Source organism: Trichosurus vulpecula, chromosome 8 (genome assembly GCF_011100635.1).
Source record: "Trichosurus vulpecula isolate mTriVul1 chromosome 8, mTriVul1.pri, whole genome shotgun sequence".
NCBI lineage: Eukaryota > Metazoa > Chordata > Mammalia > Diprotodontia > Phalangeridae > Trichosurus > Trichosurus vulpecula.
This window is the reverse complement of record NC_050580.1, coordinates 130,542,047-130,614,135: the sequence shown is the minus strand read 5'-3', so window position 1 is coordinate 130,614,135 and position 72,089 is coordinate 130,542,047. Positions and strand designations below refer to the sequence as shown.

The following is a 72,089-nucleotide window of genomic DNA, read 5'->3' as shown; positions in this document are numbered from 1 at the left end:
GTAGAACACTATACTATCCGCAAGATGTCATTCTACGGGATCAGAATGATTTCTGGGGGATAAATAACATTGATTTCATGTCAAAAAGAGATCTGGAGATTACTGTGTACTACAAGTCAAGTCCAAGTCTTCCAGGTAGTTGAAAAGCTCTGGATAATACTAAGGAAGCATCCCAGAAAAATTATGAGATGATTGCATCTCTCCAAGCCTCAATACCCCAACCTGTAAAATGGGATGATAATATTTGCATTATCTACCCCAAGTCAAGAAATATTTAGTAAGCACCTAGTATGTGCAATATGCCATGCTGGACGCCAAAGATAAGAGGGCAAAAAGAAATAGTCCCCGGCTTCAAAGAGTTTACAACCCACTAGGGTCAAATACAGAGTTATTATGGGGAAAATGTTTTGTGAACCTTAAAGTGCTATGAAAATGTAAGTTGTTAGCTGGAACCCCCTGCAAGCAAATTACAGTATGAAGAATTTTAATAGATAAGCAACCAAATGAATAGTGATTTTAGAAAGATACTCTATGGGAAAAGGCTTCACACAGCAATAAACAGAAGCAGTAATCCAATTTCCCAGAGCTAAAAGAAATCAGGTTGGACTGGGTAAAAATGAGGCAGCAAGCCAGTGCCTCTCCTTTATAATCCCTTTGTGTTTCCTTTTCATGGGAATCTGTATCCTGAGCACAGCTGAATGGATTTGCTTATGGGTACTGTTTGTTGGCCTAGAGAACTGGAGAAAAGAGGTGGGGGGAGGTGGAGAGAACCAGGGAAGGAAGAGAATTCCTTAAGGAAATATGGGTGGAGGTAAAGCCAAAATGTATGGGCAGGCCAGTTTGCTGAGAGTTTATGTTGCTATTTCTTTGGAAAGAAGAAGAGGTCCTAGCAATTCATGAAAATTATTTATAAGGCTGTGTATCAGGAGGGCAGAGTTTATAATCTCAAAGAGGATCATAAACATGTCTGAAAGGTTCGGAATCGCCGGATATAAGAAACTCTCAAAGTAGAAGGCAGAAGAATCAAAACATTTATTTAGGCTCAACAGTAACCAACCCATGAACCAGCAGCCCCATTTTGATATGTTGATCATAATCTTCCAGGCCCAATAAGTACTCCTTGAAAGAGTAACCAGGAGGCTACAGAGAAACATGATTGCGTAAAGCAAAATCATGTTTCCCCCTTTTATGGTAATAAGATTACCCACTGGACTGAAGTCTTTGTTCAGCTTCCTCCCGTAGATCAGCTCTGCTACTGGCAGCTCCTGCCTCAGCTGTGTCTGAGTCTGTAACTGAAACTGCAACTGAAACTGACGATGTAACGGTCGCTGTAACTGACGATGTAACTGTCGCTGGCTCCAACCGAAAAAGGAAAGAGAAGCTTCAAGCTGTCCTCTCCCCTCTTTTAGGGTTTTTGACATCATCAAGCTCCGCCCAAATGACCAGGGCCGATTGGTTCCTGAGTTGGCTCCTCCCCCTAGGGTAGACCAGGTTCTGGAGCTAACACCTCCCCTCAGCCAGCCCCATGACTCATCACACAGGAAGTTCTGGTCCTGCCCCGGAAGAGCAAGCCCCAGCGTCCAGGGAAGCTCAATGAGGTAAACTGAGTCATTCAAAGAAAACAAAGGCCATTCTGGCTACAGGCTGCAACATAACTATGTTCTAGAAAAGAGAAATCTGGAAGAGAGCTTTATAAAATTTTCAAAAATATAAAGGAAACAAAGATGTGGCGTGAAATGATTATGAGTGGATTTCCGTATTTTAAAATAAAATATTTATATTTTAACCAGATTTGTTGGATTTCCATGGAGAGATTTTGCATGCGCTTTTAAAAAAAACCTCACCAATAAAAATTATCCTTTTAAAAAAATCTATTAAACCTAAAAAAATATTAAAGATGGATTGAATGAAAATGAGCTTAAATTTTAGCACAGAATATGCAAATTAAGAATCGGGGAAATTTGCTTCTCATGAAAGGATATTACCAGGCACTGGGCTAAGCACTAGGGATACAAATACACTACGAAGGAAACCTGTAGCCTCCTTCTCTGAAGATTTGGTCAGACCTAGGAAGAACAGACTGCACTCTTTTAAATGCATATTTACCCCCAAACAGAGAGATTGAATAAATGCCATCTCAGGGTGTTATTCAGCTCTATGATTCTAAGCCAAATGCTTCTAGAGCACTTTATCCTGGATTTGGGAAGGCACATGGCATAAAACTTGTGGGAATATCACAGTGGAAAGAGTGATGGAATCAAAAATGAGTTCAAGTCTGCCACTTTATGTCTGTATAACCTTGGACACTTTGAGAATTAGAGAGGAATGAAAAGACTGGACTAGATGACCTCCAGAAGTTCTTTTTCAGTTCTAAACCTAAATAGAAGATTATTCTTTTACAAGGTACACAGATAGGGGTAGACAAAGATCTGTTTAAAAAAAAGCATTGGGACTTTTTTTCTAAAAATTTAATTCAAAACAATTCCAAGTTCTTTCTCTATAGTTCTCTGGGATTCTGCTACTTACTCTTATTTACTTTGCCTGACTTCCAAGAAGACTGTTGTGTCAGGCAAGATTTTAATTTGTAGAAATAATTAGATTGTCACATAATGTGACAATATGCTTTTTGTAACTAGGGACATCCCAGGATGCCTTAGGGTTATAATTCAGTTAGTAGCAATGACAAGCGTTCCATAGATGCACACCTCCCTGTCATCTCTTATAGCCTAACAGCAACAACATAATCTCATACTACAGAGCTTGTCACCTCAACCTGAACGTTGGTCAGGCAGTGTCATTGTTGTTCAGTTGTTTTAGTCATGTCCAACTCTTCATGACCCTATTTGGCATTTTCTTGGCAAAGATACTGGAGTAGTTTGCCATTTCCTTAATCAGTACATTTGACAGATGAAGAAACTGAGGCAAACAGGGTTAAGTGACTTGCCCAGGGTCACACAGCTATAAGTGTCTGAGACCAGATTTGGCTCTTCCTGACACCAGACCTCGCACTCCACCCACTGTGCCACCTAGCTGCCTTGTGCTGTTTTCTCATTTCCTTCATTTTCTTCCAATCTTTTGGGCAGGCAATACCAGAGGTGTAAATTCACCTTGACCAAGATATATTGCCTCAGCCTTGATATATTAGCACAGCCTTGCAAACAGAAGTTTTGAGTTCACTAGCCTATATAGATTAAGAAATGTAATTTTCACAGGTTCTTCCATATCTATTAGTAGGATAACATAATGCAATCAATTAACAAGCATTTATTAAGTACCTTTGTGCCAGGAATTGTGGTAAGCACTAGAGATGCAAAAGTATGTGTGTGTGTGTATATATATATATATATATATATATATATATATATATATATATATGTGTGTGTGTGTGTGTGTGTGTATGTGTGTATGTGTGTATGTATATGTATGCCATATCTATATGTATATATATCTGTACGTGTATGTGTGTGTGTGTGTGTGTGTGTAATGAAGGCAAAGCGAATACAAGATAGTTTAAGATTAGGGCTTGGCTTTAGCAGCTGAATGGATCAGGAAAGGCTTTGTGTAGAAGGTGGTACTTAATCTAAGTTTTAAGAAAACCAGTGATTCCATGCACTAAATGTAAGGAGGAAGACAAAACTGCATGATTCCACATAATAGATGTGAGGAGGGAGATATGTCCCCCTCTCATCCCTCTCCCCCCGCCCCCTGGAGAATCTCATTACCAGGGAAACTCATCATCTTGGAGATTGCTTCAGCTCTTGTACTCATATCTCATCTGTACCCTCAGGTGTCTCTAGCCCTATGATCATAGGGCTGGAGGGTGAAGCAAAAAAACTCACTCCAAAATTCGCCTTTATAGAGGGCTCGGAATTCCCAGGTATCTCTTCATATCCTACCAGCCACTCTGCTTAGTATCAATTCCAATATCATCATGGCTCAGCACCAAGTATTAACTCCACTCCATGATTTTCGTGTATTGAATTTCCCCTATTAGAATACAGTAGGCACTTGAGTGTTTATTCTATTCTATTATGCTGCACTATACTGTGTTGTTTTGTGTTCCACAGAACCTTCTAGGTACAGGGAACAGCTAATGTAAAGACAGAGTGACAGCTGATGAAGTGTGAGGACCAACATAACTGGACCACAAAGAGGAGTGGAAAGGTAGGAGGAACTTAGATTATAAAGTTTTAAATTCAACAGGGCCATTGACTCGGAGATTTGGAACTGAAACAGCCCTTAGAGGCCATCTGTTCTAACATTTTTATTTTACAAATGAGGAAACTAAGGCTGGGGAGAAGGTTAGTGCCTTTCAGAGTCACACAGCTAATATGTCTAAGGCAGGACTCAAATGCAGGTTTCTGATTCCAAGTAAAGCATTCCATCCAAAATACATCTCCAGCTCGGAGAACTGAAATGAGGCACTGCTGCCTAGCACGCTGTATGACTAAGTGTGTCATCTTGCTCTCCATCTTCCTTCACACACCTAGTGTATCAACCACAGTAGAACCCAGAGAATAAATAAGTAAACTATAATCAAGTGCTATCCCATTTTTAATTTCTGGGTAAACTGAGGTAAGAATTTCTTACCCATGGGCAGCTAGGTGGCACAGTGAGTAGACCACTGGCCCTGGAGTCAGGAGGACCTGAATTCCAATCCAGCCTCAGACACTTGACACACTTACTAGCTGTGTGACCTTGGGCAAGTCACTTAACCCGAATTGCCCTGCCTTCATCACTCCAAAAAAAAAAAAAAACCATGAAAGAATTTCTCACCCACTCGGAGAGCTGGACTCTATGTTCCCTCCTTCATACAAATATTGTGACCTCTAATTATTGGATTTTCTATTATTTACTTGCTCTGTTTAAAATAAAATTTAAATAAAATACATTGAATCAGAGATATACCTAGGATTTCTTTCATTTGTGGCAAAAACATAAAAACAATTGATTTCATGGGAGAGAAGGAGAGCCCTGCAGTGCCCAACCAAAATACATTCACACTAAGAGAGGGAGTTGTCATTCCCCAGAAATTTGGCATGTACCTCCAAAGAATTTGGAGAAAACAGACTCTGGGAGAGGGTATGTTAGGTCCAGGCCCCTGAGAATGGTGGCCCAGGACTGAGCAAAGAAGTGGAGTCATACCACTTGGCACAGATTAGTGGGGAATCATCCAGTATAGGGCACAAGAACGGATTTCTATGGGAAGGAAATGTACTCCCCGTCAAGCACCAGGAAATGCAGTTTCTGAGATGTCAATAATATGGGGCAAAGCTCCAATCACCCTGCCCTATGTCATTGCATTTGGTTTTTAAGAGATAGATACTAGCAGAGTGAGGCCAAATAGCCCTTCTAAGTCTAGGATGATTAAATACAGGCATTGATGAATCTTTTTCTTAAATTGTTATTGATGATGCTTGTTTGAACATCACGCTCATTACCCTACATATACTTCCTCTCTCTCACAGAGATTTGTCTCTTATAAAATAAAATTTTTTTTAAAAGTTTATAAAAAAGTTCTGAAAGATTACCCAGGTCTAACAGTAAATACAATGCTCTACACCCATAGTTCCCAAACTCTGCAAAAAAAAGAGAAAGAGGTGTCTTCTCTTTTGAGGGGCCAATCTTAAGTGTTAGTAACAGCTTCTGGCCATGCCTATATTGGCAGGCCCTAGAACTTAATAATACTAAACATACTACTTGCTATCTTTTCTGAGAAAAAGAGACCTATCATCTTTTAACTGTACCTTTTTGTTCTTTTTTTAAATCCTCCCCATAATATAGGCACCCCCACAGTACCTAAGTACACTGCTCTTCAAATAATAAGCATCTAAAAAATGTTATTCATTACACTCCATCAAAGGTATCTGTCTTCATGGTCAGAGTTAGTGTCATGGTAAAACATGTGACTCAAAGAAAATAATTTAGAGTATTAGGTCAGAAGAAGTTTATTCATATAGGTACATAGTTATAGGAAAAAGTCTGAAAATGAGTTTACTCACCAATAAAATAGATAGTAGATATTTTGTAAACTAAGATAAATTTGCTATATTATAAACTAAGATAAATTTGCTATTTTATAAACAAAGATAAATCTGCTATTTTGAATCTGTTTGTAACTGTCTTTGCAGACAGAATAAAGGTATTGTTTGTTTTAGGAATTTGCTGACAAAGCACCTTGTTTCTTACACAGTTGTCTGGGAGAACTTACCTTTCTCTATACTCAGCCTTGTAAAGCTAACTGAGACAAACGTAAACAGCATCTTACTCAATCTAAACTGAAATGGAAGCTATTCTAAAATGGAACCACTCACACGAAGAGAAAAAATACAAGGCCCCCTCTCTTTGCTTCCAAATCATCAATTATGATAATATCCATATAATACCACCGGGATGGAAAGGTCTACGTTGCCAAAGTATGTTTGTTTTGTTGTTCATGAGCACTAGTAAGACATATCTCCACACCACTAACTAGAGCCATATCGAAAAACACATTTATCTTGGGTTGAAATATTTGGGAGTGGAGTTTGTGGTGTAGAAAATGGTCTGCTTACAATGATGATACGACCCTCACTCCTGTTGGGGTAGGGAAGGAGGAGTCCTCAAGAGAAGAGTGACAGCAATAAGATCCTGGAGGTTGCAACTACATCACAAGGTAGTACACAACAGCAAAGAACCATTTTGGACCACATTAAGTAGGCAAGGCCCCATTCACCTCATGTTAGTTACATCTCTGGCACTACCAAGGGAAATTCATTCAATTTGGTTTGATTTTCTTGGAGAGGCTGGAAGTAGGGCGAGACAATTTGAGTTTATTCCCTTAAGTGATCTGGAGTGGTATCAGGGGCATCAGAATCATACTTAATAATCTTTAAGGTCCCTTCTAGCTCTAAATTCAATGATTCTAGAATTTGGAATCAAAAGACCTGTGTTCAAGTCTCAATTCTATTACTTAAAAACTGTGTGGCTATGGATGAGTCACTTAAACTCTTGGAATCTCAATACCTTTGCATGTCTAAATGATCTCTAAGGTATTTTCCAGCTCTTACAGTTGATGAACCTTTGCTTTCAATCCCAAAAAGGCAGCTTAATTACTAATTAATACGGATGTGTTGTGCTTCCTAAATATATCTTTACTCCTTTTCTTCCTAGAGTAAAAGATTTTAGGTGTTTTGCTAATAATCATTACTATAATTACTTACATACATACACACACACACACTCACACACACACACAAGCTGGCAAGCACCGGACTCCTTTACAACTAATGTGTGTTTTCTATATACCACTCAGACAAATGGAGACATAACCTATGTAATAGGAAGGAAAACAATGAGTAGCCTTCCTGCTCCGATCTGCATACAGCCATGGTGATCTGTTTAAAATAAATGGTTCCAGCTGTAGAGAAATAATGGGTTCTTTACACACACACACACACACACACACACACACACACACACACTTATACATTTCATTAAAAACATATCTCTAGTAATGTCCCATCCCTAAGCCTACTAGATAATTAAATACATACCAGTGGACAGCCCTGAATTTGTTTCAGTAATTTCCACTGTAGAAAATTATTATTCTGACAATTAGATATGGTGCATTGTGCATCTTGTCAAGAGCACAAATTCCTTCTGACACTTCTGCACCTGCCACACCCCCATAAGAGCTTAATTAATTTGCTCATTGATGAAATCTCTAAATTAATTGAGGGACCTACCTGCTAATAAAATGATGAATGACACTGAAGTAATTTCTATCCAAAGTGCTTAGTGTTCAGGTTCATTTGCATATTTGAAGCCATTTTGAGACACTCATTTTTTTAATAGAACTTTTATACACAACACATTTTCCCTAATAAATACTATTATTGTAATTAGCAAGAAACCATCTTGGGCTAGAAAGTTTAGCTAAAATAAAGACAATGTTGTGATTTCAGTTTTCTTTCCAGCCCTAAAATTTCTCAATCACAGATGAAGCTCGTGTTTGCCCATGTGGAGAAGTGATCTCCATTCCCAGTAATTACGGTGACTCAAGGAAGCTGGCATTTTGGAAAAAGGTTTATAGCTCTGTCACTGTTTCTGTATCTTGAGCCCCTCCCTTGGAATTCTTCCTTCTGTCAATCAAGCTGTAGGGACTTTTGGAAACGAAATATGAAAACTGTTCTAGTCAACCAATTTCCTTTAAGCTGCCAACCTCTTAGTTTAGTGAAATGTAAGATCAGATATGCCCTATGGTGGGAGATTTTTCCTGAAAAGTTTCAGAAGCTGTCCCCTTCAGGGGAAATGAAAGGAAATGGACTTCCCAGTCTTTTACTATATATCTAAATTCCCATGCCTCATTCAGTCTAAAACTCTAAACGGGGCTTGAGATGGAGAGAAAAAGGGATCTATTCTTTGCATCCCCCCCCCCACTATTTTCCTGGAATAATTAAACCAAATCAACTGATATCCATTGTGCAAGGATATGAACAAGGTAGTGTGGGAAATACCAAAATGTCTAATACACAGTTCCTGCCTTTGAGAAGTTTACAGTTTAGTTGAGGAGATAAGACACAAGTACGTTAAGTTAAACAACAGTGTGACATACTGGACTTGAATTCAGGAGACCTGGCTTCAAATCCTACCTCAGATGAACAAACAATGACATGGGCATGTCACTTAATCCATCTGGGCCTCAGTTTCTTCATCTGTAAAATGAGGATATAGATATTTGCACTATCTATCTCACTGGTTCTTATAAGGAAAGCACCTAGGAAACCTTTACCTATGTGTATGCCCCCACAAATATTTCCTTATATTCATTTTATATATGCCTATGTATGTACATGTTGCACTACCTAGGTAGAAGACAAAATCCTTGAGGACAGGAACTATTTGCCTTTGGCTTTGCATCCCAGTGCCCTGCAGAGTGTCTATCGCATAGTAGGTGGTCAATAAATGATGGTTGCTTAGTTGACTGAAAGTATCATATAAATGAGTCATGATCATAACAATGAATGAAAAGAGATAACAATTCAAACCAAAAACAAGAGATTTTACAAGACAATATTTGATTATCCGATGGATGACACAGACAACAATTTCTATAGAAGTTCAAAAGAGTGGGAGATATCACTATTTAATGAGGGGATTCGGGAAGACCCCATACAGAAGGCAGAATTTGAGCAGCTTCTTAAAGGGTGGATTGGCCTTGAATAGATGAAGAGGGTTGGGAAAGGCATTCCATCCAAATGGAAAGAACAAAATAAACAAAAGCATGGTGACAGGAAAGCCAAAAGCATAGACATGGGATATTCACATCGACTTAAGCATTTGGTTGGAACAAAGGGGCCACATGTAGGAAAGCGCTGGAAGAAAGGGCTGGAAAGGTAGGTTGCTATGTAGAGACTAGTCTCAACTCACTCCTATAAGCAACAGGGAGTCATTGAAGACTTTTGAGCAAGAGGGTGATAAAGAATGTGTTATTTTTAGGAAGTCTGATCTGGAAGCGTCATATAGCATATGCTGAAGGAAAATAGACTAGAAGAGAAACCAATTAGGAGACTAAATATAGTAGTCTAAGCATGAGCTGTTAGGAAGGTGAAGGAGGGGATGGCAATAGGAATAAAATGGAAGAGACAAGTATAAAAAGATATTGGTAAGGAGGGTTTAGTGTGGAGATAATAAAGAAGAGCTAAAGATGACTTCAAAGCTCATATCTATCTTTTCTATGGATTCTTGAAAATCTACTCCAAGACTTGTAGATACACATACCTGATAACACTCAGCATTCTCTTCCCTACCTCGAAGATCACAGGATTATAGACAGAGAGCAAGAAGAGACTAAAGAGGCCATCTAGTCCAACTCATTCATTCTATAGATCAAAAAACTGAAGCCTGGAGATGTTCAGTGATTTTCCCCAAGGTCACATAGGTTCTAACAAGTGACAGAGCAGGAATTTGAACCCAGGACCTCTGGCACTGAATGTGTCACCTTTTCTACTGTATCACATAGACATGGTTCTTTCCTCTCAAGGTTCTTGTCACTTCTATATAACAAAATAATCTTCCTCCTTGGTCAAAGTTAAGTCCAAAGTAGTAATTGATCTTGTTGAGTGAAGTTTGTGATCTTTATATGGAGGACAGGAGGGCATTCTGGAGGCCTGAGGTGGCTCCTAGACATAGGAGTCTCTTCTATAGCTATATTTAAAAAATAGCAATAGGTTTGACAGCCCTGAGTTGATGTCACTATCCTTTCTCCAAACTATATCAAATCTAGGTTCCAAAGTCTATAGTTATTACTGCTATCCTTTCTAAAATTATGTTATATTTACTTATCTGCTTAGATGGTATATCCTCCAATAAAATGTAAGCTTCTAGAGGAGGGAGACTTTTTATTTTTGTGCCCCCAGTACCTGGTACATAGGCATGTATTAAATCCTTATCATTGGTTTTGTTGTCGAGGGACAAGAAGATAAAGTTAGAGCTAGAAAAGACCTGAGAAGCCTTCTTCTGACAGAATTTGAGACTTGGAAGGGGTCTCAGTCATTATCTTGTCCAATTCATACTCACAAGGAATCCCCATAGAGCACTGACCCCAGAGTAGAGCACCAACCCTGGAGTCAGGAGGACCTGGATTCAAATCCAGCCTCAGACACTTGACATACTTCCTAGCTGTGTGACCTTGGGCAAGTCACTTAATTGTGTTTGCCTCAATTTCCTCATCTGAAAAATGAGCTAGAGAAGGAAATGTGAAACCACTCCAATATCTTGGCCAAGAAAACCCCCAATGGGGTCACAAAGAGTAGGACATGGCTGAAATGACTGAACAACAACAAAAGAGGGGGAATCCGCCATCTATGATCCTATTATCTTAAGTCTCCTCAAAGTAACCCAACCCACTCTTGGACAGTCCTAACTTAATGTGCTCCTTTGCAACTTCCATTAATCACTCTTGGCTCTCTGCAGTCAAATGAAACAAATCTAATCCATCCTCAACATAATCACTGTTCAAAAACTTGAACACAGCTGCCATTTCTCCTCCCCCACCCCAATCTTCTCTTTTCCAGCATAAACACCCACAATTCCTTCGGTGAGTGAATAAATGGAGAGCAATAGCATGTTTCACTCTCTAGAGTTTGCCACCAGGCCTCAGTTGTCTTTACCCTTCACTCCTGTGCCTCCTTTCTCTCATTGGTGAGCTCCTCCTGGATCCTCCATTTTGAGAAAGGCCAAGACAATCAATGCTTCACTCTCCAATTTTGCCACCAGGCCTCTTCCCCCTTCAGCTCCTTTTTAGGTTTCATTTTCCTCCATTACATTGTAAGCACCCTGAGAGCCTGAACTGTCCCTCTCTTTGCTTGTATTTGTATCTGTTTATCACAGTGTCTGGTACGTAAGTGCTTGCTGACTTGACTTGAAGAAGCTTTTATTAATCACTATGTGCCAAGTACTGTGCTAAGCACTGAGGTTACAGATAAAAAAGTGAGACAATCTCTGATTCCACGTTCTTAAAAAGGGAGAGATCACAAAAAGAAGGGCTCAGTTTCAGGACTATTTGGGTCCATATATCCTCATATAACATGGACTCGAGGCCTTTCATTACCTCTGAACACAGAGCTGTCCTTAAACAGTGGTAGCCGGAACTGAACATTCTGCTCCAGATGAGATCTGGCAAGGGCAGAGTATTAAAGAACCAAAAACCATGCTGCTCTCGCAGCCCAAGAGCCCATTAGCTTTTATTGCCGCATCACACAGCTGACTAATATTTAGCTTGAAGACTGCTAAAACTCCTAGATATTTTTCAGACAAACTGCTATTTCCTCCACCTTGTGTTTATGGGAGTTAGTTTTTGGTGCCCAAATATAAGACTTTACATTTTTCCTTATTGAATTTTATTTTATTAGATTCATCCTGTGTTCTATCCCACCGATATCTTTTTTTTTTTTGATTCATCCAGGATATTAATGATCCCTCCCAGCTTTGTATCATCTGCAAATAGGATGGACATGCCATCTATGCCTTTTTTTCAAGTCATTAATACAAATATTAAACAGCACAGGGCCCCCCTCAAATCCCTAGAATGCTCCACAATGCTCCTCCTGCCACGATGACACGGAACTATTAATGACTATCCTTTGAATGTAGCCATCCAAACTACTTCTGTACCCATTTAATTTGCACTATTATCTAGTCCACATCTGTCCCTGTTCTCTACAAGCATAGTGTAAGATATTTGATCAAAAGTTTTGCTACATTTCAGGTAAATTCTACCATTAGCATCTCCTTCATTTAGACGAAGGCCCTCAATTAACAGATGAGGAAACTGAGGCCCAGAGTAGTTAATATGACCAAGGTCACACAGGTAACAAGTGTCAGAGATAGTATTTGAACCCAGGTCCTCTGACTCCACAGTTGATACTCTTTCCAGTATGCCATGCTTACTATGTATCTGACTAGGGTATGGGCATAGTCTATTATGAACTCAAAGATGACATAGTCACTTTCCCTCAGGGTCATAGCCACTTCCAAAATGCCAGTCTCTCCTCCTCACCTAGAATTAAGAACAAAATATAAGTTCCCTTTGGCGCTCCCTCTACCTTCTGACATATGAAAGACAAATCAAGATGCTATACTTTTACCAAAATTCAGCTGCCAGCAGTCCAAGTGATGGAGCTACTTCTTAAGAAAATTCACAACAAAGTTCTACCGTGCTCCCCACCTACCTCAAGCCCTGAGTTTGGGTAGGATACATGTATATGTTATATGATTAATGCTATGTCATCTAGGTCAGTCACAGAATGTTTTAATTTATTAGCCATCTAGTAAAAAAAAACCTCTAATTTTATGGGTAAAGAAACCAAATCCCAGAAGGATATGTGAAGTAACTTGCCCAAATCAGAAGAATTCAAATTCAGAATTTGGAAAGAAAAAATTTTTTTTCATTTCAATTCAATAAACATTTGTTAAGCATCTGCTCTGTGCCAGGCATTGTGCTAAATGCTTGGGATACAAACAAGAAAAAGGAGGACAATCCACACCCTTAAGGAGCTTATAATCTAATGGGGGAAGAAAACATACAAAAGGAAGCCAGCGAGGGATGAGGGAGAGTACTAGAGGGTTTCTTGTTCCATGGAGTTGAAACCAAGCAAAGCTGCAAATGCAAAGTGGTGTCTAAATCCAATTTCCGCACTCTATAAATGAAAGCTTGGGAAGGAGTTCAGTACTCCACCCTCCAGACCTGGAATCGGAGACTAGAGGAGGCCAAGGAAGGAGAGAAGATGTTACATCTCCAAGGCTTGAGTTAGCAGCGTGGTGATAAGATTCTGAGTGATCAGTTTATCCTGGAAGGGGAATCTTGTTCCATGGAGTTGAAACCACACAGTGCAGTAGGTGTAAAGTAGAGTAAGGTACCTTGCCAGGGACATTAATATCCTTTTAATACTTTAATGTATTGGCAATCTCACAAATTATAGATATTCTCCTTAAAGGCAAAGATCCAAACCCATTCCCACTTTCTCCATTCTGTGTACTCAATGCCTAAAAGGCCTTTTTCTGGTACTTTTAAATTTTCATGGATATCAGTGTAACTCTGGGGTTATCCTATTATTTTCCTTCTGTCTTTGGCAGTTATTCGTCTTCCTGATGATGCCTCCTAATCAATTTCTACTGTTTAAGCCTACTTATACCACGTGCCTTTCCACTGATATGAGATCTCCTGCAAATTTGATTATTATGAGGTGGTGGCATTATTCTCTAACTCCCAGATACTATGAGAATATTTGTATTCAAAATTTGGGCTTTTGCAGCAGAGAGAAGTTTGAGATCATTGAAACCACTGCATTTTGCCAAATATGATTCAAGCCAACCCCTTCTTCTATTAAGTTTTGGCCTTACCTCATTGTCCATGTGCAGTGCTTGTGCATGATGGATTGACACACTTGGGTGCCCATTCAGTTGAATATCATAATCTAAGTAGTACAAATTCTTTATCCACTTTCATCTTATTCTGTGGATGGCTGAATCTATCTCCTGTGAATGGCCATATATGTCATTACATTAGAAAAAGCTCCAGATCCCAGAATGGAATGCAATGGCTTCACTAAAATTGCCATAGTACATTCAATTGATATCTATTTTTCAATAGTGTTGAATTGTACCTGACTTTGGAAATCAAGTATTTTGAGCTACTTTATCCATCTTTAGGAAAAAATTAACATGGATTAGTCCTGTTTGAGAACTAATGACCAATTTGGATTTCAAGGTGCAGGAGGAAAGAAGAAAGAATTCTCCACACTAATCATGATTATACCCAACAATCCACTCACACTTTGGATACGAGAAGAAGCAAAATAAAAAGGGTAGGTCTAGGGAGGAGGTGACCATAGGGAACAGAGGGGAAATGACTAGGAGAAGGTGGGAAAAACACGTTGTAGTGTTTATGCCTGCTGGGAGGCATAAAAGTAGAATTCTAGTTGCCAAAAAAACCTGAAGCTTAACTCCCTCTTTCTACTTCCCCTCTTCTTTTCAATTTAAACAACTGAGTTCCACAGGAGAACAGGTCATTTGACAGCCAAATAAAGCTAACTGAGTCACTCAGGGGGGAAACTAAAAGTTAAAATGGAAGTTTGTGGGATTTCTTGGTCATCAGCTATGTTCACAAATCACCTCTTTTATCACTTGTATTTCCTTTAAGCTCATTGATATTTGAATACTGGCAAGGAAAGCCCATGAGAAAGCACTCTTCTCCCACAAAACTGAGCACTTCCAAAGAACTCGGCAATCCTGCCAACTTCCCCACGGCTTTCAGCAGGGGCCGAGTATGAGAGAACAGGGAGCTCAGGCAGCCAAGCAATGTTCACAGTTAAACGTTCTCAGAGAAGGCACCAGTTCTCCCGTGTCCATGTTTAGGAGTTCAGTGATTCGTTAAGGTTGAGCATGCTTATTAATCTGTGAGAAAAACAAACAATTGTCCCAGGGTTTGATGGAGAAAGGAAGGCAGAGTTTTGTCAACAGGGAGGTACACTCTTCAGGCAGATTTGGGAATCCCCAAGGGTCTAATTGCAGAAGTTTCAAATAGCAGATATGAAAGCTAAAACCAGATGGTTAATTTATTTTCAGAAAAAGCCAACCAGTCAGTAGGCTGGCTTCTCCTTATTTTCCCTTCTACTTTAAAAATACATACATACACAGGAGGGAGGGAAGAAAGGAGGGAAGGAGGGAGGGGGAGAAAAGGAGAAACAGAGTGGGGGGACAGGGAGAGGAAAAGGAAGAGAGGGAGAGGGAGAGAGGGAGAGAGGGAGGGAGGAAGGGAGAGAGAGAGAGGAAGAGAGAGAGAGAGAGAGAGAGAGACAGAGAGAGAGAGAGAGAACCTCCCCTCTCTATCCTCTCTATCATTCTACATCTTGCCCCCATTTTGAGCCACACTTCTGAAACTGATAAGGACTAAAAGCATCATAAGCATATTTTGTTCCTGGCCTACTGTGTTTGGTCTAGTTAGACCATAGGAGTGCCAGATCCACCTGGAATGAGAGCTCAGTTTCAGATATTGCACAATGCAAAAAGATCCAGTGAAAGCAAGGCATTGTAGCTGCTGAAGCCGTATCATTAACAGTCAAGAGAAGGACTATATCTAGCTATTGGAGATAGAGAGAGGAGGCCTGAAAGACTTTGACTCTGCCTGATGATTCCCAACAGCAAAATTAAATAATCTCTGGTTACCCAAGTTAGAACAAGAGAGACCAAGCAAGCAGGCTTGACATAATGGAGGCTGCACCAGAGCTATGACAAACACTGCAGTCTGTTTACTCAGCTTTTCATGCTACATTTGCCTGTGTAAAGGTCACTGAGAATTGAGACCATTACACAGCTCAGGCAGAGTTGAGGCCCAAAATAGCATCACGTAAAATGCATGGGCTACTGCATAATGCCATCACTCCAAGAGTACCAGGCAGCAAGCACCCTTTCCCCTTTCCCTCCTGAACCTGAAGTAGGCATTGATGGTCAAAGTTCATCAGTTTCTGACCTGGACTATTACAGCTGGCTTTAGCCAACCCAACCCAACATGGCTCATTGTAAAGGAAGCTTAATTTTCATACAGAGTGGCAAATTTAGTGACCTGAGAGAGGGGGTACTTAATGCCCAGAGAATTACTCAGCCCTGACAACCAGGCCCACGAGCAGCTGAAAAAGCATCCTGACGTTCCAAAAACAAGGTGCTGCCTAATTATTTCAGGATCTGTGCAAGCCAACTGCTGGCCAAACAGAACTTGTCACTTTGGACTATGGGGCAGGCAGAATATGAGTATGTAAAAACACATTTTGCTCCTATTAAATGCTTGCTTGCTCTGAACCCTGCACTATGCTACACTACAAAGATAATGTTGTAGAGTAGGAAGAAGGCTCAACTAGCTAGTTGCATGTCTACAGGCAAGTCTTTTAGGGAACACAGTGCTACGTTTGAAATCGGGAAGATCTGAGTTCAAATTCTGGCTGAAACATTTCTTACCTATTTGACTCTGGGTAAGTCACAGTTTCTCTCAGATTCATCATAAAATGAGAGGTTAGACTTGGTGGACTCTAATGTCCCTGCCAGATCTAATCCATGATTCTATGAACCCTCTATGAGCTTCCTCAGTTTTCTTATATGTAAATATTTATGCTATTTATTATTAGGATTATTAGGAGGAAATGCTTTGTAATTTTAAAGCATTGTAAAATTGAGTTATTGTAAATATTATCGCCATACCTAAGACAGGCTATAAGATAAATAGAACACTGGAAAGAAAGTCCAGATTGTTGAGTCCAACCCTGGCTGCACAATTCTGTGTGAACTATTTGTCCATTTCATCTAGCTTTTACTCAACTTTTTCATCAAATATAAGGATTTTCAGGACAAGATTTAATCTACCAAGTAACCCATATGGTTCTTAGAGAAAACTCTGACAGCTGCAAGATGGGAGGGGGCTTAGAATCAAGGCCCCACCTCCCCCACTTTATAGATTAGTGTTCAGAAGTCCAAGGGGTAGGGTTAAGTGACTAGCTCAAAGTCACACAGCTAGTTAATTAGAAGCAGAGCTGAGACCGACCCTAGACCTCTTGATTCCCCAGGCTAGTGTTCCCACGCAGTGTGGGAATGAGAATCAAGGCAATCTGAAAAGACAAGTGAAACCACAACTAACAACCAAATTTCCAGGCCATATCTCAATCCCGAAGAAGGTTCCCCTTGTTTCTCTGAAAGACAAGAGCGAAATAATCTTTCTCTGGCCTTAGCTATGGATGCCCCAAAGTCCTTAAGCTGTTGCTTAAGCACGGTAAGTATTGATGGCACATTTTGCCTCCCTTCTTGAAGCCACTTGCTATTTCCTACCAGCTGTCCTTTAATTTTCTAAAAAAGCTCCTTTTGCCAGGCAAGCAACAACAGGGCTTATTTCACTCCACTCAGTTCCCCTCTGCCTGAGCTAAGTCTTTGAAATTACAAGGCAGCCACTGGTGACATTCCTGAGCCTGATTTCCCTTCGGACATCCTGAGCCCCAAGTGAATCTTGGCTGTATTAGAATCGTTCAGAACAAGCTAAAGGGGGTTAATGTGGTTAATCTTCCCATTCTGTTGGACGCTGGGATCATTGCACATGCAAGGAGGATAGAGTGGTGAGACACCCATATGTGCACCGTGCTGTTCTGCCTAAGTGGCCCATAATAGCTAGTAGCAGCTGAAGCAATTTGGAATGCATCACTTACTCCAAAACACACTGACCCCAGCTGGAGGAGAAATACTTTGGGGTCCAACCAAAGTTTCTTTCTTTCCCTTCTCCTCTCCATCATACTGAAAGGGAATTTAGAGCCTGGGATGTGAAGGACTAACAGGAACACTTTGTTAGAAGCTAGCAAACCACTAAGGAGGCAGTCCACTTTGCTCAAGTGGAAAGATGTTTTCACACTGTGCCCTAGGATCAATATTAAAACAACAATAACCGACATTTACATAGCACTTCAAGATGTGCAAAGCATCTTGCTAATATTATCTTATTTGAGCCTCACAACAAACCTGTAGAGTAAGTATTACAAGTGCATCCCAAAAACCTAAGTGTAGCTCTAGGCTTATGCCTTCGTTGGGACTTTTGGAACACCTTGTAGCATTCTCATTTTGCAGATGAGAAAAACAAAGACTTACACGATTTTCCCATAATCATACAACTAGCACATGGGATTTGAATGTAGGTTTCTACTGATGCTGAGTCCAACATTGATGGCACCTCTCCCTCTGTACATACATACATACATACATACACACACACACACACACACACACACCATCTTCATGAATTATATTTGCATCTCTACATAGCTGAAGTTGCAAAGAGGCAAATTGAGGTTTGAAATCAGGGAACTTAGATATTAGAGCTGTCTCTTTGTGGAATAGGCTGCTCAGGACAACATAGGGATTATAGTTTAGATCAGAAGAGACCCCAGTCCAACTAGTCCAAGCACCTCATTTTAAGATGAGGAAAACTTCTGCCCAAGAAGGCAAGCAATTTGGTCAAAGGTCCCACAGTTAGTACACATAGAGGTGAGATTTGAACCCAACTCTTTTGACTCCAGAGGTAGTACTCTTAGTAGAGTTCTCCCTCATTGTAATCTTGAGGCAGAAGTTGTATGACTCCTGTCTGTATAGTTAGCAGGGGCTTCCTTTCAGGTCTGAATTGCTAAAGTCCCATCCAACTCTACTGTGATTCTATGCAACAAATGACACCAAATGAGAATTTAGAAGAAAAAAATAGCACAGGCTATGCTCTCATGACACAAGATATATAGTGGATATTTCAGAATTTTCCAAGGTTGTTAATTTACCATCAGAAATATTTCAGACAGTGATTCATCAGACAAAAGTCCATTCTCATCTTTTTAATAACGGCTTAAAGCAAATTGAGCTGAAATGTGAATAGAGTAGAAAAAATTTGAGGAAGAAGTAGAGATGAGATATTGTGTTTTGCAACGAATGCCACCATACCCTCGTTCCTTTCTATGCCCCTCACAGAAGATAAAAACAGGCTTGGAATTAGGTTTGGGGTTTTTCTTATTCTGTTTTGTTTGTATGAAAGCTGTAGCTTGAGAGGAACACAGGGCTAAAGTGGTTGAACGTTTCTCTGTCTTGCCTCATTCACATTCCCAGGTGAAAAGCATTTCATTCCCCTTTAGCCCAATCTGTCTTGAACAACATCTGCTTTAAGAAAGCTGGGACGGGAAAAAAAAGAAGAAGAAAGGAAGGAGAAAGAAAGAAAAAAAAAAGCCAAGAGGAAGAAAACAGCTTGGGCTTTCAGGTTAGAAGGGCATTCAGTTCCCACCAGGGAACCCCCCCTTTCAACTGCAGACAACTGCTGTATTTGACATTTCAATGGGAACCAGGGGAGAGAGAATGAGAGGGAAAGGAGGGAGCAAAGGGGACTACATAAAGAGCCCTGAATGAGAACAGAAAGCAAAAAAAAACTGCATCTCTTTTAATTCTGCTACTGGTCTTTTCCCCTCTTTTTCCCCCCAAAATGTGACATGCAGGAGAAAAGAGGTTTTCTTTCTCTCTTTTTTCCTGACATTTAAAAACAATACATATATATATATATACATATACATATATGTATGTATGTATGTATGTATATGGGTGGGTGGGGGACTGGGTCTGACAGAGGAGGAAGATATCTCTAGAAGAGTGAACCTTAGAAAAGATTCTGTTATCTTACTTGGGGGCTTTCTTTAGGTAGCCATGGCTGGATTTATAAAAAATGGTTTTAGTGAGAAAAATAAAAGAAGTGTGTTTATTAAATAAAAACAAACTAACATCACACAGATGGGGAAGAATTTACCTTCTTTAAGCACAGTAAGAAAAGATATCATTTTGCTAGAAATTATGAAGGAACATTGAAGACGAACCACTCCCACATAGATAAATTGAGCAATATTCTGATCTTTAAAATGTCATGTAATCACAGTATGTTAGAGCCAAAAAAAAATTCATGATCATAGGATCTAAGATTTAGCTAGAAGTGACCTGTTTATACATGGGGAAATAGGAGTACGGAAATGAATTGCTTTGCCCAAGTTCATATGGCTATCATCAAAGGAGGGATTTGAACTTAGATCTTTCTCTCTCGGGTCTAGTCCTCTCTCTACTACCCCAGCTAGATCATCTGAACCCAACTGCCACATTTTGATGATTAAAAAAACTGAGGACCCAGGAAAATGAAGTCACTCCCTCAAGATCCCAGGAACAAGCTCTACTAGCACCCAGGATTCTGGACCTCAGTTTCTTACCTGTAAAATGAAAACATTGCATAACATTATCTCTGAAGCCTCTTCTGCGCCCTTGTCATCCTGATGCCTCTCTCTTTCCCACAACCAAACTGACTTAATGGCAGCAAAGTGACCTCTACCCCTTCTGTGACCACTAGAGTTCCCTTCTGAAGCCCAGGCAGGATTCATGTGTTTTGTTGCTAATTTAGGAGGAAAAATAAAACAATGTGTATATTTAGACCTGCCTTCATACTCCAATTAATATGTAAGCCCATGAAACATTCAAAAGTGATTATATGTATGTATATGTATATACACACACATCTATATATATATGCATACACGTACATGTCTATGGATGTGTATACACAGACTGAACAACTGTCTAGAACTAGAATCTTTTTTCCTTCTCTTTAGAGTACAATGGGACGGAGCTGAGTGCCATAATGACTTATAAAATACAAACTGAAACAGCTTCAGTTTCTTGATGTCTAAAAATATGAAGGAGTTGGACTAAATTATGTCCAGTGTCCCTTCCAACTCCAAAAGTCTATGACTCTGCAACTGGGAGGGGCAGAGTTCACTAGCGATCATTCGGTCCACCCTTAGGGAGGTGTTTGGTTTGACTGTGAACATCTGCATGATTTCCTGTCTCCCACCTCTTACCATCAATGTGGGAAGGGAGCGGACAAAGAAGGAAAATATCTTTTCATGAATTTTGGTTCAGACAATATTTCTCACTATTCTCTTTATCCTTTCCCTGGAGATTTGTTTTTGTCAATCATTTTTTCAGTTATGTGCAACTCTTCAAGACCCCATTTGGGGTTTTCTTGTCAGAGATATTGGACTGGTTTGTCATTTCCTTCTCCAGATCATTTTACAGATGAGGAAACTGAGGCAGGCAGGGTTAAGTGACTTGTCCAGGGTCACATAGCTACTAAGTGTCTGAGGCCAGTTTGGAACTCAGGAAATTGAATCTTTCTGATTCCCTGCCCAGTGTTCTCCATCCATTGTGTCACACCAACTGCCCCTCATTGGGGAACCCTACTTCAAATAAAAATGACCTATGCTTGTGACCTGAAAATGTTAGTTTGCAAAGGGAAAAATGACTATTTAGCTCACAGAGATTCTCCTTGATTGATGATCCTTGTATCTGTGTGATGACTTTTTATTCACATTTGACTGATTGTAATTCTGTGTGGAGAGGCAGTATGACAAAGTGGATAGAGTGTCAGCCTCAAAGTCAGAAAGACCCAGGTTCAAGTCTGGTCTCTGACACTAGTGAGCAAGTCACTTACTTAGCACTGAATGCAACTAACTCTTATGCAGAGAATGGGCTGACCTGCTGAGCTTCCTCACCAGGAGGCTCCCCCTAAATTAATGAAATCAGAGTTCTATTCCCTATCCCCTCTAATCCTGTCTATGAAGAGTAAACATCCAAACTTTCCATCTTATTAAGGCCTTTCCATGCAAATCCGAGCACATTAAGACTCTCTGTTGTCACTGAGCAACAGTGATCCCAACTAATGACTATTCAAAAGGTCTTTAGAATGACAAATTCAGGGAAAAAGAAGCCAGAAAAAAAGTCAGTATTAATGTGTTTGAGAGAATTACCTCCACAGCATCTTGGCACATAGTAAGGCCTTAGTAAATTCTCGTTGATTGATGGATTTCGGAGAGGACAGCAGCTGTCATAATGAGAAGCTGGTTGTCACAGCTGTGCTATCTACAAATAAACACTACTCTCTCTATATATTTTTCTTACATGTCCATTTTGCAAGCAATTAATCAAATATTGTTGAACCTACTAGTCTATGGTGACACAAGTTAGACTAGTGATTACCATAAGTTTGTTATTCCGCAGCACTTCCTCCATCCTAATTATCCTTTATGAATGAACTCACTCCCTACCTATATTCCAGGTCACTCTCCACCAAATAGGATAAAGGGGAAGGGAGAAGACAGGGGAAGGGTTCAGATTTCCATACTGTTGAAAACAGAAACCAGACTATCTCCCAGTCAGGAAAACCTGGATTCAAATCTTGCCTCAGGCACCTATCAGCTATGTGGCCCTGAACAAGTCATTAACCACTCAGCCTCAATTTCCCTGATCTGTAAAACAGGGATAAGAGCTGGAGCACTTGTTTCATGGAGTTGACATGAGCCTCAAATGAGATAATGTGTATAAAAGCACTTTTAAGCCTTAAAGTACTACCAAAGGGCCGGGGGGAGGGGACAGAGGTTGTTCCCAGGTATAGGCTAATCCAGGGGTGGGGAACCTGTGGCCTCAAGGCCACATGTAGCCCTCTAAGTCCTCAAGTGCAGCCCTTTGACTGAATCCAAACTTCACAGAACAAATCCCCTTAATAAAAGGATTTGTTCTGTAAATTTGGACTCAGTCAAAAGTCCAACCCAAGGACCTAGAAGGCACATATGGCCTCAAGGCTGCAGGTTCCCCACCCCTGATCCCTCCTACCAAAGAAGCTCAGGCTGGTGGATAACCTGAGTTCAGAATTTCTAAGCTGACAAAAGGACTAAGCTGATCAGGTGTCCACAATAAGCCCAAGACCAATATGGCAAGCCCCCAGCAGTGGGCAGCCACCAGGCCACCTACAAATGGACAAACCCAACCCAGGTCAGAAACAAAGCAGGTCAAAACTTCCATGACACTCAGTAGTAGGATAAGACCTGTGGGAGGCCAATGCACTTCCAGTTGACACAGAGAGTTGCATTCTGATTGACATAGAGAGACCCAGTCTCAAAAATATAGAAAGACAGACAGACACAGATAGGCAGACAGACAGACAGACAAGCAAGCAGGCAGGCAGGCAGACAGACAAGCAGGCAGGCAGGCAGGCAGGCAGGCAGGCAGATATAATTTTTTTTTTGGTAGATTTCAGGAAGAAATGGTCCTGGAACAAATCTGTATCCTATCATTATTCTTTTATGCAGGGTGTTCCAAAAGTCTGTTTAAATTTTAGGCTAAAACTGAGCTAAGAATTTTGGGGACACCCTATATTATTTTTTGAACTACTCTGCAGGTAGATTAAAAAAGGTTCTTGTCGTTATGGTTGCTGTTTTCTGTTCTGCTCACTCCAGAGAAAATGCTATAGAGACAAATAGGTAGGGAAGAGGTGATAAAAATATTCTTATCTATTAGTGGTATAGAAGTAACAGAACTTGGAATCAGAAGACCTGGGTTCAGATCATGATTCTAATCCTTACTAAACATGTGGCAACTTAAAAATCACAGGAACACATTTCCTTATCACCAAATTGGGCATAACAAATGCTTATGCTACCTCAAGGCTGTTGTGAGGAAGTCCTGGGATAAAGAAAATCACATATGTGCGCAGGGTAAGGGCAGGATTTTTTATATTGATGTTATTTGGGAATCTACCTGCCCAGGAAGTGCTTTGGCCTTACCGAGGACTTTACACAGAAACTGAATAGCTTTCACCTCCAGCTAGTTTAATAGTAGGCAAAGCTTTCCTGATACTACTCTTTCAAAATGGCTCCCTGTGAAACATGTCAGGCTGAGTTTACTGATGCCAGTCTTGATGCCTCTCCTTTATATGCTGCTTGAGCATAATTGTATACTTCTTACTCCTTTTGACATTAATGGCATTCCAGCTGCTAAATTTGGCTCTCAGTGTCCCATAGAAGCCAAACTACATAAAATAGCAAAAAGATGGTACGACAGAGAAAACAGTGGCCTAGGCATCTGGACACTGGCACTCTAGTAGTACCTTTGCCACATATAGGGCAAATCATTTAACTTTCTAGACCTCCATTTCCTCATCCATAAAGTAAAAACTTTGGACTAGAAGATTTCTGAGGACTCATCCAATTCAATGATTCTACCACTTTAATGTCAGAGATGAAAGAACTGGGACACTTGGTATGTGCTGTATCTCAGAAGATAAGTGAGGAAAGTTTTAGGTAGTTAGGTAGGAAAGGAAATGAATTTCCCATTTGGGTCCCCAAAATGGCTGTTTCAAGGGTTAAAGTTTTCTTTCTCTGTCTCTCTGTCTCTCTCTCCCTTCCCTTCTCAAACTTTCTGACTTTCTGAGGCAGACAAAGGGGCTAAAGCAAAATGGCCTTTTGGGTCATTGCCCATTTCTCACTTCCAACCAACAGAGCATGGGAATTATGGAAAACAAAACCAAATTATTCTAGTGACTAACTCTGAGGGGTGGGCAGGTAAGCAGGAGTATCCAGGAAAGCATCAGCCGGATTGCTGAATCTTCTGAACTAACCTGGAAACCTTACAAGGCTCCAGAAAAGAAAAAAAGCCAAATGAGTCCCTTCCCTTTGACTCTCCCTGAAATGAGCTCTGTTTCACTCCTTTTGGGCTTTACTGGCGGCAATAATGAAAAGAAGCAGCTTTAGTACACTCAGTATTTACTCAGGAGCTTAGCAGTGTTGGCTCAACAGTCAACATTCAGTCTGCCAGAGGCAAGAGGTTGTCAAACTCTGGCTGGTGACAGGGTCCAGAGCAACCACAAACTGAAGGAGACCTGAACGTCTGCCGCTCTGAAAGAAGTGTGCTTGCGTGACAGCGATGGAAAAAAAAACAGATGGGCAGTGAAGACTCTCAAGCATTGATTTTATTGGCACTAGAATTTGAAGTGCTGGCTTCAAGAGGTAGATAGTAGGGTCAGGTGGCTAGAGTACCTAGAGAAAGGAGGCCTGGATTCATATCCCACTGACTGACTCTGTGGCACTGGGCAAGTGTTTCAACTCTACAGGCCTCAGCTGATCATCTTTGAAATGAAGGGGTTGAGCTATCCCTTCAAAAGTCCCTTCAGGCTCTCAATCAGTGATCTAAGAGAAAAGGGAAGAGGTCTGGGCAAACATCAGCCCCAGATTTTGGGGATATACGAGAGAAAGATCATCTTCCCAAAGCCCCTGAGCACAACACACAGCTAGGATGGGAGGTTTCTTTGTGACTACCTTACTTTGTCTTTTAACATTCTCTCCGCCCTGAAGCAGCATCCTCCTGGACACTCCCACTTTCAGATGCTTAATTTGCATCAATCACTCTAAAGCATGCCTGACTCTCAGATAATTCACCTGCAGTTTTGTCTCATTTGTGACAGCATTTAAACATGCATCTGCTTCTGCAGAAATGTCCAAGGACAAGCAGCGTCTTCATTCAGCCAAGGTAACCGGATCAATCAGGAAAGCTTAGAACTGAAAGGGATATTAGAGATCACTTAAGTAGAGTGGCCCTGGCCCTCACCTTACATCCTCCTACCATGCTAAACTATAATCTATAGGAACCTAACTCTTGTGTGTGTGTGTGTGTGTGTGTGCATGTGTGTGTGCATGCGCGTGCATCTGTAAGCAGGACTTATAGACAGACCACTGAAATTTCGCAGACAAATGATACTGGGCAGCGGTATGGGGGGGGGGGAGGACGGGACAAGCATAAAGTCTAGCTTTTGTGAAAAGACGCATGTCAATAGTCGCAACACTGGCCTAGCAGCAACTCTTCTACCACACCGTATCTCCCAAGTCCTTGCCTTCACTGGCTGCTTCCCACATCCGGAATGCTCCGCCTCCTCACCTCCACTATGGGTTTTCCTTGCTTCCTTCAAGACTCAGCTTATATCACACCTTCTGCAGGAGACCTTTCCCAGCAACCCCCAACCAGCTGTAATGCCTTCCCCTCTCAGACTAACTTAGATTTGCTCTATAACAGAGACTTTTCAAAAGTCTTAAAGCTTGATAAGCATTAATAGTTTAATACCGCCATAAGACTTTTGGTACACCTCTTTATTTTGTATGGACCTAGTTATTTACATGTTCCCTCGTTTAGAACGTAAGCTCTTGGCAGGTATTTGTATCCCTGTTACTTAACCTGGTACACAGTAAAATACCTAATAAATTCCTCTTGACTTACTGCCTGAGGACACTGATACAGAGGGAAGATGATATGAATGACGAGGCCCCACAAATGATTACTGGTAGACCTAAGAGTAGAACCTGGGCCTCCTGACCCCACTCCCATTGACCTTTCTGTATCATACTACCTGACCATTCTTTAGAAAGTCTCAGTGACCCAAACCCAAATTATGATATTTCAAGTGATCGATCAACCAACAAGAATTTATTAATCATCTGCTATGCAATTTGAGAGAATAATTGAATATGAAAATAAAAGTCAAAAGATATTGAGCTTTTATATATTTAAGAAGCTTCAAGTGAAAGAGTTCGGCCTTCCTTTTCTTTGAAAGGTGCAATCTTGACAATTTATCTTCCTAAATTCAGGAGAGACAAAGAGTGAAGACAGTGACAATGGCTGCTCCTGTTATGCTGTTTCTACCTAAACAATCCTGAATGTACTTTCCTACACTGGAAAATGAAGTAGTGGAAAGCACATTGGACTAAATCAAGAGACCTGGCCTCTGCCAACTAGATCTGCCCCTACCTAGAGATAAATCCAACTTAGTTATATTCTTAAACTAGTTTAAGACTATGGCATTCTCCTGCTCAAGATGCTTCCATGGCTCCCCATTCCCTCTAAGATAAAATACAACTTCACCCTTTCCCATTTAAAACCCTTCGCAATATGCCTCAGACTTGTCTTGCCTGGGTTACTGCACATTACTCCCACACTCTGTATTCCAGCTACCTCCTAGTGGTCCCCAACTCTGTGTCTTTACCTGAAATACATTCCCTGCTCACCTCCACCTCTTAGAACCCCTAGTTTTCTTCAAAATTCATCTCAAGCAAGCCTCCCTACACAAATTTCTCCCTGATCCCCCTGGTTGTTAGTGTTCTCCCCACCATATTACTTTGTATTTACTTTGATGAGATTTTAAAATTTATCTCCATACATACTGTTCACACACACACACACACACACACACACACACACACACACACACACACCTATAAATGTAAACTGCTTGAGGACAGGGATAGTTTTGTCTTTGTATGCCCAGTGCTGGTACAATCTCTGTCATATAGTAGGCTTATAAATAATCATTGATTTGAATGAACTGAATCAAAGTGGGGAGCCCCACAGGACCCACTCTAGTTTGCCAGTGCTAGCCAGAATCCCTTCATTGTCCCTCGCTTCACTTTGGTCACTTATGAGCAATCATCTCACTCCTTTTGGAGCCACTCTTCTCTGCACCCAGGATGGTTCCCCTTTCTCTATCTGTATCTTCCACACTCCAAATCCATTCCAATTAAGTTCAAGTCATCAAGTAAATAGTAACCACCTACCAGTGCAAGGCACTGTGTTAAGGATGGAATACAAAGAAATGGGGGGAAAGGCGAACAAGTATGTACGAAACAAGAAACATGCAGGATTAATTGGAGATAATTTTAAAGGAAACATTAGCATTAAGGGGGACTGGGGAAGGCTTTTGTAGAAAGTGGGATTCAGCTGAGATTTGAAGGAAAGCAGGAAAGTAAGGGCCAGCCATTGAAACACGTGGAAATATGAACTGATGCAAAGTGAAGTGAGAAGAACCAGGAAATCACTGTACACAGCAACAGCAAGACTGTAATATGATCAGCTAAGAAAGACTTAGCTACTCTGATCAACACAATGATCCAAGATAATTGCGGAGGATTTGTGATGGAATATGCTATCCCATGTCCAGAGAGAGAATTGATGAACTCTGGGTGCAAACTGAGATATAATTTTCTCTTTTTCAATTTTTCTTATTTCTTTGTGGTATGGCTAATATGGAAACGTGTTTTACATGATTTCACATATTGATGTATTGTTTGCCTTCTCAATGGGTTGGGGAGGGGCTGGAGAGAGGGAGAGCATTTGGAGCTCCAAATTTGGAAATTTGAAAATTTTTTTAAATGTTAAAAATAAATAATAAATTATTAAGAAAAGAAAGATAATGGGGGGGGGGAGAAATGCATAGAAATTGGAGATGAAGTATCTTGTATAAGAAATAGCAAGGAGTCCAGAGACCCTGGATCATAGAGTAAATGTAATGGAGTAAGGTACAGGAAAACTGGAAAGGTAAGAAAGGGCCAAGTTAAAAAGGCTCTAAAAGCCAAACAAAAGATTTTATATTTTTTTTGCTAGAAGTAACATAAAGCCACTGGAGTTTTTTCAATGGTGGGGATGAAGATTAGGTAAGGGTACTGTTGCTTCTTTCTTTGAAATGTCTCTCTCATTCGTTACCCTTATCTGCCTTTTACTTCTAAAACCTAGTCAAAACCTCTCACCTGGATTATTGCACCTCCCTACTATTTGATATTCCCTATATACTACATACTTTTTTCAATCCATCATCTCATCTCCATTGGAACTCTTTCTAAGAAACCATTTTTGTTATTCCAATCCCTTGCTTAAAATCCTATAATGTCTCACTACTGCCCAATGATTAAATACGAAAGTCTCTGCTGAGCTTTTCTTTCCTAAGGGAAAAGGCCAATGGGAATATTCCCCAAGCATGTGCTGACACAAACAGACCAAGTTTTATGGGAATTTATGCTTAATCTAGCATCTACCTATCTGGCCCCATTCTATTCATCTGAATACATTTTCCACTAATGCCCCATATACACCCTGTGCTATAATTAGTTTCTTCCTGGCCCAAAACACATACACAGATAAAAGCAATCTAAAGTAATATGAGAAAGAGCCTTAGAGAAACACAAAACAAAATTTTTACATGAGGTTTGAGCGGGGAAGGTCAAGGGGAAAGAAAATGACTCCTCATGAATATCAGGAAAGGCTTTACAGATGGGGTGATTTGTAGTGAACTTTCAAGGGTAGATTTCAACAAGCAAAAGCACTGGGCAAAGGAGGATGTTCTGGGTACAGGAAACAGTGTGAATAAATGCATGAAGGTAGGGAAGTCTGGGTATGTACAGAGGGCAAAAACAAGTTGTTCTCTATTTGTGTGTGATCTGGGGTAAGGTGCTTCTCCTTCCAAGGCTTGGGTTTCCTCAGCTATAAAATGAAAATGTTGGATTAGGTGGCTTCTGAACTCTCTTCCAAACTTTAGCATCTATGAACATTGTAGGGAGTAGCCGGAGATAAAGGCTGAGTAGGTAAGATGAAACAAAGATGTTTAAAAATTAGACACTGAGAACGCTTGGAAAGGAGGAATAGCTGTAAATTCAAAATTTTGAGGCCCACAGTTGCCATCAATTCCCTGGGCCTATTTAAGGCAGTCAAGAAGTAGCCTTGGGGCAGGTGTTGGCTGTTCGTGGTTGGAAATTGAATTGGGTGGGGTAAAGGAAGGTAGATGGAAAGTTCAGAATTGGACTGAAAGGGCATTGATTCAAGAAAGGTTGCAAAGATTCTATGCATGTAGAGTAGACAGAAAAATAAACATCTAGGATTAAGAGAAGCATGGAGCTAGTGAGCTTTGACTATGCACAGAGCAGTAGTCTGGGAAAGGCTATGTAAGAGGACAGGGCACATCTGAAGTCTAGCACTCCTGCTAGACATGCTAGCTAAATACCAGGATGGAGAGAGCAGGGATGGGAGACTTAAACAAGTTTTGTCTCACACAGCTCATTTGGGTGTTTCCAAGTTCCCATTAAACTTTTGGGGGAAGAGTGTCTGGGAAGGGGGAGTTGGAAATGAGAACAGATGATGCCAGGGCATAGAGAAACATGAGTGAAAATTTTGTGACAATGAGGGCCTTGAGTGCTAGGTAGAAGAGTCTGAATTATACTCAATAGGAAATAGGGAGCCACTGAAGGTTGCTGAGCAGAAATGACATGACCAGATCTAGGCATAAAATGCACAGCTATACAGATTCTCCATGAATCATGACCTGACTATTACAACCCACCCTGACCTCTTTTTTCCATGAACATTGTACTCAGTCATTATCATATAATTTAACATAATCTTCACTAGTTTCATGTGGTTTTAGTTTTATCTTCCCAACTAGACTATAAACTCCTTAGGGAGCACTGGAATGAGAGTTAAAAGGTGCAGGGTTAAATCCTAGTTCTGCTTCTTATTAATTTGGGGAAGAAACAACCTCTCTCAATCACAATTTCCTCATCTTTACTATTAGGCAACAATAGATGGGAAGGGAGTTAATTAAACTAGTGACTTCCACAATCCTATATCCAATGAACAGTGTCCTACTCTTCTGTTGCAATTCCCAGTCAATCAACCAATAAACATTTATTAAGTGCCTGCTGTGTGCCAGGCACTGTGCCAAGCACTGAGGATATAAAAACAGGCAAAAAGACAGTTCCTACCCCAGCAGAACTTGCAATCTAATGGGGAGAAACACACCAAACACAATAGACAAAGCAAGCTATATACAGAATAAAAAGGAGAAAATTAATAGGGAGAAGGCACTGGAATTAAGAGGGGTTGGAGAAGAGAGTGTTCCAGTCATGGAGAATGGCCAGAGAAAATGGTCAGAGACAAGAGATGGAGTATCTTGTTCAAGGGATAGTCTGTTGTTGAGCAAAAGTTGGATACAATTAGTTTTTGTGGAGTAAATGAGGGAAAGGTGGCCTAGGTTGTGGCTGTGGAGGGCTATGTTCCCTATGATGCAGGAAGTTACTATGGCCCCTCGAGAGGGACCCTGGTTTCCAGGTTGTTCTAGCAAATAATAGGCAACTAGAACAAATTTTTGAATTACAGTTACAGCACATACCCCAGCCAGTTCCCCATTCCCTGCAAGTTGTCCATGGCTTTAAGATTTACCATTGTCTCTGAGAGTTTTCTATGCTCACTTATTTTAACAGAGTTCATGCCTGATTGTTTACACCTTGCTTGCCTGAATATGGAGACTTCCTGCAATAAAAGAAATGGGAGAAAACTTGATTCAGAATCGAGCTAAAGGTAAAGAGATTCTTGGCTTCATCCCTACCATGATTCTCCATCCTTCCTGGAACTCTAGCCAGAATCCTTTTCACCAAGCTCCAGAGACAGAGCAGAAAATGGTATTGATTCTTTCCAGCACTACTTTTGCACACTGAAAAGGATAAGTTTCTTAAAAATCTTAAACTAATACACTTAAGGTAAAAGGCAGAGAAAAGGAATTTAGTAAAAGTCTTTGACCTCTCCCTGAGAGAAAACTATTAGATGTTCCCAGGTTGAGAACCACAAACTTCTGCTAACTAAATCACGAGTTGGATTTATCTGAGAATATTTGTGTATGAAACCTACAACTTCAAAAGGAGCAGCTTTTCCTGGGCAGGGTATTTAGTCTGTTCCTGACACACTTTATGGAAAAACTCCCACTGGAGGCAGGAGGGAGAAAGGAGGGAGAGGAGGGGAAAGGGGAAAGAAAAAAACCAACACATTTTTGTGGGTTGGGGAAAATATTCAACACTTGTCATCCTTCCCTCAAACTTTTCATGAAAATGATTTCGTTTATGGGGTCTGGATAATGAGGTTGGAAGTGCTGGTTTCACTCCAAAAGGCTATTCTGTCCATGTTTTACATGCATTCTCCTTCTTACTACTCACCTAGATACAACCCTAGTTCAGGCCTTCATCACCTCTTGTCTGGACCATTGAGATAGCCTCCTATTGAGTCTTCCTAAAGCAAGCTTCTTCCAACTCCAATTCATCCTCCGCTCAACATATGGGGGAAAAAGTTAATCTAGGAACCTAGTGTTTGATAAACCCAAAGACTCCAGATCCTAGAGTATGGACTCAGTCTTTGACAAGAATTAGTGGGAAAATGTACAGCAGAATATGCCAAGACTCATACCTGCTACCATATACCAAGATATGCTCCAAATAGATACATGACCTAGACACAAAAGGTCACATCATAAACAAATTAGAGCAATGGTTCCCATTTACTGATGTTTGTTGGACACTGGCCTGGGTGCGGTAAGCACAGAAGCATAGAAGGACAGGTAGTGACTATAAATTTAGATTGTACTTTTTGGTATCAGGGGAGGAAACGAGTTTCTGGTTACAGTGACTGGGAGTATGAGGCCATGGTAGTTAATTTCCAGAATGACCTGAGAATAAGTATGACATCTGAGAGTCTGAGCCCCATACGGTGCATCTTGGGGACTGACCCAAAAGTTGGCAGTGAGAGAAAGTAAACATACTCCAGGACTTACCATGGAGCTCCCCATGAGACATAGTTGCTAATATTCCTCAAATTATACGTGCCAGTGTGGTCTGAACAATAATAAGAGAAGGAAGGAAGGAAACATGTATTTGTTAAGCATCTATTATATGCCAGGCACTGTGCCAAAGTGCTTTACCAATAACAATTCTGTGAGGAAGATGTTATTATTCCCCATTTTACAACTAAGGAAACTGAGGCAGAAATTAAATGACTTGCCCAGTTAGTTTGATCTTCACACTATACACAGAGCCACCTAACTGCCTATCATGAGAGCTATAAGATTAGATTTTTATCAAACAAGGAAGGAATTAGCTTCCAGATCTATAGAGAAGGAAGAGTTCACAGCCAAACAAGGAATAGCAATCACAGAAAATAAAACAGATGATTTTAATTACATAAAATTTAAAAGATTTTTGCACAAATCTAATGTAGCCACAGTTAGAAGGGAAATAGTTAATGGGGAAAACTTTTGCGGCAAGTCCCTCTGATAGAGTTCTCATTTCCAAAATATACAAGGTATCATTCAAAGTTAAAAGAGGAAGAGCTATTCTCTGTTAAATGGTCAAAGAATTTGAACAGACAGTTTTCAAGGAAAGAAACCCAAGCTATCTATAATCACATGAAAAAATCAAATACTACAAATGAGAAAAATGAGTCTGAGAAAGGGCAAATGACTTGCCTAAGGTCACACAGGTAGTAATTGGTATATCTAGTGATCATTATGCTATGTTTACATAAGTGCAACTATAATATTCAATTATCATCCCTATGCTATCGATTCTCAAATCTACTTATCTATCCCTAACTTTTCTGCTTACCTCTAGGCTTGCATCTCCAATTACCTATTGGACACCTCAAACTGAATGTTTTTATAGACATCTTAAACTCAATATATCCAAAACTAAACTCATTATTTTCTCCCCCAAACCCTCCCCTCTTCCTAACTTCCCTTGAACTGTTGAGTGTACCACCATCTTTCCAGTCGCCCAGGTTCACAACCTTCTCATTCTCTCCCATCTTCCATGTCCAATCTCTTGCCAATGCCTGTCAATTTTGCTTTTGTAACATCTCTTGCATACATCCTTCGTCTCTCCTCTGATGTTGTTACCTCCCTGACGCAGGCCCTAATCACTTTCCCTCCCAGACTTTTGCAATAGCCTTCTGGTAGATCTCCCTGCCACAATTCTCTCCCCATTCCAGTCCATTTTCCATTCAGCTGTCAAAGCTTCCTGAAGCATAGGTCTGACCATATTACCCTCCTACTCAAAAACTCTAGTTTGTTTGATTACCTCTAGGATCATATACAAAATCCTCTGTTTGTTATGCAAAGCCTTTCATAATTTGCGCCCATCACAACCTTCCCCATATTCTTAGATCTAAGACCCTACTACATACTCTTCGGTCCAATGACACTAGCCCCCTTGCTGTTCATTGAACAAGACACTCCATCTCCCATCTCCAGGAATTTTCACTGCCTATCTCTCATGCATGAAATGTTCTCCCTCCTCATTTCTGCCTCCTGGTTTATTCTACTTCCTTCAAGACCCAGTTAAAATGCCACCTTCTACAGGAAGCCTTCCCCAATCATCTTAGTTCTAGTGTCTTCTCTCTCCTAATGATTTTCAACTTATCCTGGATATAGCTTGTTTTTGCATATTGTTTCACATCTTCTCTCCCATTAGGCTGTGAGCTCTTTGCAAACAGGGACTGTCTTTTGCTTTTCTTTATATCACCCATGCTTAACGCACTGCCTGACACATAGTCGACACTTAATAAATGTTTATTGACTGATGACTGACTTTTCACAGAAATAAAAGTAGAAGTAAATATGTTGAGAAATAGTCAATGTTTATAGTTAGGTGGTGCCAAATAGTCAAAATATTTTTCAAACTGATCTACATATTTCATGTTATAGTGACATCAGACTTTACAGAATTAAAATAATAAAATTCATATGGAGGAACTAAAGGTCAAGAACATCTTCGGAAATAATTTTTAACCAGCAAAGTGTAAATAAGGCTTGACATTACCAGATCTTAAATTATATGATAAAGCTGTAAGTGTCAAAACTATCTGATACGGGATAACAAAAAGAAAAGTTGATCAGCGGAATAGATTAGATAAGAAAGATGTAGAAAGAAACAAAGCCTTCTAGTCCCCATTAAACTTAAGAACACTTTCTACTGGCTACTGGAGAAACAACTCTCTTTATCGAGAGCAGTATCATACAGCATGAGATAATAGCATTAAGTGTAATTTCCCGTAACTCACAGCCCCTCCTTCTGTCCTAGTAAGGTCATTTGTCCTTGAAGGTAGCACTGTAGTGATCAGGCATAAGCCTAGCCCTTTCCAATCATTACATTAGCAATTTTGTCCACTTCAATAGGCCATTTTCCAGACTAAGAATTTTGAGAAATTTAGCTCACAGGAAAATATAAAACTGTCTAAAAAACTATCCTTTCATTAATGTTCCAATTTTGCTAATTACCCATCAAGAGTCAATGTCAAATACTGTCCAGGACCCATTATCTCTGCTACTATACCCTATATCACCACCTACCCCTATTAATTTTGCATTGTTTTCCTATTTTATTCTGACCTCTAAAGTCCCTTCCATCCCTAAATTGATAAAACTCTAACCTAATCTAATGTAAACCCTGTCCCAAAACTCATTTGTATTGGACTTTCTCCTTATTGGTAGAGATGAAAGTGCTACCCTACATGAGGGGCAGGAGCTTCAGTTCTCAGCCAGTCCCCACTTTGGGGACTCTTCAAGGAGTCTCACTTCACAACTCTCCAATAGAAAGTCTTCTTCCAGTGGATTTCAAGTCAGCTCCCATCTTTTAGAGAAGAGACAGAAGAAGTCAACCTCACTTCAACTTGCTGAAGGAAAAGACTCTGGGAAGACATGAGAGGAGTAGGCTATCTCCATTATGTCCCTATTCCCAGCTTGCTACTCTAGAGGCTTTGGGGAGTTTCCCTTTAGGTGAGATCCAGGACCCACTCTCTTGGTTGAAATGAGTTATCTCACTCTCAATGGGAGAGCTTCTTCATTCTGTATTTTCTGCCATTGTATATTCTCTGATTTCTGTTTTACTACTGATTTGGATAGATGGGTTTCTTTGCTATTTGCTATGAGTGTTCATTGTGGAACTGATATTAGATGGGGAAGGAGTCAAGCTGTGGATATAGAACTTGAGGTCTTCTTTTCTCCAAAAATGACAAAGCAATCAAAAGTTAGATGGAACACGACTATATCCTCTTGGTAAATAATATTTAAGGAAGCAGATAGACATACCTCTAGCATGGTACCACCTCTCTCTGTGGAGAGCAGAGTAATGGCCTCTGGCTCTGATCTCCTGCTTCCCCTCCTGGCCTTGAAGAAGAGTGGGAGGAGAAGAAGCTAGAGATGTCTATTTTACCTCCCTCTGAGCCACTTGCGGACAGGCCCTCACCAGGAATGGAGCTTCACTACACAGGTGGGGCCCACTCACTCAATTCTTTCACTACACTATAATCAAAGTAATAACAGGATTACAATAATAAAGCAGTAACAAGATCCCAATAATGAGGCAAAATTATCAGAGAGGACAGTTTGCTTCCATAAATTTAAAAAACAAGATATTTCTTTCTGTTATTCTGGACCCATGACCAAAGGAAGTACAAAGAATAACATAACCCCATACCCATAACATTCAACTCTAGTTCCCCATTCACCTATAATGATGTGCTTATCCAACACCTGGAGTGGGATGGGTTTCCCCTAAACGGAAAATTTTTGAGGAACCTGCTTATGTGAAGGAGCAATAAAGGTTTAAGGGCAATCTGCCCATCAGTTCTTGAGTAGAAAAAAAAATCTTTCAACCTAAGTGAATTGCAAATCAGTTCTTTATTGAACTGGGGCAAAGTTTATAGACAAGAATAGAGGAAAATACAGCTAGAGAAGAGTTTCTTACCCTGTGGTGGTGAATTTATTTTCTAATTTTGATAACTGTATTTCAATATAATTGTTTTCTTTTGTGATCCTATATATTTTATTCAGAGGCAGCTGGTGGCACCACAAATAGAGCCCTGGGCCTGGATTTAAGAAGACCAGAATTCAAATCTAGCCTCAGACACAAACTGTGTGGCCCTGAAAAAGTCACTTATCCTGTTTTCCTTAGTTTCCTTAGCTATAAAATGGGGCCAATGATAGCATCTTCCTCTCAGGGTTGTTGTGAGGATCGATGATAATATTAGTAAAAAAACACTTTGCATAGTGCCAAGAACATAGGAGGCACTAGGCAAATGTTTATTCTCTTTTCTTCTCCTTTACTTAATGCATTTAATATTACTCTGAGGGGTCCGTAGTCTTCACTAGATTGCCAAGAGAGTATGTGACATAAAAAAGGTTAAGAACTCCTGAGCTAGAAGTAGCAGACTAGATTAGAAAGAAGAAAATTTGGAGTTGTTCCTGGGACATTGCTAAAATAATTTTGGGTTGAACCTGGTTAACTGGGAGTGACTAAATTTTCAATTGACCAGTGATTCTTAAGTGTTGGACTGGGGAATCATTCAAAACTTATTCAGGATGGCCTTGCTGAGATGACAAGAGAAGATGAGTGGGGACAACGCTTTTGGAAATCCTCACCCAGGGTGCTGCCCCTAGCAATAGAAAGAGGTAGTAGAAAATGAACTGAACTTGAGATCAGAAGAAGGGGGTAAGTTCCAGGTCTATTGCTCTATGTGTACATGAGTCTTTGAACAATTCCCATAAGCTCTCCCAAATAAGGAGCCTAACACATCATTAGGCTGATGGTCAAATTCAATCACATATGTAAAAACTGACAAGGGACACAAATCTATGCTATCATTAATTGCTCTGCTATAAATCAAGACCTGCTCTCTGGGACAGAACAGTGGATTTGGAATTGGAAACACCCAAGTTCAAATCCTGCCTCAGACACTTTCTAGCTGTGCAACCCAGGGCAAGTCTTAACCTGTGTATGCCTCATCTGTAAAATGGCCTGTTTCCCAGGGTTGTTTTGAGAAAAAAATAGTTAATATACATAAAATGATTTTACAACTTTAAAGCACCACATAATACTAGCTCTTAATAGTATTAACAGGACTAATAAAAATATAGCTTAGAGTGCCAGGAATTTGGGGGGCCTCCTCTCTAATGCTTCTTCTACCTACCCTTAGAAAAGATAGTTCTCACTTCTCTTTTAACAGATGTAGCTCTTCTTTCCATTCTTTTAACAGTGTCCTATGTTGGAAGATATTTATGAAGAAAACGTTTCACAAGGAATCTCAGGGGATGCATTAGAAAGCTATGTCATTGTTATTTGTCCTTCATTTTCAAAGAGAACCAGTGACACTACAGGGTGACATCTTGATTCATGCATGAATTGGACTGAAATGAGGCAGAGTTGCATACAGTCTCACTCTGTCTTCCAGAGCCATCAAGGTCGAGTGGCAAGACAAAATTCAGAATGTCTGGCAATGATCTGGCATGCAGTAGATGACCTTGTCATCTTCAGTGTCTGACCAAGCTCTAAGCACTCCACAATGCCAACGTCAGCCACTTTCATGGCCATTGGAACAACTTGTTCTCATCTGCCCATTCCACTGGGGAAAGTCTTTGTATGTTTGGGGTAGACATCCCTCTAACTCTAAGACCTAAGGCCTGCTGGTTACCCTCAACCTAGTTTAGCCCGTCTGCCCAGATGGTTTACCAGGGTGTGGCCACTGTATATCCCACAGCTTCTTAGAGCCACAGGTAAGAATTGGGTGAAGGTGGATTCCAAACGTAGATGAGCGGCTCTGAAAAGGGCTCTCACCAGAGGTGCTAGTCCTCCTTGAACCCACACTTTCTTATGTAACTGTAATCCCTAGCTGAAAAAGATTCAGTGACCCAAATACCAGTTGTGTCTGGATGGTGGAGCCAACAGAGAGGAGGGTTGGAGCCCAGAATTTTGGCTAGACTAGGAAAGCCTGCATACCAGGAGGATCTTGGTTTGGGTTTCTGCTCTAGCAACAAGTTGAACATGCAGGTGTTACCGGGATGTCAAACAGCTGAGTAATACTAACCAGCTAAATCTTTCCCTAAGAAGGCAAGAAAAAGCCGTTGCCTGCTTGTCACCTTGGTAACTTGACATTTATATGTCCCTATGCTAAACATTTGGATCTTTCCCCTACCTTTTCCAAATGTGTACATGTTTTAGGGGGAGAGGTTTGTTTTTCCAGTTTCCCTTCCACTGTGACTCAGTCTCTAGGTAAATATGATGGTTTCTTGGTAATAATGTAGGTTAGCTAAGATAATAGAAGCCTTGCCTCATCCCATTGTACCTGGCAGACAAGCATGGGATTTCTGGTTTGCCAGCCCTCATTAACAACAAAAATATATTCAGTTTCCTGAGGCAGCAATGAATGAGATTTCCACTGTCACCAAACACTTGCTAAGCTCCATGAGGTGTATGGTGCCCTGTAGCTATGAGACTAACTAAGCACATAAGGAGGAAACCTATATGGTTCATTCCCTACCTTCCTACTACAATAGAGGCTGTTAGGTGGAATAAAGAATGGATTTCTGGAATTTGGAGTCAGGAAGAACCAAGTTCAAATCCTGCCTCAAACACTTACTGACTATATAACCTTAGGCAAGCCACTTAACCTCTCAGCCTCAGTTTCTCCCTCTGCAAAATAGTGATAATAATAGCACCTATCTCTCAAGGTTGTTGTAATGATCAAATTATACATATGAAGTGCTTTGCAATTCTTAAACCATTGCATAAATGTTAGCCATTACTTCTTATAATAGGGAGACAATGTTCATCTGAAATCTTAAAGATTATAGTCTACTGATGACCTTAAAGATCATCTTATCTAACCCTTGTATTTGAAGGGTAAAGAAACTGAGGTTCAGAGAAGCTTTGATAAAAAAGCCAGTTAGACCCAGATCACAGACTCATAACCAGGTACTCTGACTTGCAGGCCAGTGCTTTTCAATTTTACAAAAGCTCCTCTCAATCACCTTCACAGGCATACAGAACAAAGGTAATCTGCATAGCCTCTTGGTATGTTGAGAGGGAAGAAAAGGTAAGGTTGATTCTAGTTGGTTTTTCTTTCCATTAAGAAAAAAGTTGGGGGGGGGGGCCAAGATGGTGCTGTGAAAGGAAGGAACTACTGGAGCTCTCACAAATTCTGTCAGATACATCTAAAATAGTGAATCTGAACAGATTTGACGGAGTTAGATGCCACTAGTAGACTGAGAGGGGCGGGAGTGCCAGGCACACGGAACAGCACCAGACCACACCAACCTGGAACAGCAGAGGAACCCAGCCAGTGCACCAGTCTGGGAGAGCGCTGGGCAAGCAAAACATGGGAACAAGAGCAGGCCCAGGGTGGAAGTACCAGCTACAGTGGCGATGGAGCCCCAGTCCTCTCAGCCCAGAACAGGAGTCTGCTGGAGCTACAGGAGACACCAGTGCAGAGCCTGCAGCTGTGGGAGCAGCTACCCCAGAGGCCTCCAGCCCATACACAGTCTAAAGGTTTGAAACTCTCCTTCTTGAACTTCCAGGAGCCATAATGGCCAGGTAAATCAGCTCTTCCTCCCTCCTTCACCCAGACAATACTACCTCGGGAGAAACAAGGAGCCAGAAGTAGGGCCTCAGTAGCCATATAGAGAGAGAAGTTGGGGAGAGGGCTCTTCTTGTGGTGGCAGAAGGAGACTAGTGCAGGAAGAGAGGTGTCCCAGCAGTCCTCACCTCAGCAGAACAATGAGAGTAACTGAGCCCCAGCAGGGTGGAGCTAACAAACATCAACACCAGGACCCCAGATGTGCTTTTGCACAGCCAGGGGAAGTGGCAGACACCAACACAGACAACAGCTGAGACCACCCTGCTGTAGAGCAGTCCCAGGGAAGAGGAGATCTCCAGCAACCAGACCTCACCAAACCAGAGGCCACAGCACACAAATCCAGTGAGCAGGCCCACAGATCCCAAAACAAGAAACTAGGGACAGAGCCTCCTGAGCCCCAGAAGCAGAGATCCACTTTATAAGCCAGGAGGGAAAAAACACCATGAAAAAGCACACTAAAAAGCCAAAGACCATTGAATACTATTATGGAGACAGGGAAGATCAAAATACCAATTCAGAAGAGGACAGAATGGACACTATACTCACATCTGAAACCTCAAAAGGGAAAGTGAACTGGTCTCCAGATCAGAAAGCATTCCTGGAAGAACTCAAGGAGGACTTTAAAAACCAAATTAGAAAGGTAAAAGGAAAAATGGAAAAATTTCACTGACGAAAACAAATCTTTAAAAAGTAAAATCAGTGAAATGGTTAAGGAGAATCAGAATATAAATGGAGAAGATGTCTCGTAGAAAAGTAAAATCAACCAAATGGAAAAGGAGATAGAGAAGCTAAAGGAATAAAATTAGAATTGGGCAAGTAGAAGCTAATGACTCTATGAGACATCAAGAATCAGTCAAACAAAATCTGAAGAATGAAAAAATAGAAGAAAATGTGAAATATCTGATTGGAAAAACAACTGACCTGGAAAATAGATCCAGGAGAGACAATCTAAGAATTATTGGCCTACCGGAAAGTCACAATGAAAAAAAGAGCCTGGACAGTATCTTCCAAGAAATCATAAGGATAACTTCCCTGAGGTACTGAAACCAGAGGGTAAAATCATCATCAAAAGAATCCACCAATCACCCGCTGAAAGAGATACCAAATTGAAAACTCCAAGAAATATGATAGCCAAATTCCAGAATCACCAAGTCAAGGAGAAAATACTGTAAGCACTTAGAAAGAAACAATTCAAATATCACAGAACTATAGTCAGGATCACGCAGGATCTTTCAGCTTCTACATTAAATGACAGGAAAAATTGAAATATGATATTCCAAAAGGCAAAGGATCTTGGACTACAACAAGGACCAACTGCCCAGCAAAACTGAGCATAATTTTCCAGGCAAGGGGATGGACATTCAATGAAATAAGGGAATTCCAGATCTTCCTGATGAAAAGGCCAGTGCTCAATGGAAAATTTGATCTTCAAATACAAAATCCAAGAGAAACATAAAAAGGTAAACAAGGGGGAAAAAACCCTTGTTAATCAATAAGGCACATTATTTACACCCTTATATAGGATTATTTTGTTTTGTATATGTTTTATATATAATGTCAATCTTGAGAATAGTTCAGTTATTACGACAATTGAAAGGGATATACATAGACTGTGGGTGTCAGTATAAAATAACTGATATAAGGATAAAAAATATAATATAATAATAAAATAATATAATATAATATAATAATAATATAAAATAAAAAATATAATATATGAAGGGATGGTTTTGGGACAAGAGATAAGGAGGTAGCAGAAAAGGGTAAATTACATCACATGAAGAGGCACAAAAACATATTATAGTAGAGGGAAAGAAGGGAGGGAGAAGAGCAATATTTGAGCTCTACTCTCATCAGATTTGGCTCAATAAGGTAATAACATACTCTGATAAGTATAGAAATCAAGCTTGTCCTACAGGCAGTAGGAGGGGGAAAGGGAAAGAAAAGGAAGGGCGGTGGTCAGAAGGGAGGGAAGAAATAGCAAGAGGAAAAATGTAAAATAAAGAAAGGGATTCAAGAGGGAGGGTAAATTGAGGAAGGTAGCGGTCAAAAGCAAAATTCTGTTGAGGAGTGGGAGAAGGGGGAAAGAAAAGCATAAACAGGGGGCAAATAGGATGGAGAAAAAGCCATCTAGGAATCATAACTGTGAATGTGAACGGGATAAACTCTCCCATAAAACAGAAACAGATAGCAGAATGAATTAAAAACCATAATCCTACAATATGTTGTTTACAAAAAAACACATCTGAAACGGGGGGATACCCACAGGGTAAAGGTAAAAGGCTGGAGTAGAATATATTGTGCTTCAGCTAAAGTAAAAACAGCAGGGGTAGCAATCCTAATCTCAGACAAAGCAAAAGTAAAGATGCAATTAAAATAGATAAGGAAGGACACTATATCCTGCTAAAAGGCACCACAAACAATGGAGCAATATCATTATGTAACATATGTGCACCAAGTGGAAAAGCATACAAATTCTTAGAGGAGAAGTTAAAGGAGTTACAGAAAGAAATAGACAGCAAAACTATAATAGTGGGGGACTTCAACCTCCCCTTCTCTGAACTTGATAAATCTAACCTCAAAATAAACACAAAAGAAGTTAAGGAGGTGAATAGAATTTTAGAAAAGGTAGATATGAGAGACCTCTGGAAAAAACTGAATGGGGATAAAAAAAGAACATACTTTTTTTCTCAGTGATACATGGCACATACTCAAAAATCGACTATGTACTAGGCCATAAAAACCTCACAATCCAGTGCAGAAAGGCAGAAGAAGTCAAAGCATCCTTTTCAGATCATGATGCAATAAAAATTATTTGTAATAAAGAACCATGGAAAAATAAACTAAAAATTAATTGGAAACTAAATAATCTAATCCTAAAGAATGAGTTGGCCAAAGAACAAATCATAGAAACAATTAATAACTTCATTCAAGAGAATGACAATAATGAGACAACATACCAAAACTTATGGGACTCAGCAAAAGCAATTCTTAGGGGGAAGTTTTATATCTCTAAATGCTTATATGAATAAAATAGAGAAAAAGGAAAGCAATGAATTGGGCATGCAGTTGAAAAAGCTAGAAAAAGAACAAATTGAAAATCCCCAATTAAATATCAAATTAGATATACTGAAAATCAAAGGAGAGATTAAAAAAATTGAAATCAAGAAAACTATTAAATTAATAAATAAAAATAAGAGCTGGTTTTATGAAAAAAAAACAACAAAATTGATAAACCTTTGGTCAATTTGATTTAAAAAAAAAAAAGAAAGAAGAAAATCAAATTACCAGTATGAAAAATGAAAAGGGTCCCCTCCCCTCCCCTCCCTCTCTGGGAGTGCACGGAGGGGGCGGGCGTGAAAGCGACCTGAAGCAGAAGAGGAGGGCTGTGCTGGCCGCCAGGGACCCAGCGCCCACCTGGCCACCCCTTCCCTCCTCCCATACCCTTCCCCTGCCGCGGGCTCCATCACAATCAAGGCGATCCTCATCTTCAACAACCACGGGAAACCCTGGCTCTCCAAGTTTTACCAGCCCTATAGTGAAGATACACAGCAACAAATTATCAGGAAAACTTTCCATTTGGTGTCTAAACGAGAGGAAAACGTCTGTAATTTCCTAGAAGGAGGATTGCTAATAGGTGGCTCTGCCAACAAATTGATTTACAGACATTATGCCACATTGTACTTTGTCTTCTGTGTGGATTCTTCAGAAAGTGAACTTGGCATTTTAGGCCTAATACAAGTATTCGTGGAAACACTAGACAAGTGTTTTGAAAATGTCTGTGAACTGGATTTAATTTTCCATGTAGACAAGGTCCACCGTATTCTGGCAGAAATGGTGATGGGGGGAATGGTTTTGGAGACCAATATGAATGAAATTGTTACTAAATTGATGCTGGAAATAAACTGGAGAAATCTGAGGCTGGCTTAGCAGGAGCTCCAGCCCGTGCAGTATCCATTGTAAAGAATATGAATCTTCCTGAGATCCCAAGAAATATTAACATTGGTGACATCGGTATAAAAGTGCCAAACCTAACCTCTTTTAAATAAAAAGGCTACTCTCAGGTAAAATCCAGGAGGGAAAAAATCATCTAGGTTTACCATGCAATTGTTTACCAAAAGAGAAGAAGAGAGTCTTAATTTTTGCTGTTGGATTGATTTAAGAAAAGGTATTGTATAGAATCGTGTATAAAATCAGTATATTAAGATTAATATTTCTTTTGTCTTGGCTCAGTGATTTTTAAGAAAATGAGCAGTCCCTGTGTGATTTTTTTTCTAAATTACATTCCTATTCCCTCATAAGGCATGTCATCTTGGTTGCTACAGTATTTTGAAAATGTATTTAAAGTATTCATTTATTATGTACAACTCAAAACATTGGGGCATTATGTATATTGCATGGAATTCTATGAGTACAGCATTCCTTAACTCTTCCTGCCATTTGTCATGATTATTTAAAAACTACATATATGTTGCAAAAAAAAATTCTGTTCTTTTTTAGAAAAAATAAACTCCAAATTAACCAGAAAAAAAATGAAAAGGGTAAATTCACCTCCAATGAAGAGGAAATTAACACAATAATTAGGAATTATTTTCCCAATTATATGCCCACAAATTTGACAACCTTAGGGAAATGGATGAATGTTTACAAAAAGATAAATTGCCCAGGTTAACAGAAGAGGAAATAAAATACCAATTGAGCAAGCCATCAATGAACTCCCTAGGAAAAAAATCTCCAGGGCCAGATGATTTTACATGTGAATTCTATCAAACATTTAAAGAACAATTAATTCACACTCTTTATAGACTATTTGGGAAAATAGGTGAAGGAGTCCTACCAAATTCTTTTTATAACCCCAATATGGTACTAATACCCAAACCAGGAAGAGTCAAAATAGAGAAAGAAAATTATAGACCAATTTCCCTAATGAATATTGATGCAAAATTTTTAAATAAAATATTAGCAAAAACATTGCAGCAATTTATCATGAGAATAATACACTACAAACAGGTAGGATTTATTCCAGGAATGCAAGGCTGGTTCAATATTAGGAAAACTAACAGCATAATTGATCATATCAACAACAAAACTAGCAGAAACCATATGATCATCTCAATGGATGCAGAAAAAGCCTTTGACAAAATAAACACCCATTCCTATTAAAAACACTAGAAAGCATAGGAAGAAATGGAGCCTTCCTTAAAATTATAAATAGCATCCACCTAAAACCATCAACAAGCATTATTTTTAATGGGGATAAGCTAGATGCATTCCCAATAAGATCAGGGGTGAAACAAGGATGTCCATTATCATCCCTATTATTCAATTTAGTACTAGAAACGTTAGTGTTAGCATTAAGAAAAAGAAATTGAAGGAATTAGAATAGGCAAAGAAGAAACTAAATTATGACTTTTTGCAGATGATATGATGATTTACTTAGAGAATCCTAGAGAATCAAAAAACTACTTGAAATAATAAAAAAACTTTAGCAAAATTGCAGGATATAAAATAAACCCACATAAATCCTCAGCATTCCTATACATTACTAACTAAGCCTAACAGCAAGAGATAGAAAGAGAAGTTCCATTCAAAGTTATTGTAGACACTATAAAATATTTGGGAGTCTACCTGCCAAGACAAACCTGGGGCCTATATGAACACAATGATGAAACACTTTTCACACAAACAAAGCCAGATCTAAATAAATGGAAAAACATCAGTTGCTCGTGGTTAGGCTGGGCTAATATAATAAAAATGACAATTTTACCTAAATTAATCTATCTATTCAATGCCATACCAATTAAACTACCAAAAAATTATTTTACAGAGCTGAATAAAATAATAACAAAATTCATCTGGAAGAACAAGAGGCCAAGAATATGAAGGGAATTAAAGAAAAGAAATGCTAGGAAGGTGGCCTAGCCATACCAGATATTAAATTATACTATAAAGCAGCAGTCATCAAAACTACTTGGTACTGGTTAAGAAACTGAGTGGTGGATCAGTGGAATAGGTTAGGTACTCAAGACAGTAGTCAACAACTATAGCAATCTACTCTTTGATAAACCCAAAGAATCCAGCTTCTGGGCTAAGAATTCACTATTTCACGAAAACTGCTGGGAAAATTGGAAAATGGTAGGGCAGAAACTGGGCATAGACCAATATTTTATACCATATACCAAAATAAAGTCAAAATGGGTTCATGATTTAAGTATAAAGGCTGATACGATATGCAATTTGGGAGAGCAAGGAATAGTTTACCTGTCAGATTTATGGGAAAGGAAAGAATTCATGACCCAACAAGAGATAGAGAGCATTACAAAATGCAAAATGGATAATTTTGATTATGTTAAATTGAAAAGTTTTTGTATGAAAAAGCCAATGCAACAAAGATTAGGAGGGAAGAAGAAAACTGGGAGAAAATCTTTACAACCAGTGCCTCTGATAAAGGCCTCATCTCTAAAATATACAGGGAACTGAGACAAATTTGTAGGAATACCAGTCATTCCTCAATTGAGAAATGGTCAAAGGATATGAACATGCATTTTTCAGAGGAAGAAATTAAAGATATCTATAGGCATATGAAAAAATGCTCTAAATCACTATTGATTAGAGAAATGCAAATCAAAACAACTCTTAGGTACCACATCTCTCCTGTCTGATTGGCTAAAATGACAAAACAGGAAAATGATAAATCCTGGAGAGGATGTGGGAAAATTGGAACACTGTTACACTGTTGGTGGAGTTTGAACTGATCCAGCCATTCTGGAGAGCAATTTGGAACTATGCCCAAAGGGCTATAAAAATGTGCATGCTCTTTGATCCAGCATGACCACTTCTAGGGCGGTATCCCAAAGAGATCACACAAGTGGGAAAGGTACCCATATGTACAAAAATATTTATAGCAGCTCTTTTTGTGGTAGCAAAGAATTGGAAATCAAAGGGATGCCCATCAACTGGGGAATGGCTGAACAAGTTGTGGTATAGGAAGGTAATGGAATACTACTGTGCTATAAGAAATGGGGAAGATACGGACTTCATAACAACCTGGAAAAACCTACATGATATAATGCTGAGTGTGCAGAGCAGAACCAGGAGAACATTGTACACAACCACAGATATATTAATTCTGTGATGACTAACCTTGACAGACTTGGCTCTTCTCAGCAATACAAGATTCAAAGACAACTCAAAAGGACTCATGATGGAGAGAGCTATCTACATCCAGAGAAAGAACCATGGAGTCTGAATGCAGATTGAAGCAAACTTTTTGCTCTCCTTTTTTCCTTCTTTTTTTTTCTCTTTTGTTTTTGTTTGTTTTGTTTCTTCTTTCTCATGATTCATTTCATTGATAGTAATTCTTCTTTACAACTTGACTATTGTGTAAATAAGTTTAATGTGAAGTTGTATGTAGAAGATATATCGGATTCCATGCCATCTTGGGGAGGAGCGGGGACGAGGGGAAAGAAAATCTGGAACTCAAAATCATGCAGAACTGAGTGTTGTAGACTAAAAATAAAAAAATCTTAATTAAAAAATCTATCCAAAGGACAAAAAGGAAAAAAAATTGTATTCTCTTTATAGGAGGGCTGATATGAGGGACCAGATAGAGCCGAAACTCGAGAATTTCAAGGTTAGGGCAGTATCTACTGACAGAACAGTCCAATAATTAATCCACACATTTAAGTGCCTACTATATTCCAAATGTTGTCCTGGGTACTAGGAATAAAAAACAAAAATGAAATAGCTCCTGTCCTCCAGGAATTAACATTCTATGGATGAACCATGCATAGGGAAAACTCAGGACTATCTCCAATTTACTAGCCTTGAATCAATGTCTCATATGTGAATACTGGACTGTCACAGAAATTCTGATAAAAATCAAAGGTAACATAAATTGAGGAAATTTCTACAGATTTTCACCACTTTTGACCTTCTGAAGAATGCATCATTTTGATTGATTCACAATTCATTATTGTTATCACTCAATAACCATTGCTTAGGTGTGTTTAGAACAATGTACTTGGGACTAAAAGAAAGAGCAAGTTCAAACTACAGATTTAAGAGTTGGAAGCGATCTCAGAGGTCATCTAGTCTAACCTTTTCATTTTACAAATGAGGAAAAATGAGGCACAGATGACTTGCCCAAGGCCACATAGATGGTGAATAGAAGATCTGGGATTTAAACCTAGCTCCATTTCATGCGTTATTAGTGACTTGCCATTGGAATCTGAGCTCATTATGGGCAGGGAGTGTCTTACTTTTTGGTCATATTTGTATTCCCAGTAGTTAGTCCATTCCCTGGCATAAATTAAATGCTTGACTTGTTGACTTTGACAGCATGCTTCCTCTCTAAGACACTGTTCTACCCTCATGGAATTTATAATCCAGTAGGAAGATAAGATGTAAGCTCAAACAACTATAATACATGATATAACTTTTGCCTAAGGCTTTCAAAGCAAGATACCATGTAAAGTCTAAAGGGGAAAGTTTATATCATTTCTGGAAAGCAATTGGAACTATACCCCTAAAGTTTCTAATCTCTACATATCCTTTGACCCAATGATAGCACTACTAGGCCTAAATATTTCATGATTGGGGGTTGATGGTATCATCTTGGCTAATTAATTGTGTTGGTTGAGGAGTAAACATAAATGCTTGCTAATTGAAAAAAAAATTTAATCCAGAAATATTTACTAAACAGAATTATAATTGTCCATCCACGAATCTGAGTCACACTATGCCACCAATGTACACAGTGTTCATATGGAAGAGTGGGCATAAACATATAGATACCCCTCTGCACTGGGTACCATGTTCCCAGGCCCCCACCTTCAACTTCCTTTTGTTTTTTTTATCCATAAGAATGGTTGGCATGGAAGCTCTTTGAGGGTAGGGACTGACTTTCTTTCTGCTTAAAGTTGTATTCCCTGAGCTTAGCACGGTGCTGGTATATAGTAATCACTTAATAAATGCTTCCTGATTAACTGAAGACCCTTCAGAGGGTGTTCACCAGACTGAAACCCTAGGTAATAATAGGGGGCAAGGAAAACCAGCCTTTCCTTTACCCAACTAGCACTGGTAAGCCACAAAGGATTCTTCCTCATCTAATCAGCTCCCAGCAGCAGATGCCACCAGTCACCTGGGAGTAGGGATAGAGAGGAAGTGGATAAAATCTTCCCTTAGCTCTCATTCAGATCTTTTCCATGAGCCCATCCATAAGGCTGAATCAAGCATCAGGCATCTTGGCTCTGCTGAGCTTAGTACACTTTGAGTGCCATGAAACAGGCTTAGTTCTTTCTCCAAAGCTCTGATTCTTCCTTCTTCCCTGTTTTTGTCTCTGCTCTCCTTCTTTGGTCTCTGATTGCCTCAAATCAGGGTTTCCTTATATTAAGTGACTCACCTCTACAGTAGCATAAGAAACCAAAACTTGAATTTCTGTAAGATGTGACACCAGTAAACAACATAGAATCATCCCATATTAAACAAAAAGTTCTCGTTATCAGAGTTTCTCAATAATTAACCTCAAAGTCTTCAAAATAGTCACATGTAAATTAGCTGCTGGGATCAACACTGGCCCTCTTTGCCATCAGTATTTTTTTCCTCAGAGAATTGTCCATCTTTCTGCTTATTTCTTTCCACAAATACCTAGATGGTTATGGATTCAAGAGCTCCTTGCAATGATGTAAATCACAACTGGTCCATGCATACCTATCCTGTGCAGTATTCATCCACGTTCTCCCCAATGTTTGCCACAAGAAAATTCACCTAACACGTTACAGGTCTCCCTTACTTTCTCCCAGGCTCTCAAAGGTTCTAGTAGCACACTAGAACTTGGTAATCTGTGATTCCTCATTCTCACTAGCTCATCTTCTCTTTCTGGCATACAATTATTTGATGATGTTCTTTATTCCTTTTCTTCAGATTTCCCCATTATTTATATAGTGCAGTGTGCTTATATATACCATATACCTTTCCATCACCATCTATCTGATGCTCATCTCTAATTTTTTGTAGGCAAAGGTATTCCAGGTCTCCCCACCGTACAACAATGCAAGTAAATATTTGAATTAAAAAGATGGGCCTTTGCTGTTTTGCAAAGCTGGGGCTATTATTGTTTTGATAATCTCGAAAGCCATCCAGCTCACCTATTCATTTTCGACTCTGGGCCCAGCTCAGTGTCCATGTTGTTTGTCCCCGACATATACGCCATTGGACCGGTTCTACAGGTTATCTATTCAGACACGCATTGAAATCTGGGCAATAGACATTCTTCATTACTTTGGTCTTTCCTGTGTGGAAGGGACAGGGCTAACCCTTTTGAGTGATTGGTGTTCTCTCAGGAGGCCCTGCATTGTTCTGGGGCTTGATGCAATCAACGCAAGATCTTCCATAAACAGGAACATCTGGAAGATCTCACTATCCACAAGGAATCCTTTCTTAACCAGGACTCGAGATCACCTTTATAACAGAGGTGAATACTTTCAGCAAAAATCTCTCTCACTATTTTGTGCCTATCCTGGTGTTTATTATCAGAAGTTCTAGAAAACAGGGCTATTTCTGTCATTACTGCTTCCAAGGAATCAAATGGTCTTAATTATATGAACAGGAGACACCTTGTTGTAAAAGAGCTTCAAGGCAAAATTTGATTCTGTTGAGCTGTATGCTTTCTCAGAATCAATAAACAATAAGTACAATGGATCTTCTATTTGTCCCCTGATGGCCTCACAATTATATTACCTCCAACACAGACCTCCTCTATATATAGTTGATCCAATCCAATTGCTTTTTCCATCTTTATTCTCTTTAGTGCTATTTCTATTTCTGCGATAAGACCCTTAGGTAAAGGACTACGGTATTAGGGTCCGAGTGGGTTGGTTCTACTGCTTTGATAGAGAAAATAGTTCATTGTGATTATTTTTATAGATCTTTTCCATTTTTCTTTTGCTTGTAGTTCCCTTTCCATTTTCACCCTTGAAGGTCTCCTGGGATGACTTCTTGTAGTTGGATATCACACCAAATTTTCTTTAAACTATTTTTATCATCTACTGCTTCTCTCTGCTGTATAATCACTCATCATCCTTCTTCTTGAGATTTTACAGATGAGTTTAAATTCTAACCAAGGGTAACCTTGAAAGCCGTATCTCTCTTTTGGCAAGTATGTCAAAAGTATCCTAAGGTACTTCCTGATCTCTGATATAATAATTAATTTACATAGGTTTAACTTCTGGATGAAATAACTATAGTCAATGTTGATGTTATTCTGTTGTCCATTTCCCATTTTTTATTTTCATCAGCTTGTTTAAATAATATAAAATTAAATATATCCTCTTGATTATGCACTCTATCTTTTTTTCATTCATATACATTCCTCTTGCATCCAGCATATGATCTCAGGTCAATATCAAAATAGAGGGCAACCAGTAGAGCTTTGACTTGTGCCACAACAATGGCTGCTTGGCTCTGGAGAGGGAAGAATGACTTTTAAAACAAGTGCTCATTAACTTTTACAAATAGCAACTAGTTAATAAACCAGATTAAGGTAAGGTATATATTCGGTCACTTATTTGGCCTTGAAATTTTATGAAGGAGAGATCCTAGGCCCATTTTCAGACTAGTATTTTATTTACAGAATGTGATTAGATTATGCCCCTTTGAAGACTGCTGGAAGATTTGGCTCTGGAGACAAGTGCTTCTATTGAGTCAGGGCATTAAATGAAGTCATCCCCACCATGTCCCATGACATTGTAACCATCATCATAGTGGAGCTATCACCTAACAGCATGATGCTACTGTAAACAGACTAGTAAAAGGGATGAGTGCCAGAGACCACAGAGAATTGAGTGAACCTAACTACCCATGGACTAAAGAAGGCACCTTGGCTGGGCTATTTATAATCTTAGATCATAAGGACCTAATAGCCACAGTCATTGGAATGACTATTCTCTTTGAAAACAATTACTCTTCTTTCAAAATAGCCAGAGATGACAAAAAGAATGACATATCAAATAGCCTGACAATGTGTCTGTGAAGGGCAAAGAGAATACGATAACACTATGTGGGGACCTAGGGAGGTTGCGACCCAAGCAACGAGTCTGTATTATCCAGACTAAAAGTTTGGGCAAGGTGTTGCAAATTTATGAGACAGTTAATGGTGTAGAATGCTGTAAGGCTCAATATGTATTGAGCCTATCATGAAGGTGAGACAGTGCAATGACTGAATATATATGAACCAATACATTTTTACTATACATATTTGCAAGACAACTACTTTTAATTCTTCTTTAAACCAATGACTATATTCAAACAGAGGAAAAGTTTTATCCTGGACATAGGGGTTGTTCCTGAGTCATCTGTCTGCACAGTTAGACCAGTGACTTATCAGAGTTACATCAGAATTTATTAGCTGAAATAGTAACAACAAAATAAAGCAATGAAAACAATATGATATTTTTATTTTTAAAAAAGGTAATCATTTCTCAGTTTAAGGAAAAAATAAAAGTAGTTGTCACTAACTGGTGCTCCTCGGGTCTAGCACCTACCAATTCTTTTTTTAAGAAAATATGTTATAAAAGTGTGAAGCTTCTGTTTAATCTACAAGTCTTTGGCCACTCTCACTTCTTTCACCTGAAGCCCACTTCCCCAACTATTTCTCCACTCTCACTTTTTCCCATCTTTGAATTAAACTCATTATGTATCAGAGTATCTATTGATTTCAGTCTTCTTCATAGACTTTCTATATCACTTTGTCCTCAGATAAAGATGGAGATCTATAAGCAGCAAATATTTTCATGGCAGTCTTTCTGCAAATATTTTTCATTAATACTGCAATACAGGATGATCAGATATCACAAATAAAATGATCCCAGTCCTAAAGAGCCAGCACTTTACATCTGTATTTCCAGTATCTTGCACATAGTGGGTAATTAATAAATGCTTATTGAATTGAATGACACAGAATAATGAGGATTTCAGAGATAGGGTCCTCATGCCAAATAATTTATCATGGAAGGAAGAAAGGAAGGAAGGAAGAAGGTAAGAAGGAAGAAGAAAGAAAGGAAGGAAATGGAAGAGGAAGGAGGGAAGAAGACATATACGTATGCATACATTTATGGCATGTGAATACATATAAATAATATACATTATATATATACATATATATATACACACATACATACACATACACACACATATACACACCCCTTAGGGTGATACTAGACATTTTCCAAGACTCTATTCTGTACCTTCATCACACACTACTAGTCTCTAAATAATGTAAGTGCTAATTTTAAAATCCCCAGATCAGATGGGACCTGAAGTAATACTCTGGACCCTCTTCCTAGATTTCAATGCACCTAGCTCACTCCATAAAGGCAATTCCACAGACAGCACATTCCAATGTTCAAGGACCCCTTCATTCTTTAATAGTCAGGAAGTTCTTTTTGATGGGAGTGTTTCCTAGAAGCCGATCTAAATTTATACCAACTTCAATGACTATAATTCTTTCAAGGCAAGTTCACTCCCTTTCTGGTCGTTCTCATTTCACATGTATCTGAAAAGGGGAGAGAGTCACACCTCTCTTGGGACTTCATCTTCCGGCCAACAAAGCCCAGCTGTAGCTAAAAATGTAAATTTGCTTTTTAAAGAAAAACAATTTTTTTTCTAATCATAGGACCATAGATTTAGAGCAAGAAGGGGTCTCAGAGGCCATCTAGTTCAGCTCTGTCATTTTTCAAAGAAGAAAACTGAGACCAAGAGGGAGGAGGTATAAGCTCTGATGCCTGCAAACTGTACTGACCCATTCCCCAAATTACCCACCTAGGTAGATGACAATTTGCTAACCATTTATATGGCTCTGAAGGTTTTTACTGCTAACTCCTCACAAGAGTATGCCCCCTTAGCTAAGTCAGAATTCTAGCCCCATATTCTAGGTCTTCTGGCTAACCCTCCTTCAACATGTTACTGAATAAATAAGCACTTACTGGATACACACTATACATAAAACATCTCTCCTAATGAAAACAGCATGAAGAAGAGAGAAAGAAAAGACAGAGAGAAATACATATAAAAAATCTCCAAACTAGGCAACATTCACCAAGCTGATTTCATTCACCGAAACTCGAGGAGTTTATAGATTTAGAATAGGCCTTGTCCCCTAGAAATTAGAGAAGTGGACTGTTAAGCAAGAAGGCCTGAGTTCTAGCAATTGACAAACAGGTGTAAGTACTAACTATTACAGGCCCAGTGCTAGACAATGGGGATACAAAGACAAAAGTGAAATAATACCTGCCCTCAAGGAACTTATGTTCTTTGTCTGAGATAACAGGCACGTATATAGGTTATATATAATTCATCCCTGAAAAGGAAGACACTAGCACTTGGAGGGTGGTGAGGATGTGGTGGCTCTCTAAGTAGAGAGAAAGGGATATATGCAAGAGATGCTACAGAGATAGAAACGATAAAGTTTGACAGCTTTCTGAATATGTAAGTTTAGTGAGAGTGAAGTCAGGGACGATAGTGAGGCTGTAAACCTAGGTGACTAGAAGGATGGTGGTGCCCTTAACAGAAATTGAGATGCTCCAAAGAGGAATGGGAATGGTACAGAAAGATAATGAGTAATGGTTTTTGACACACTGAATTTGATAGGGCTAAAGGACTTCCCGCTGGAAACATTTAATAAGAAGTTGATTATGTGAGACTGGAGCTCAGGCGAAAAATAGTATTAGATATCTAAATCTGGGAATAATATGCATAGAAATGATCATTTAACCCATGAAAGCTGATGTAAGTAAGAGTAAGTATAAAGTATATCTGCCAAGTTAGAGCACAGAGAGAAAGGGGCCCAGTCAGAACCATGGGGTTCTTTCTAACCCACAGTTAGAAAGTATGATGTGAAAGATGATCCAACAAAGGAGGTTCAGGAGCAGTCAGAGAGCAGAACCAAGTGAGAACAGCTTCACAAAAACCCAGAAGGAAAGGGCGGCCAAGAGTGTGAAATGTTGCAGTGTAACGAACAGTGTGAAATGCCATAAAGTCATTAAGATGAAGACTGAGAAAAGGCCACTAGATTTGTCAATCACAAGAATATCACTAATTTTGGAGAGAGCAGTTTTAGTCAAGGGAAGTTGGAAGCCAAATTACAGAGGGTTTCTCATCCTAGGTCTGCCACTTATTGGTAGTATGATTTTGAGCATATTACTGAACCTCTCTGAAGTTGTTTCCCAATCACTAAAATGGGAATAATGCTACCTACAAGGGGACCAAACGAGATAATATAAATAAATAGTCTTTGAAAAGCACAGCACACTATAGAGGTACTAGATGGGATAGCAGATGGAGCCCCAGAGTTGGAGTCATGCTGCTTCAGACACAAATTATGTAACCTTGGGTTACAAGTTAACCTCCCTTAGGTTCAGTTACCTCATCGGTAAGATGCGATAACAATAGCACCCCCTCACAGGATCATGGTAAAGACCAAATGAGGTTGTGTGTGTTTGTATAAATTGTCTTGCAAACATTGAAGTGTTGTATAAATGTTATCACACTAGTATAAACTAATAGTATTAATAAAAATTAATGATTCAAAAATTCAATGTGCTCCAATGTCTCATGATGGAGTAGAAGTGTCCCTGGACTGTTCAAAGGCTCTGGTACCAGTGTACAAGCTCTGACAGGGCCTAACAAGTTGGAAAGGCTTCAAGTGTGGACCCAGGAATGATCAGTGTTCCTCTTGTCCTCAGTCTAGTGAAATTCAGAGATGTTTGTCACTAGATTAGCCACAGGGTGATAAATTTTTCAGTCACTCTAAGTGATTTTCTCCTAAGTAGTACATGAATTGTGCTCTAGTGAAAAGAATACCATACTTTTGAATTTACAGATTCATGAAATACTAAAACATTTAAACCTGTCTTAGGCCCCCTGCAACCCTTACATTGAACAGAATGAAGAAGTCTTTACCAAAAAGAAAGAAAGGTGGCTTGTATTTACACAGAAAAAAAGCATTGGATAAAGAAAGAAGTTGGTTCATTCATTATTATGGAAATGTTCAAAATGACAGCTTCTTAATCAAAAAACAAATGATGGACATTTGCAAATGCTCCCTAACAATCCTGAGGAGATGTTCCAAGTTCATCTGGCTACTTCTTCCCAGTTTATGCATCTTAACAAATGGCAATTAACAACTGAGGCCATTTTCTTCTGCATCTGGCCCTCTTCCAAAGTCTTTGCTTCTAAGATTAATACAAACATTGAAAATGTGTCAACTAAGTTGGTTAAGTGGCATCATGTACATGGTATACTGCATAGCCATGGATAGGCTGAATTTTTCACTTGTTAATTGACTTGGCACAATCATGTTACCAGTTTAGCCTCAGAAGATGTTTCTCAGAAACACTAAGCAATTTAATGAAGACTATAACACTTCTTTTTATTTTCTTGCTCCCTTTTAGAATTGACTCAAATTTTTGATTGCATTACTCAACTTTACATTTCACCAATTAGCCACAATATCACTTTTACATAGTAGGAGTGGTGGGAGTAACACCTGTTACATTAGTATTTTTATTCCTTATATAGGAGTGTGAGTTGTCATGGCTAAAAAAATCCATCAACTTTACTGGTGATGAGCCTCTCCATACACAGCCAGCAAATATGATCACCGAATAACAGATTCAGCCTGTTGCCAAGCTAAAAGCTTGTCCTGGAAGCCTTTCCAGCTTCATAGAACCTTCCTCAACTTATACTCCCCTGGAATTGTCTTCAAGAATGAAAGGTCACTTCATTATAATTATGCTCCAGAATTTTTGTGTAATATAGTGATGGAAAAGAAGACAGAAAGTGGTAAGAGTTGCACAGGGTTTATTTAGTTCATTTAACTGTGAGCCCCATTAAATGTAATATTTTTTGTTCAATGACCAACTAACATACTTTTGCAGGAACTGAGCTATACTAATATTGATAATCTCATGATTAACAAAACCAGAAGACAAAAAAACTACAACTAAATTGAAGGATAGTCCATAGGTTCTCCTTGGAGAAACAACAAGAATTGGCATCATGAGCCCAGAGACAATAAGTAAATAATCCAAGAAAAGATTAATCATCTTGTTTCAAGGTGTCCCTGTTTAGCTTGAAAGACAAATACAAAAGATGAAGAAATAAAACAATTCTAAAACTAGCAACCAGATCCTCAAAACCAAGTTAATTTTTTTTGCCTTCACCCCTCCAAAAAAAAAGAAGTTAATTAGCTTGCACAATATCACACAAACACTATGTGTCAAGAGCAGAACTTGAACGCAGGTCTTCCTGTCTTCGAGGCAGACTCTCTATCCACTATGCCAGGCTGCCTTAATAAATGACTGGGAACTGTTCTGCAGAGACAAAATTACTATAACTAGGTTTAGTGGAAGCAGTGCTAATCTGATTCAAAAAAACCTTCTGTCCTGGTCTTGGTGCTATCACTACCCAGATACATGACCTTCATTTCTCTGTGTCTCAGTGTCCTCATACATAAAACAAGGAGATTGAACTAAACAATGTCTAAGATTCCTTCCAGCTCTTACAACTAGACTCTATGACTCAGTAATAATTATAGACACAATCTCTTCCCTTTTTTGGTTGAGGCTGGGGAGAAGGGGAGAATATGGACACGGAACACTGCATATAACATCACACTCATCACACTTCATTTTAGGTTGTTTAGTTTTGCTGAACTAGGCTTTTTCTCTCTTTTTTTATTCTTCATCGTAAGCAATTAGTCTCTTGGAGGGGGGAAGAGAGGAAGGATACATTAGGAAATATAGCTAACATAAAAACAAAAGATAGCAGTAAAAATTTTATTTAATTAAGTGAAATAACCTGAGCTTAAAAAATCATCATGCACTTAGTTGAGACAGTTTAGCAAGCAGAGCCTCCTCATCTTACAGATGAGGAAACTGAGGCACAGAGAGGTGATATAACATGCCTAGAGTTACAGGGATAGAGCCTTGGGTAGGATTGGAACCTCAGACTTCTTGACTTCCAGGCTAGCACTCTATTAATGTCGCCTTGCCACCTCTGAAAATAAAGAAACTGATTTTATAGTTATTCTCCTTATCATCATTATTATCAAAACCAAAAGTAATTAATTCTCTAATGGCAATTACTCATATAGCCAAATAATCTATATGGAATAGCTTATACCATCTATAAAAGATGCCTTAGCTACTGCTGTTGGTAGAGAGAACAAGGTAAAGGAGAATCCCTCAGGTGGTCCTGGCACAAGATGGATGAGAATAAAAGTATTTTCCATTTGCCAAGAACCTTTTCATTAATCAAGGGAAGTTAGAAACTGAAAAATGATCAAACACTCTTATGGACTCAATCCAAGAATAGCAACCAGGATTCCACAGTTTTATTGCCATGATGCTCTAGGCAGCCTCTTAGAAACAAGAGTCTAAACTCCATGAGGATTCTTGATGTAAAGCCAAAATGGAACAGAATTGCCAGAAAGATGCCACCAACAGTGAAACCTTAGACTTCTCATGAACATGGAAAATCTCCATCAGGTTCATGGGGTCTTTCACAACAATCAATTTTCAAAGTGCTTTGGTATCTATGAAATCTATGGATGGAGGAAAGAGAAACTTTACTACTATTTCTGAGATTGCTTTAGGTTTGAGTGCAAAAGTTTCTGGAAGCACCAGTTCTTGGTTCATACAGTTAAAATGCTGGAAATCCTCCAAATGTTTTTTTAAAACAGAAGCACAAATTATGTGTGTCCTCTGGTCTTTCTGCCATTTATCTGTTGAGAATGTTAGGACTTTTCTTTAGTCCACTGCCCTCATAAATGTGTGAGATTGATGACCTATAGCAAGAGCAATCCTCTCCTCTTTGCCCTCCCCAAATGAAGATAGTCAGTGGGAGGTCAAGGTTATCCTTGACATCAGGCCTGATATCATTTACTCTCTTCCCTAATGGTGAAAAAGTATAATAAAAAGCCTATTAAAATATGCTAACAATACTAAATTTAGGCAGGTAGGTAATACAGTGGATAAAGCACTAGACTTGGGATGAGGAAGACTTAAGATCACATACTGACTCAGACATTTAGTCAAGTGACTTTGGACAAGTCACTTAACTTCTCTGAGCTTCAGATTCCTCATCTGTAAAATGAGAAGGTTAATCTCTATGACCTCTAAAGTCACTTCCAGATCTAAATCTATGACGTTTGAGGAAGGCATGACAAATGTTAGTGGGAGCCAAGTAACCTTATTAAGTGGTCTCTGGGTAGATATCCCTGGAGGCGACCAATATCAAAGTGAGACCCAGTGTGGAATCAAGAAGAAAATTTATCTAAGGACCTACCTACAGCCATGATGCCACAACAGGCTATGACAATAAAAGGGTAGGAAATTCCCTTCCCTAGGTAGAACCAAAGGCTTATAATGGCTAGCTTGAAATATCAGGGAAGAGGTGAAATCTGGAAAACAACCTCAAAAAGAATCAAGCCCTGAAAGTAGAGAAAGCAATGAGGGATAAAGACTTGAGAGAAATAACAAATGTGAGATACACTTAGAACGGATCTCAAGTTCATCATTTACCTATACGCAGGAAGTGTGGAATAATGAGAAGAAAAGGCCCAATACTTTAGTTGAAGTAAAACAGGAAAAGAGAAGACTAAAAATATTGGGAGGAGGGAAGAAGGAAGAGAAATGGATAAAATATAAAGGTGAATAAGGAAGGTATATTCACATACTGACCTAAGGTGGTATGATAAAGCAGTGAAAAGTATCATCAGTGTAGCAACAAACATTTCCCAATAAACTCCCAAAGTAAAGGGTTGAAGCCTTAGCAAATGACGCATTTAAAACTGGTCAGAATCCCTAGAAACTCAGGAGAAGCAATACTCCTACATGAACAAGGATTTAATTTCATGCCCTTTGAATGTCCTTCAAACATCTCAAACTCAACATATATAAAACAGAACTCATCTTTCCCTAAACTCAAGATTACCCCTCACCTCACTCTTTTGATCAAGATAGTGGACATTGTTCTAGGCATCACGTGAATCTATGAATTATCCTTACTCTGAAGATATGTCATCCACTTTCTGAATATAGGATTCATCCTGGATTCTTCCCTCTTTCTCTTCCTTCATATCATTCAGTTGCCAAATTATGTCAACTCTACCAGCACATCTCTCACTTCTGTCCCTTTTGTTCATTTATATCACAATTACCCTAATTCATGTCTTCATCACTTCTCACCTGACCTATTGAGTAGTCCCCTAACTAGTCTCCCTATACCCCTTTCCAATACTTCCTTCATATAGCTGCCAAATTGATAATCACCTTCTCAAGAAGCTTCAGTGGCTCCCTGTGACCTGTAGGTTTTCCTTCCTTCTTCCAAAAATAGGAGCTTTAGTCCATCCATGTCCAACCTGTACAACTCTTGTCCATATTCTCCAGTCAATCTGACACAGGGGATCCACTCAACATTCTGGATGCCTTTCTCACATCCTTTTGACATTGTGTGTGGATACTAACCAGCACATAGATTCTCAATTGTTTCTCCCTTTTTGTTCCAACCATTTTTTCTGATCCGTCCTTCTTTATTTCTCATACATAATTCCTTCTTTTTAATATGTTCCAGGAATTACACATATAAAGAATTCAGAGAAGCGTGGGAAGGCTTGTATGAGCTGATGCAGAGTGAAGAAACCAGGACCACAGTGAAGTTGTACATAATGATTAAAGTAATTTAAATGATGACAAGAATAAAAGGCAACCAATCAGGTCAAATAAAACAAAACCAAAATTGGTTCAAGATTGCTGACATTAAAATAAATTTTGTCCTACTCTGCTAAGAAATGGTCTAAAAAACCATAAGAGTGCTAAGCTTATATATACTGTCAGTCATAATTTTTATGTTAGCTTAGGTTAAGTATTTTCTAATAGTAAAGGAATGGGGGAAGGGAAAGGTGATTATTGGGAAGTAATTGATGTCTCAAAGTAAAGTGTAGAAAAAAAGAGTAATGTTAATTTTTTTGATAGATGTGGAGAGCAAAATGGAGAGCATAATACATGATGAAATGTTCTCTGGTCTGTACCATAATAGGAATGTCCCTGCAGGTGAAGTCCTTCACTCGATTATGAATATCTCTTGAGGTCAAAGCTCCCATGCCAATCAGCAGTGGAATTGAGCCCAGGGTCCATGCTCTCTCCCCACTCCACCCCCAAAAAGGCACAGAGATGGGAGATAGAGTAATGTATATGAGGAAGGACAAGTATTCCTGTAAGATTAGACCATAGAGTACATGGAAGGGAATTCTGTGTAAGAAAAGTGGAAAAGTAGAAAGGCACCATCTTGTGAGTAGCTTTAAACACCAGCATCAGAACACAGCTGAAGTATTATCATGACTTACGGATACCACATTTTAGGAAGGACATTGATAAACTGGAGACTGTCCAGAAGGAGAACAGCCAGGATGGTAACACCTAACAAAATGGAGCAATTCAAAAAATGGAATGAACTGCCTTGAGAGGTTTGGTTTCCCTCTAAATGGAGGGCTTCAAATAGAACCTGAGGGACCACTGGTCAAGCATGTTGTAGAGAAGAGATTTATTCATCTAAGGGTTGTACTAGATGGTCTGTCAGGCCCTTCCAACTTGGAGGTTCTGTGATTTTAGGAAAGTTTGCCTTTAGGCAGCCTTACTTAGCCTCTCCTATCTTCATTCTTCCTTCATCCTATATGCTTTCTTCAAACTCTAAAGTTCTATGATACCTTTCCCAACTACTGCCTCCAAAGCCCAAAGGTGTCTAATGCTCTCCTTGCTTTCCAAGCCGACATAAATAGTCAGCTATTCTGCTGTCTTTGAAACTGGCTCTGCCCAGAAAGATCAGTGACAAAGTGTCATTCCACATTTTGTCAAGATAAGACAAGGAATCATAAAGTGACTTGTTTAGGATCTCAAAGGCTACCAGGGTCAAAAAGAGGAACCTGTAAAACCCAAACACCTTAGTTCATGGTATTATAGATTTTGTGCTGAAGAGTATGTTAAAGGCCATTGAATCCAACCTCTATATCTTACAGATAAGGGAACTGAGACTCAGAGAGGTTTAAAAGACTTGCCCAAGGTTAAAGAGAAGTGAATGTCTGAGGCAGGATTTGAACTCAGGTCTTCCTGATTCCAAGTTCAAACCCCTATTCACTGCACCATTCTGTGTCCTTCAAAATAAAAGAAAGCAAAAGAAAATGAAAAACTAGTAAGATTTAAGAACTCTATCTCTCAACAAATAAGCTGTCTTTTTGTTGTATTCAAGTAGAGAGTGAAGAGTTAATGAGCTATTAGTGCAATGGTCTTTCTCCCTTCTCCTTTGTTGACAGAGGCAGTCCAGCTGTGGCAAAGCTCAGTGCCTTGGGTGGGGGGGGGGAGGAGCAAGGCAAGGACTTAGAATGCTTTGGCAGTTGAGCTGCAAGGGGCTCCAAGAGGCCCTTCCAAAGCCCAGTTTAATTCAGTACACCTGATTCATGTCCAGACAAGAGAGACAAGCATGAAATTCTGACTGGGAAAGAAATGGTCTGGCCATGTCTTTTCTAACACTTACATTGATTTGCAAGAGGTCAAATTAAAGAAAACTGACATTTCAAAAGGCCACCGTACACCAAAAGTTCCTTTTTGTAACCCTCCAAAAAATCTTTCCATGTATCTTTAAAACCCTACATGATGCACACAAGTAAAAGGTACCAGTTTTGCATTAGTTCTCACTATTTACTCCCTCTTTTCATCTCAGTATAAAGAAAGATCATTTCACAATGATTACACAGTTATACACACAGCCTCCCATTTCAGGACCTAAAAGTTCTACGTCTGTGAAGCAGGAGTAAACTAATAAAGTCTGATAAGATCTCCATTTTACAAATGGAAAAGTTGAAAGGAACTCTTTGTTAGGCAAGACTATGTTAACCTAGTTTCAACTGCCACATACTGAAGCAATCCCTTTACATAGTTCAGTCTACCGGAGAAAGCCAGCTCAGCCAGCAAGTTCTAGGAATTCCCCTCCTCCCTGTTACCTATTCTGGGACATCCCTCCCCTTCTCCTTCTACCTGTTACTTCCTGGAACCATCCTGTCCCCATTTTATACCTTTGTCATCAACAGAGCTAGAAGGGACCTTGTATATCTAGCTGCCTCATTTTACACACAAGAAAATGAAGGGTTGTACAGTTAATAAGTTTGTAAGCAGGATGTGAACCCAGTTCTTCCTCACTCTGAATCTACTTCCCTGTGCACTGTATCATTCTCTATCTCCCATTCTGACATCTCCACAAAGTATGATTTCCTGAAATTTATCTTCTTATTTCTTCATACTTTGCAGTGAGAACAATCATTTTGGACTTCCATCACCAAGCTCTGTCCTTCAATCCTACCTATTACCTTCATTTACAGAGGTCTCAAATCTTCTTCAAGATGTGTTTCTTAAAATTCTTTGATCAGTTATTTATTCTTTCCCTTCTGCAGTTTCTCTTTCCACCTGGATACATATTCTCCATGAGAGAATCAAGAATTTTACTAAGATTTTTCCACCAAATGTTTTAGGTTGTCAAGGCTTTATTTTTCTCATTTTCCTTTCTTCCTAAATTGATTTTAATTTCATCTTCATAGAAATAGGAGACTCCTCATTTCTTTTATCAACTTACAAAACAAGCTGAACATTCTTACAGCAGATCTATTTTTGCTTCTAGGAATCCTGATCATGCTCTCTTCCTTCCTTCTGGGTCCTTTAACCCATTAACTTTAATTCATGAATTGGAGCCTTGTAAAAATTACATTTACTCATTTCTTCAATCATTCTTTTCTTTCTTTTTTTTTTCCTTTGAGGTGGAATAGGAACTGAGCACAATTGATTTGCATGAGAGTGTAAGCTGCTGAAAACAATTAGAAGCCACTTTGGAAGCTTTTGTCTACCCTCTTTAATCTTCTTTTGACACCAATTTTAGAAGCCTCTCAGTCTCTTATTTCTGCTTCTGTACCCCTCCTTCTATCCTCCATCTATCCTAGACAGACATGTGGGGAAAATCCTTTTCCACTTATTAAATAACCTTCCTAAGAAACTAAGAGCGTGAGGCTGAAATTCACAAAAACAGGGATTTGACAAAATGTACAATTCATGTTTATGATTCTAACCTAACTTTTATCTAATCGTGAATCCATTTGGCTGCCACACAGTCCTAGACTCCTTTCCTGGCCACAACATGCCTCTGAAAATCATTATCGGAATTCCCCCTTTTTAGGCCTTCATCATTTTCCCTCTCCTTTTACTCCTTTCCTTTCCAAGGAGAATCTCTGCTTGGGAGGTAGCTGAATGGTACAGTGGAAAGTGACCTGAACCTGGAATCAGGGAGACCTTCAGATCCTGCCTCTGACTCTTATCAGCTATGAGAGCACGGGAAAGTCATTTAATATATTAGCCTTAGTTTCTTCATCTATAAAACGGGGATAATAGTACCTCCCTCCCACAGTTGTTTTTGATATTTGTAAAGTGTTTGCAAACCTTTGTAAGCATCAAACCTATGTAAATTCTAGCTTTTATGATGATGATGGTGGCGATGATGGTGGTGATGATGGTGAGGATAGTGATTTCCTCTTTCCAGATGGTTAGAAAGTCATTCCCAATTATAGAAAGAAATCTTTTTGTCAACCCCTCCATCAGACTCATGGGTAGACATGAATAGAGACACTTGTATCTCAAACTGCATGGTCTTTCCCTGTACCTTCTAAAAATATATAAGATTTATTCTCTCATGGGTCTCCCATTAGAGTTTTTCTGAAAAGCATTAGGGGTTTTTGATACTTATGATAGTACCTAAGACTTCAATACTGAACCTTCCCTTCCTTTATTAAACACAGCTAATATGCATTCATTCTAATGATGACTCTATCTGTTCCTTTGGGGCCAATTTATTTTTGACATGACTGAAGTGTCTCTAGTATGCTACACAATCACTCTTCCCACATACATGACTCGAAGGTAGAAAAGGGGAAACAAGGGTGTGGAATAGGGATTGTGCAATGTTTTAAGAGGAAAAATTTAGAAGGAAGTTGGATTCTGCACCAATATAATACTTTAAGGCAGGCCAGCTAAAGGGAAGTAAGATCATTTCGGGTGCTCTTAAAAAGAAGTGGATGGCATTCTGGCATTCTATTTTATCTTCCCCCCCTTCTTTAAGCATCACTTGTGAAAATTCTTCAGTACATCCTGATGCCGTCTCCCATATCCCACTCCTATAATCACAACGCTCAGTTCTAAAACCCAAAGAATAGACTCAGTAGCATATTGCCTTCCACCCCTCTCTGAATCCAATGATCTAGAGGGAACTTACCTATATGGATGAGAGAAGCTAAGGACTGGAGAGGCCAGGAGTGGGCCATGTTTTCCATCCATCAGTCAGCTAAATGAATTGCACTTTACAGGAGCTGTGAGGGCTTCAATTGCAAATCTTTCAGACTTCACAGCTATAAATTTTCCCTGCTCCTATTAATAAAATATAATAGCAATTCTGAAAATAATGGCCTATTATCTAAAGTCTCAGAATGACAGAACAATCAAAAGGAACATGAATTATAGGACCAGAGAAGTAGGAAAACGTCTGCTTCTTGCAGGGCAGCACTAAAAACATATGGCAAATCAAAGGGATAATATACAGTCCAACAACCTGTTAATAAAATTACTTATAGAACAGTAACAAGTTGCAGCAAAGGGTCACTTATTTGCATAGGATCAGATGAAAGCTGCTCTCATAAAACTGGCAGACACTTAATGTTATAACCCAAACTCTCAGCAGGCTGGTTCTAGTATACTACAACATTGTTTTCTCTCCTTTCTTCTTCTCCCCTCCTCAAAAGAATATTTTAGGGGATAAGGGGATGCTGATCTGTTAACTTTAGAGATAGAATCACTATTTTTCTTTCAATTAGGCATAGCTAAAGCAGCATTTAGATATGCTTACCCTTAACCCTACTTAACTTGGGACCTACCAAGGTTTGTGGAATCCAGGTTATGGCTGAACCCTTTCCAGGATGTTGGATTGCGAATGATGTGGGATATAGGCAAAAAAAAATATGCAAGCCATGGTCAGAATCTCAATGGAAACAGACCAAGGTCAAGTACTGGACAATAAGTTATGGAGATCAAAAACAAGAGGTGTCATCTGGAGTCTGAAAGAGAAACAAAATAAAAATCAGGAGTCATGCTAACGTATGAGAAGGGCCTACCAAGAAGCAAGGCTCCAGGTTCAGGATAATTGAATCTGGTAGCAGGCACATACATTGCACTGCAAATCAAACTAGATGAAGTCATCCCCATTTGTCAGTCATGTTTTCTATGGGCACCTGCAACCAACCTCACCTTCCAGTTTTTACTGTAGTTCCTTGAACTAGAAAGCTCTCACTGTTCTCATAATTTTTCACTGAATCCATGTTGTATTAGATGGTAACTGTCTTTAGTGACAAAAGAGTGAAGTCTTTGAGAAGTAAGAAAAAAAAGTCTTGTAACTCTCTCCATGAGACATCAAACAAATGTAACGGGGCAGTTTTGCAATGTAATCCATTCTTTATAAAATACAAGGCTCCTAAAGCATTTAACTTGGACAATGGAAAGTCTGAATAGACACCAACTGTGCATTGAATTAGCATTACACTTTTGGAGGACATGTAGAATAGGACAAAACTTTAGAAATGGGATCGGTCCAGGACCTAGGGTTTATTTCAGGCTACTACTAAAAATTTAGGGTAAATGCATCCATCCATCACAAAATGGCCAAAGTGATATACAAGTTGTCAGGTCACTGCCATTCTGAAAACTTCTCAAAGGACTGGTTTTGTTGTAGAATAATTAGGATATTGCTTAGTGAAAGTTAGTAACTTTTTTATACCAGTCAACCACCCAAAGCTATCCAAAACTGGTTTTAAGTTCCACAATTCAACTCAATAAGCATATGTTAAATGTCGACTATGCATAAAGCATTGTGCTTAAGAAATGGGAATGCAAAGGTAAAAAAGTCCCTTCTTTTTAAAGATGTTTCACTTTTTTAGACCATCAGGTGTCCAAAATTTCCCTGAGGGAGTTGAACAGATGATTCTAAGTTGGAATTTGCATCTCAAATATCTCTTTTCCTCACTCCCCCAAAATAGACCCAATCAAATAAGATCATAGTAGTGGTTACCAAACAGCTTGCCAAAACAAGAGCATTCCATCCTTCAAATAGTTTCTGCATGGAACATAAAATATGTTTCAAGGTTAATCAAAACCTTCTTTATTGATAGAGAGCCAACAACAATCGGTAGGTTTAACTATACAGATTACTAACTATTTGGGATGCAGGACATTCATAGACTTCATAGAATCCAAACCTAGAAGAGACTTCAGAGCTAATCTATTACATGGGTACTTAAATAGGAATCTTTACTACATCCTTGAAAAATGTCCGTTAGCCTCAGCCTGAAGACCTTTATGACAGAGAATTCACTTCCTGACCTATTCTACTTTCGGACAGCTCTGTTAGGAATATTTTCATTCTATCAAGATGAAATATGACCTTCTATTCATTGTTCCTTTTTCAGCTGTCGAGGGCCAAATCAAACTGAATTTGCCTCTTTGCAATTCCCACCCTTTGCTCCCAGTTTCACCCCCAGGGCTTCGAAGAAGAAACTTAATCCCTTATTCATGTAAGAACACTTCAAATACTGAAGTTATCTCCCCTAAATCTTCTCTTCTTCACACTAAACACTTCCAGTTCCTTTAGCCAAGGCTCATACTTTATGAGGCCAGAATCCCTTTACCATCCTGGCTGCTGTCCTCTAGAGAAATTACAGTTTATCAATGTGCTTCCTAAAATGTAGCACACAGAACTGTCCATAACACTTCCAAAATGATCTGGCCAGGGCAGAGTACAGTGATACAATCACCTTTATTCCTGTCACCTGAATACTACTATACTTCTCAATACAGCCTAAGATGGTATTCTCTTTTTTGACTACCATATTATTATGAACCAGTGTTGTTAAGTTTTCATTCTACTAAATTTCATTCTACTAAAACTATTGACCTATGTCAGGTAAACTACGATCTAACAATACATCCCTCATATCTTACTTGTGAAGTTGATTTTTTAATGAGTATAATATTTTTATCACTATTAAATTGCATTTTATTTAATTTGGCCCAATATTGTAGCCTATCAAGATCTTTTTGGATCTTCACCCAGTCATCAACTGCATAGATATCCTTTCCAGACTTGTGTTCTTTAAAAATGTGATAAATAGGCCATCTGTGCCTTAATCTTAATTATTAATTTTTTTAATGTTAATCAGCACAGGGCTGAGCAATGACCTCTCAGGAATTCCATTAGAAACTTCTTTCTAAACTGAGGGGATGCCCATTGATTGGGGAACAGCTGAACAAGTTGTGGTATATAATTGTAATGCAATATTATTGTATTCTAAGAAATGACAAGTGGATGATTTCAGAAAAAATCTGGAAAGGCTTACATGAGCTGATGCAGAGTGAAGAGCAGAACCAGAACATTGTACACAGTAACAGCAATATTACAAGATGAACAATTGTAAATGGCACAGCTGTTCTCAGCAGTACAATGATCCAAGACAATCCCAAAGGACTAATGATAAAAAATGCTCTGTCTTCAGAGAAAGAGCTGATGACATCTGAATAGAGACCCAAAGAAAACTATTTTTCACTTTCTTTTTTTTTTAGTTCAAGTTTTCTTCCACAAAATGACTAACATGGAAATATGTTTTACATAATTGCACATGTATAACCTATATCAGATTGGTCATTGGCTTGGGGCGAGGTAGGGAGGAAAGGATAGAATTTGAAACTTTTAACTTTAAAAAAAATGTTAAAAGTTATGTTTACATGTTTGGGGAAATGGAAGGAAGGAAGAAAGAAAGAAAGGAACTTCCTTCCAGGGTGACACTGAATTATTAAAGACTATTCTTTAGGTCCAGTCATCCAGTTCCAATTCCAACTAATTGTAATATCTTTCCATCTTGTTCACAAGGACAACATGAGAGATTGTGTTGAAATGTAGGTAAACTATATCTACAGCATTCCCCTGATTTGCAAATCTAATTACCTCACTGAAAAAAGGAGATTAATTTAGTCTGGTTTAGCTTCTTTCTGAGGAAGTTATGATGATTCATTGTGATCACCTTTTCTTTTTCTAGATATCCACTATTCATTTCTTTAACAATACGTTCTATAATGTTGCAAGGATTTAATGTTAAGCTTACTAGCCTATAGTTCACAGACTTTTCCTTCTTCTCTCTTCCTTTTTAATTTTTTTTTTATTTTTTGCAAATCAAGACATTTATCCCTTGTACCTCTCACAGTTTCTATGATCTTTCAAAGACCATTATCAGGGACTCAGCAATCACTTCTGCCTGGGAAGCAGTTATGAACCTGGTGATTTGTTTTCATCAAAGCTGATAACTATGCTTTTACTTTCTCTTTATTTATCTTGGCTATCACCTTTTTTAGGTCATTTTTGTTTTTCCCTTTCCATTCCAAAGATCATTCTCCTTGACAGAGAAAGCCAAAACGAAATAAAAATTGAATAGCTCTACCTTCTCTCCAACATCTGTAATCACTCCATCCACCCCAAGCAATGGCCCCATCACCAGTTTTGTCTTCTTATACTCCAAACAGAACTTATTATCTTTCCCCCAAATCCATCAGTCTTCCCAACTTCCCTTTTTCTGTCAAGGGCATCACCTTCATTCCAGCCACCTGAGTCATCCTCAATTTCTCTCTGCCTCATCCCCCATATTCCGTGAGCTGCTAATACTTGTTGATTCTATCTCCACAACATCTTACATCCATTCCCTTCTCTACACTCACATTGCTTCCAAACTAGTTCTGGCCATCATCATCCCCACCACAGAAGATTGGAATAACATCCAAATTTAAAGCAAGGGAACCAATTTCTCCCCATTCCAATTTTTTCTCCCCACTCGTGCCAGAAATAATATTCCTCTTTTTGTCAACTTTAATATGAGGAGTATATGACTATAATAGAATATGATTGTCTCATAGAAGATGCTGAAAGGTACAGAAAACTGGGAAGATTTATGTGAACTGATGCTTAATGAAATAAGCAGAATAAGAACATTGTAGATAATAAAAATAGTAAGAAAAACAACTGTGAAAGACAAGAACTCAGATCAATGCCATGCTCAACCAATATTCCAGAGGACTAATGGTAAAGCATGCTACCCACCTCCTAAAAGAGGTAATTAATTCAAGGTGCTAAATGAAACATATATTCTTGCATATAGCCAATGTGGGAATTTTATTTGCTTCACTGGGCATATTTGTTAACAAGGGTTTGGTTTTGTTTCTAGTTGTTTTTTTTTAATTTGAACAAGGTGCTAGGAAGAAGAAAAATACTTAAATTGAAAATATCAATTTAAATTTAAAAAAATAAAATGATATTCCTAAGCACAGGTCTGATTACAGGTCACTACCTCACTTCAGAAGCTCTGGTGACTCCCTATTAACTCTAGCATCAAATACAAATTCCTCTCCTATTTGAAGTCCTTTGTAACCTGATTCCTACCTATCTTTTCTCATCATTTTATATAGCACGTATCCTCTATGCCCTATTTGCCAAACTGGCCTTCTTGTCATTTTTGTATGTATGGCACTCCATCTCCTGCCCACATGCATTTACATAGGCTATCCCCAATTTCTGGAATGCAGACCCTACTCATCTCTGCCTCTTAGAATCTCTGTCATACTTCAACATTCAGCTCATTTGTCACTTCCTATATCAGGTTTTTCCCAATCACCATGATTCTACTGCCCGTCCCACCACCAAAATAACATTGTTTTAACTTTATATGTGCTTAATTGTACACATGTTGTCTCCTCCCCCACAACCCAACGAGTAGAATGTAAGTTTCTTAAGGGCAGACACTATTATATTTAAGTCATTGTAGTCCCAGCACTTAGCACAATGCCTACTATATAGTAGCTAATAAAAGCTTACTGATTCCCTATATAGCTAAAATAAATAAATAAATAAAGACAAGAAAGCCCTTTCTATTGATGAGGGTCCTGTGAATCCACATTATTCTTATTAAACAACTCTCCCTATTTTTCCTCATCAGAAATATTTCTCCTTATAGCTTCAGAATTTCACGGTTGAGAGCTTCGCATCTTTCCTGGAATAATTTCAGGAGGGATACAAAAGCTGTCTTCAAGTACGTAACCTTCTATTATACAGGGTGTCCCTAAAGTCTGGACACACAGACAATTGACAGCAATGTGGAGTTATTGCATTGAGTTCATGTAAATCTTGCAAAACGCATTCACCTTTGCATCACAAATGATGGAAATCATATTGAAGATGTTATTTGTTAGTATTCCAATTAAATAAAACGTAGTTGAAAATTTCATTCGTTTCATTTCTTGAAAATATGCGTTTTTGCCTACGTATCCAGACTTTAGGAACACCCTGTATATAACAGGCATTTATATGTATACTTGCTGGGCCCAGAGGGTGGAATTAAGAAAAATGGGGAGAGGTAGAAAGGCAGATTCCCACTTGATATGAGAAAAAAATCATCCTAATTATTTGAGCTGCCCCCCAAAATTGAATTGAACGTTTTAAGGCATAAATTACCTACCACTGGAAGTCCTCAAAGTGAAAATGGATGACCATTTGCCAAGGATGCTTTTCACAGACAGGTCCCTGGACACAGAAAGATTGAACCCTGGAATTCCTTTTAATTTCAATTCTGTGCTTTAGTGGAATTTGACTTATGTTAATGCTGCATAAGATCAAATTAGCTTTTTCAGCTTCCATGACACACCATTAACTCTTGTTGAGCTTCCAGTGCACTAAAATCCCCTGACCTTTTAAAAAAACAAAAACAAAAAACCGTTGTCTAGGCCATAGCCTCCCTCCCTAATCTGAATTTGTATTACTGATTTTTCTAGCTCCTGTGAGACTTACATAAAACCTCACATTAAATTTTACAATTGGCTCATTGTTCTAGCTTGTTAAGTTATTTTTGGATGCCAGTTCTGTCAACCAACATGTTAGCTGTCTCTGCCTGCTTCAAGTCATCTGCAAACTCC

General features: G+C 39.1%; 1 protein-coding gene across 1 annotated transcript; it reads left to right on the top strand.

The window, feature by feature from the left end:
- The first annotated feature begins 32,188 nt into the window (after positions 1-32,188).
- Positions 32,189-43,997, top strand: LOC118829623 (AP-3 complex subunit sigma-1-like). Its single transcript, XM_036736571.1, is given in 4 exon segments — positions 32,189-32,285; positions 39,549-39,796; positions 43,312-43,831; positions 43,834-43,997. Coding segments are annotated over 4 exon segments (1,029 nt in total).
- Positions 43,998-72,089: the final 28,092 nt, after the last annotated feature.